Source organism: Neovison vison, chromosome 6 (assembly GCF_020171115.1).
Source record: "Neovison vison isolate M4711 chromosome 6, ASM_NN_V1, whole genome shotgun sequence".
Taxonomy (NCBI): domain Eukaryota; kingdom Metazoa; phylum Chordata; class Mammalia; order Carnivora; family Mustelidae; genus Neogale; species Neogale vison.
Genome location: NC_058096.1, coordinates 4,090,331 through 4,160,048, shown reverse-complemented (window position 1 = coordinate 4,160,048; position 69,718 = coordinate 4,090,331). Strand labels below are relative to the sequence as shown.

Genomic DNA, 69,718 nt, shown 5'->3' with positions numbered 1-69,718 from the left:
GGTCATGATCTCAGGGTCCTGGGATCAAGCCCTGCAACGGGCTCTTTGCTCAGCAGGGGACCCTGCTTCCTCCTCTCTCTGTCTGCCTGTCTGCCTACTTGTGATCTCTGCCTGTAAAATAAATAAATAAAATATTTTTAAAACAAACAAAAAAACCTGATACTACCAGATGAGAAAGATAGGCCTTACTATGTTCAGGACGCACCCGTGTCTCATGATCAGTTTTGTGTCAATGTTGCCATGAAGGTATTTTTTAGATGAGGTTAACGTTTACATCAGTGGACATTGAGTAAAGCACATTACCCTTAAGACTGCAGGTGGGCCTCGTCCAATCAGTTGAAGGTCTTCTGAGGAAAAAGACTAAATTCTGCCTCTGGACAGCCTTCAGACTCAAGCCGTCACATTAACTCTTCCTTGAGCCTCCAGCCTGCCTGGATGCCCTGAAAATTTTGGATTTTCCAGGCTTATATGAGCCAATCCCTTAAAATAAACCTGTGTGGGCCACCTGGTGGCTCAGTTGGTTGAGTGTCAGACTCTGATCTCAGGGTCATGAGATCGAGCCCCACATCGAGCTCTGTGCTGGGCATTGAGCCTGCATGAGATTTTCTCTCTCTCCCTCTGCGCCTTCCTTTGCTCATGCGCACATGCTTGCCCTCTCTGTCTCTCTCTCTCTTGAAATGAAATGAAATGAAACGAAACGAAACGAAACGAAATGAAATGAAATGAAATATCCATGTATCTATACATCCTCTGGGTTCTATGTCTCTGGAGAGCCCCAGCTGATATACCATCTATTTCTATTTTATTGAGAATCTTATAATAAATTTTACAGTCTTGTCAGGTACTTTTTAAAGATTTTATTTATTTGTGAAAGAGAGAGCGTGGAAGCAGTAGGAGTGGCAGACAGAGGGGGAAGCAGGCTCCCCGCGGAGCAGAGAGCCCGATGTGGGGCTCGATTCCAGGATGCGGAGATTGTGAACTGAGCTGAAGGCAGACGCTTCACCGACTGAGCCCCCCAGGCGCCCCGGGTACTTCCTTATCAACAGTGGAGGATATCACGATTTCTCTCCTTCTGTTTACTAACATTGTGGATTATGCTTCCAGCTGTCCTAACAGTGAACCACCTGCACTTCTGGAATAGCCTTTGTTCGGTTGTGATGTATGTTTCTTTTAGTGCTTTTCGATTCTGATTTGCTCTTGTTTTCCCTAACATTTCCCTAACCATATTGACAACTGTGTTTTGTCTGTACTTTTCTTTTTCTGCGGTCTGTCGGGTATTATCAAGACTGTGCTCACTGCATAAAAGTAATTTGGATGTTTACCCTTTTCCCTGCGCTTGGGAAGAGTGTGTGTATGGCAGTGGAATTACCCTCTCTCTGAGTTTGGTAGAATTTCTTTTTTTTTTTTTTTAAAGATTTTATTTATTTATTTGACAGAGAGAGATCACAAGTAGGCAGAGAGGCAGGCAGAGAGAGAGGAGGAAGCAGGCCCCCTGCTGAGCAGAGAGCCCGACGCGGGACTCGATCCCAGGACCCTGAGATCATGGCCTGAGCCGAAGGCAGCGGCTTAACCCACTGAGCCACCCAGGCGCCCCGAGTTTGGTAGAATTTCTGATGTTCTTTGGCAAACTAGCACCTTGGCACATTTCTCTGTACATTTTGTGGAAACAGCCTGTTTAGATTTTCTCTTTTTGATAAATTATATCTTCTTGTAAAACTAGGCATTTTAACCCAGGGTTCCAACTTATACTTAAAAGTTAAACATAACCATCTTGTGATTCCTTTCCCCATTTTTCCTGCTTTTGTGACTCATATTTCCCTCATTCCTCATTTTGTATTTCTGTGCTCTTCTTTATTATATCAGGTTAGCACATGACTTAACCTTGTTATTGTTTTGTTGTTGTTGTTTAAAGATTTTATTTATTTATTTGACAGACAGAGATCACAAGTAGGCAGAGAGGCAGGCAGAGAGAGGAGGAAGCAGGCTCCCCGCTGAGCAGAGAGCCCGATGCGGGACTCGATCCCAGGACCCTGAGATCATGACCTGAGCCGAAGGCAGAGGCTTAACCCACTGAGGCACCCAGGCGCCCCAACTTTGTTAATGTTTTAAGGGTTTATTTTTTTAAAGGTTTTTTTGGTCACTTCTACTGTTTACTGCCCTTACTCATTTCTGTTTTATGAATCTCTTTTCTTTGCTTTAGTTTCTTCTTCTTCTTTTTGTTTAAGGATTTATTTGAGAGAGAAGATGCCCATGAGTGGGAGGAGGAGCAGAAGGGAAGGGAGAGGAAGAGGAAAAGACTCCCAGGAAGTCTCTGCTGAGCACAGAGGCTGACTCGGGGCTTCTCTCATGACCCTGAGATCATGACCTGAGCTGAAAACAAGCATCAGACGTTGAACCGACTGAACCACCCAGGTGCCCTGGCTTTAGTTTCTTCTTGATCGATGATTAATTCTTTCTTTTTTTTTTTTAAAGTAGTTTCCATGGCCCACATGGGGCTTGAAACCCAACCCCAGGATCCAGAGCTGTGGGCTCTACGGGCTGAGCCAGCCCCGAGCACCTAATTCATTTGCTTTTGTTCTGTTTCACTGATAGAAGCTTTGCCTCTGGGAGCCTCTCTCTGGGCGACGGGTTACTCTATTTCAGAATTTACTAAAAACAATAATTAGCTCAGTTTGTTTTCTCTTTCACTAGAGAGAGAGATTTAAAAAAGATTTTTTTGGAGTTTTGCACTGGAACTGGCTTTTAGTTCTCGAAAACCCGCTTTGGTTGCCCCGGGACCTGCAGCCCGTCCAGCCCGTGGAACTTACGAAGACGTTTGTGGCCACTTTGCCTGTCCCAGTGGTGCTTGAAATCAAGATGCCTTTTGTCCTTCGTGCCTGCGAATTTGAACCATGTTCATGAACCCTGCTTTCTTACGTTTATGTACGTTTTCACATCTTTACTTTTTACCCTAATCTTTCCTGTTATGGGCTGAATTCTGTCTCGCCAGATCTCTGTGTTGGAGTCCTAATCCCAGCACCTCAGAATGTTAGCACGTTTGCGGACGAGGTCTTTACTCAGGAGATTAAGACAAAATGAGGGCCGCCTGGGTGGCTCAGTGGGTTAAAGCCTCTGCCTTTGGCTCAGGTCATGATCTCAGGGTCCTGGAATCGAGCCCCGCATCGGGCTCTCTGCTCAGCAGGATGCCTGCTTCTCCCCGCCACTCCACACCCCTCCCCTGCTCTCTGTCTGCCTTTCTGCCTACTTGTGATCTGTCAGTCAAATGAATAAATAAAATCTTAAAAAGAGAAAGAAAGAAAAAGACAAAATGAGGCCAGGAGGCTGGCCCTGACCCCCTCTGACTGGTGTCTATAAAAACAGGCGGGGGCAGCAGGAATCGCGTGCGGGGAGAGATGCCCTGGGAAGATGCAGCAGCAGGGCGGGGCGGGGTCTGCAAGCTCCCGGGAAGGGGCTTCTGGGGAACCAGCCCATCCATGGGTTCCGTTGTGGACTCCCATGCTCTAAGACTGTGTGTGAGTAAGTAAACATCTGTTTACTTCCTTTACTTACTGTTCCTTATAGCGCCCGCCCGCAGCCCGTCCGTGACGTTTCGCTGTGGCGAGCAGACAAGGACAGAAGGGTCATCTCTGTGTTTCTACGGAGCTCATCACATGCCGGCTCTAGACCCAGCGCGGTTCTCCGACGTGGTCCCCGCGTTCGTTAGGAATTGCCCCCTAACAAACAAGGAAAAGCGTGCCGCTTCCTACCTTGTAAAGTCTTTTGGCTTAAGCTGGTGGTAAGTACTGGACTGGTACTAAGCCCCCAGGTCTCCTTTCATGGTCATGGTGGCCCGCGGGGTGGGCCCATCCCTTTATTTCCAACCTTCCCAGGTCCCCCAGAGTGACGCTTTTCTGAGGATGCATTCAAGAAACCTTTTTACAAGTCGGAAAGGCTCCATGCGTTCCTTCCTAGCACAGGATGACCGCGTTTCTGCCCCGTGTGTCCAACGCGTGTGCTCATGGCTGTTCATGGCGAGATCTGTTTGCTTTCTTTTGCTTTTTGTGTAGCTATTTTTTTTTTTTAAGATTTATTTGATTTGCGAGAGAAAGTGGGAGGCGCAGAGGGAGAGGGAGACGCTCAGACAGACTCCCAGCTGAATGCAAGGCTCGATCCCACGACCCTCCGACCACCACCTGAGCGGAAACCAGGAGCCGGAGGGTTCACGGTTGAGCCTCCCAGGTGCCCCGTGTGTGGCTCCTTTATCCAGGGAGGCTCGTTACCTTCCTAACGGCAGCTCAGGTAATGCCAAGAGGGAGTCCCCCGGTCTTAAATTTGCTGTAGCCTCTGTTGGCTCCCCCAGATGGGCGTTTCCTCCCCACCCTCCGTCTCCATCCCCGGACTTTGTTGTCTCAGGGCCAGGATGAAAGGACAAGCCCCTCTATAGCTAAGTGCGCGGCTCTATTTGATTTCCTTTGGGGCTCACGACCCCAGATGAGAACAGCGACGTACTGACCTCGCGTTTTCCTTCCCGCTTCCCTCCGCGGTTCTCCTTAGTCACTCTGTTCCTGCACGGCTCGGGACAGGGAAACGCCACAGTCCCTTCTAGGTCCCTGACGCCCACACTCTTGCCAGCTTCCCCCCACAGCACACACTTACCTCTGGACTGGGAAAAGTTTCCTTCTAGTAGTTTCCTCACAAAGAATATTGTTCCTTATAGAAACAGTATCTCCCCAGTCCTTTCTTGTTAAAAAACTATTTGTAGCCCTTATACTTAAAGTTTGGCTTGTGTAAAGAAAGGTTTCATTTCGCTTCCTCCCTCCCTCTCTGGTTTTCTGTCTTTCCTGTCTTACGGAATGGCATCACTGCCTTCTGGCTTTGAACATGGCCTTGGGGGAAACTGACAGCAGCTTTCTGCCCCCTCCTATTTCATATGCCTTGACGTGTTGTCTCTAGGTGCCCTGAAGACTCTTTTTAATTTTTATTTTTTAAGATTTTATTAATTTGAGAGAGACAGTGTGTGAGAGAGAATGAGCGGGGGAGGGGGGTGGAGGGCAGAGGGAGAAGCTGATTCCCCGCAGAGCAAGGAGTCCAATGAGGGGCTCGATCCCAGGACCCCAGGATCATGACCTCAGCCAAAGTCTGAGCCACCCGGGCACCCCTGCCCTAAAGACTCTTAACTGGGATGTGTCTCATGCTGACCATTTGGGGTCAAGGAAAGTTAAATCTTTCTTCAGATCCACTGCTCTGGCCCCCACGGTTAGGTGAACTTCATTATGCATATATTAGCCCCAACCTGCTCATCTTCTACAGTCATCATTCTATCATACTTTAAAAATATTGCTTTATTTCCGTCAATGTTTTACTGGCCTCATTTCTCTCTGCCTCGCTGCTTCCTGTGTTTTCATGAGCTTCTCTTTTCCCCTGGCACGTCTTCTGATTTTGTCTTTTTCTTGTGTCTTTCCTGAGTTCGGTCATTTCGGATTTCATCTCCTATTACTTTGCTATCCTCCCCACATGTTTGCCTTTCTTCATTTGGGGCCTCTTTTGCCAGAGGAATGGCTTCAGTGAGTTGGCTTGTTCTCCCCCCTTCTCATTTGTGCTGAAATGCACACTCACCTTTGTCCTCTGCTCTCGGAAGGCTTGCTCCCGGCAAACGCTCTTCCTGGGACGGTGTGTGTGGCCATGCTGTTCCCCGTGTAATTTCTCGAAACATCTGCTCCTCGGTTTGGAAGCAGATTTCTTTTGCAAATCACTCACTCTGCCTGCCGGGGGTTCCCATGGGGCAGTGCAGGTTTCTCATAACCTCCCGGGTTCCGAGCTTCTGGTAATCCCTCTCCTCTGCTGCCGGAGAGGCATACTGGTCTCTGGAAACACAGGACATACGAGTGTTCACTCTTCTGATTCTCTGAGGAAGGCCCCTGCCTTTTGTGGGGAAGAAGAAATAAGACTCTTGGACCTTAGGGCCAGTCCCTCATCTGTGGACACGGATGCCTCCTGGTGCCTTCTTAGACTGGCTGTTGCCCGAACTGTCCCTCTGTCCCTGCATTTCTGCCCCAGGACCTCTGCCCTCGCGCTCAGCTGCCTTTGGCAACCCCTCTGCATTCTTTGAGGTCTGCGGTTTATCTCTCCCTCCTAGTTTCCCTAAAAATGTGGAACTCTGAGCTTTTGTGGTTCATTGTGTTTCTTTCATTTTTCTCACTTCGCCTCTGTGATTTTCCAGGACAAGAAGGGGGAGGTTGCAGGCTTACACGCCCCGCCCCTGCAGGAGTCCGACCTTCAGCTTTTGTTGGACGTATTTTTATACCATTTCAAGGTTTTTTGATGTGTGTGTGTGTATCTTTCTTTGTTGTTTATGTTTTTTGGCTACAGAAATATTTTAGTTTGGTTACTTAAGTATTTTTAAACTCTTTTTTTGAAACTTGGATGAAGATTTATTACAAACAGATTCATTGTGTTTTTCAAGGTGGAAAATAGCAAACGGGATCAAAGCGCCCAGCAGCAAAGGAAAAGGCTCGTCGCCGTACACCCCTAGGACTGAGTGCAGGGCAACTCTTAAAATGTATTTTAGCGGCACCTGCGGGGCTCAGCCAGTTAAGCGTCCAATTGGTTAAGCGTCTGACTAGTTAGGTGTCCGACTCTTGATTTCGGCCCAGGTCATGGTCTCAGGTGGTGAGATGGAGCCCTGAGTCAGGCTCCACACTGGGTGTGGCGTCTGCTTGAGATTCTCTGTCACCCTCTGCCCCTCCCCCCACTCACCTGCACTCTTGCAAAAAATAAATATATATTTTTAAGATAACTTCAAGGTCAGGAAATGATTATAGTAAGAAAACGAGGAGGGGCGCCCGGGTGGCTCAGTGGGTTAAAGCCTCTGCCTTCGGCTCAGGTCATGATCTCAGGGTCCCGGGATCGAGTGCCGCATCGGGCTCTCTGCTCAGCAGGGAACCTGCTTCCTCCTCTCTCTCTCTCTGCCTGCCTCTCTGCCTACTTGTGATCTCTGTCTGTCAAATAAATAAACAAAAAATCTTAAAAAAAAATAAAAAAGAAAAAAAGGATATAAGTCATCTGTGTAGTGACATCACAATTTTAAATGTACACACACACACACACACACACACAGATACACACACACACACACACCAAATACTGGAAAGAAATGCCCTCCAAAGTTGAAGAAGTTACCTGTAAAAGAATCATAGGTGATTTAAACTATTCTTTAGCAAATTGTGTATTTCCTAAATATATTTTTATAATCAGAAGATACCATCAAAACCTAAATTTGGAACCTTGCCCATTACTTTCTTGCTGTCCCTCTCCCTCGATCCTGTTCCTACTTCCTTCTCTTTCTTGGTCCAATACAACACCCCCAAGCCCAATCCACAGCCTGGGTGGGAAACTGAGTCATGCTCACTCTTTCCACTCCCTCATTCCCCACCCTCAATGGGTCATTAATCGTTCTGGTTCTACCTCCTAGAGACCTCATATTGTACCCTCCCCCCCACTCCCGCTAGGGTTGCTCTAATGATCTGTCTTCTAGGCTCTTGAGTTGGGTTCCTTATTTGTCTCCTGGCCCTCTGCCTCGCCCATCTTGAAACCACCTGCTTTCTGGGGCAGATCGCTCCCAGCCTGAACGCTTCCCACGGCCGTCTGCAGCTGCAGGAGGAAAATCCGAATTCGAGCACTCAAGGCCAGCCTCAGTCTGACCTGAATCTACCTCTCCCACGACACACCTGTCACACTCCAGTGTCTAGGTGCCCTGCCTTCCGGCCCCGGTCCTGGAGTCAGGAATGACCATCAGATTACGTGATAACAGACTCCAGACCACGGAACCAATGCTGTCTGCGTCCCCCGCTCTGGGCTGGCGGGATCTGCACTCCCCCAGCCCCCCCGAGAGCATGGCAGGTGCTCAGTGGACACGGCTGGAGGGCGGGACCCAGGGAGACCCCAGCGCCCGGCCGAACCGGTTCGAAGCCATGCTGGGAGATGGTGACTTGTCGTAGGCTAGGAGCGTGGGAGAAGAGGAACCCCAGCCTCCTGTGTGGCAACTATGATCAAAGCCGATTCCTGTGCTGATCCCCGCAGCCGTATTAGGGCCGGAAAATGCTCGTGTTCAGTTATCTCCAGGCTTGCTTTCTCTGCCCTCCACGATGTCCTTGGAGCCCTCTGACAGCTTGGTGACACAGTTGGCCCAGACAGTGTGCCTGTGTTCTAGGAAACAGAGGGTCTGTCCCCTCTGTCAGTGACTGGAGACCTTCCCATGAGGTTACCTAAATCCATACTCCTCTCTGCAATGGGATGAGACGGGTCCCCTGACTTTTAATATTATGTTAAACCCCAGCTAGTTTTGGAGGCAGCTGCTTGTTTGTAAGATTAATTTTTTTTCTTCTGTGTATCACGGGTTTTGCAAACAGTTGCTTCATTTCCTGGGCCCGTTTGACTCTGCGTCTCTGAGGAAGCAACGCGCAAGGAGGAGTTCGCGTCCGCCGTCCCGCAGGCCGGACCCTGGAGGAGCAGAGCTCTCGGCTGCGAGTCCGGGGGTCAGTGTCCTGTTTGTTGACCACACTTCATGCACTGGGCATGTAAACACCCCTGCAGCAGGGGAGGGGGGAGGGAGAGGCAGCACACGTGCGCAGTTCCAGCCCCTCAGGAGGAGAGAGGGAACCAAAGCAGTCGTTTTCAGACCTCGCTGGGTTCCCACTCACCTGCCCCGAGTAGCGCTCCCGTGATGGCCCCAGACTCTGCCCCCAAAACTTTACATACTCTTTGCACAGGCTTCTCTGGGTCGGGGCTTGGCCGAACATGAACCACACTACGGTCCTGTTGAAATGCACATTTGCTGTGTGTGGGATGGGGACAAGTTCCCAGTGATATGGCTCCAGGGGGGTCTCCCTTAAAGTGGCAAGCTCTGGGTTACACGCTCATGCCCAACCCCACCTTCCGGAACCACACTCCTGCCCTCCTCCTCAGACGCCAGCCGCGCCTCACCTGCTGCTGGACGGCGGTCTGGGCAGGACCTGAGAGGTCCCAGCCTGACTCTTACCGGGTGGGGAACCGGCCACGGGATCCTGCGTCGTGCCTGGCTTGGGGAAGATGAGGACTCTGTTCCAGATCAGCGAAGGCATGGAGGCTTATCTATTTCTCTATGCTTTCTACGACCCCGTGGCAACGTTTCAGATCCCCCGCAGCAAACATCCGCAGGGTACGAGGGGCAAAAACATGTGGGTTTCACTCATGGAGAGCGGCTGTGACCATCTGCGTGAATCCACGATCCCTCCCAGCCCCTGCCACACCCCTGCACCCACCCACCTGCCTATCTGGGCACCTAGCAGGGATCCAGCACTTTGAACTGACCTAACCCTCCCGAAAGAAGAAGGCCATGAGCGTGGGTCACACCTGTCATGGCCCGGGCTGCCTGTCTCATGACTCCTGACATGGTCAGTTCTGCCTCAGTTGCCAATAAGGCCTTTGTTCCCCTCGGCCTCGAAAACTGGCTCCATCCCCAAACTCGGGCCTGCCTCCTGGGCTTCCACCTTTTGCTAACCTCTATCCCAGCACGGAAGCGTGTGTCTACGAGCACTTCCTAAAGTCAGTGAGAGAGAAGAGAGCGATCCAAGTGACGGCACTGTCCCCTAGCAATGGCCCCGCTGGGAAGAGGGAGACACGTTCTTGGAAACCCCAAGTAAGTTTCCAAAAAGCAGGTACAGGTAAAACGAATCAAGTCCCCTGAGGAAGAGAAAGAAGGATAGGGTGGCTCCCACTGTTCGGAAGATAAGCCTGCTGCTTCTTTCTCGACCTTATTTGCTTATTCCTTTATTCAGTCACTCAGCAAATATTTAGGGAGCGGGGGCTCTGGCCCAGGTCCTGTCCGAGGCCCTGATGAGTCTGTGCTGAAAGAGTCAAAGACCAGCAGTCCTGTGGGGAAGGCTCACATGCCCTCCAGGTAATAGCAAGTGAGCGCGGTGGGGGATGGGGGAGGGTGGGGGCAGGGGAGCAGGGGGGTGCCAGCCCGATAAATATCATCGGCCACCATCCCTGTTTCCACACCAAGGGCGCTCCAGGACCACCTGCCCCCGGAGATAGAGTGGGGGGGGGCAGCTGGCCCGCTCTCACCCCACCTGCCCCCGCAGCCCCCCAGAAGCTCCGCCCGCCATGCTGTGCCTTGACGGCCCTGGCCAGACGGGGTCCGTCCCTCCCACGCTCCCCTCGCCTTTATCCCACTAAGGGGGCAGCCTCCTCCACACGCCTGGAAGCAGTGGCCTCACGTGACCGTGACCGTCATTTGCAGGGTGTCTAGGAGGCCGATGTGGGAGGAGCAGGTTGTCCGTGACAACAGCAGCCTTGCTCACCCAGTGTCCTGGTTATGATAGTCGTTAAGGTTCCTCTCGTTTGGCGGTCCCCACCCACGGCCCTCCCACAGAGCGAGCCCCCCCCCCCCGCCCTCCTTCTGTCTCGCTCACCCTGTGGAGCTCTGCAGCAGGGAACCGAACGTCACAGGGTCCTCGTCCGGGAGGTCCCCCCCACCCCCGCATCCCCCCACACTGACCCTCCCTGGCTCGGATCTCATATTGTCTGGAGGCTCTTGGTGTCGCTGTTTCGATAAGCGGCTTCCAGGGGAACACGACACGGTGCCCGGCGGTATTTCTCCAACACTCCTGCGCATGTGACTCCTGGGGATCTTGTGAGAATAAGGATCCCCCTTCCGGTGGGGGTAGGGGGTCTGCAGCTCTAACGAGTCCCACACGGTGCAGGAGCTGGCGTGACCCACAGTGTCCCATGCCACCGTGGCCACTCTCCTCCGTCCCTCGTTACCAGATTCACGGGCTCCCAAGCCGGGGCTGCTTGACCTGCCAGGGAGACGTCTGTGGTGGTCACAACGGGGTGTTGCCCACGGGTCCACAGGACATAGAGATCAGGTGTGCCGCCAGATGTCCTACCCTGTCCAGGACAACCCCATGGCACAAAATTATCAGGCCCCAAACATTAACAGTGCCTAGGTTGAGAAACCCTATACACTAACTCAGTGGGATCTAATTTTGCTTATACATTTGGGTTATCTAGTATCCTAAAAATGTCACCTCCTGGAGTCTCTCCCAGTGACTTCGGAATCTTGGGCGTGAGACCTTGGCACTGTACTTCCCAGATGCACTTGTGGTTCCATTGTGCAACCCCAGCTGAGAAGCAGGCCTCCCCCCTCCATGGACTGTAGTGATGGAAACTGCAAGCTGGGGAGAGGGTTGGCATTGGGGAACTTTTCATACACCCTATAGTTGCACGGCATACATTTTTTGTTTTTATCCTTTTAATTAATATTGAATGCATTATTTGTCTCAGGGGTACAGGTCTGTGATTCATCAGTCTTACACAATTCACAGCACTTACCACAGCATGTGCCCTCCCCAGTGTCCCTCTCCCAGCCACCCCACCCCCCACCCACCACCCCTCCAGCAACCCTCAGTGTTTCCTGAGATTAAGAGTCTCTTAGGGTTTGTCTCCCTCTCTGGTCTCCTCTCTTGTTTCATTGTTTTCCTCCCTTCCCCAATGATCTTCTGCCTTGTTTCTCAAATTCTACATATTAGTGAGATCATATGATAATTGTCTTTCTCTAATTGACTTATTTTGCTTACCACGATACCCTCTAGTTCCATTCACGTTGTTGCAAATGGCAAGGTTTCATTTCTTTTGATGGCTGCATAGTATTCCACTGTATATATGTACCACATCTTCTTGATCCACTCGTCTGTTGGTGGACATCTGGGTTCTTTCCATAGTTTGGCTATTGTGGACATTGCTGCTATAAACATTCTGGTGCACGTAACCCTTCAGATCACTACATTTGTATCTTTGGGGTAAATACCCAGTGATGCAATTGCTGGGTCATGGGGTAGCTCTATTTTCAACTTTTTGAGGAAGCTCCATGCTATTTTCCAGAGTGGCTGCACCAGCTTGCATTCCCACCAACAGTGTAGGAGGGTTCCCCTTTCTCCGCATCCTCGCCAGCATCTGTCATTTCCTGACTTGTTAATTTTAACCATTCTGACCAGTGTGAGGTGGTATCTCACTGTGGTTTTGATTTTTATTTCCCTGATACCAAGTGTGTGAAGCATTTTTTCATGTGTCTGTTGGCCCTTTGGATGTCTTCTTTGTGGAAATGTCTGTTCATGTCCTCTGCCCATTTCTTGATTGGATTATTTGTTCCTTGGGTGCTGAGTTTGATAAGTTCTTTATACATCTTGGGTACTAGCCCTTTCTCTGATATATCATTTGCAAATACCTTCTCCCATTCTGTGTGCTATCTTTTGGTTTTGTTGACTGTTCTCTTTACCCACATAGGCTGCCATGGTGTGAAGCAGCCTGAAGACAAACCACGTTTTGTGGTCTGCATTGTCAGGACCTGGGAAAATCCAAGGATCTCCTTGTGCAGTTGGGGGAGGGGTCTCAGCCTCTTCCCTGGGGGGAGCCCAGGGAACCTCTGTTGCTCCCTTTCCCATCGATGGGCAGCATTTCACCTTGGCCTCTGCAAGCACAGGCCCTGCAGGGCGGTGTTCACTTCCTTCTTGCAGAAACTGTGGAGGTGGATGGTTAATAACAGTAACCACCCTGCCATGGCGCAGGACAAAAGGAAGGGCTGGCTACAGAAAAGGCGTAGGCGGAATTAGGACCTAGAATTTATATTCGAGTCACATGAAATCTCTGCTTTATTCTGTTTTCCATACAATTCATTCGTTCAGTGATTCATGCTTTCACGCATTCATCCGAATGCATTAAAAATTTACTGTACGCCAAGGATCATTTTAGTTGCTGGACACACAAGTCTGGGAGAGTTCTTCCCCGTGGGCCACTCATGGACTTGCACTTGTGGGTGGGGAGATGAGGGGACCGGATCATTATAACGCAGTGTTACAGATGCCCCAGGCAGAGCACAAAGGACAGGGCCATCACGCTCCCCTCAACGTGATTCCCATCAGCTGTGTGGCCTTGAACAACTCACTGCACTTAGATCCTCAGCAGCGGCCCCATCTGTGAAATGGGTATTAACAACGCTCCTCTCCTGCACGGTTGTTATAATATGAGGTCATTGAGGTAACAGGCCTGAAGGAAATGTTTGATTCACCCCCTCACCACCTCATGAAGACTGGACAGAAGAGAGGGCGGGCAGTGTCCAAAAGAACTTGAATCAGAGGAAAAAGTGAAACTTCTTTTGTCTTATCCCTTTAGCGAGAAGGCAGAGATTTTCATTAAACAGGTTTGGAAAATTCTCTTGTCACCTTTAAAAAAGATGTATGTGTATTTAACTACTTGCCACTCTGCTGATCCCAGTTTCACTGTATAAAGGAGAAGCAGCTTTTTGCTTATGTCGAAAAGGAAGTCTCCATTTTCAGAACAGAATAAGGCAGGACCCTTGGCGTGACTGCTAGGAGGCAAGGTGGCCCAGGAGTTTTTGCTTTGCATTCTTAATCAGGCGTTCTGACTTGTTCTGTACCATGAGTCAAGAACAAATTAATGGTTTCATTTTCCCCCGAAAACTTGTTTTCCTCCAGCCAAATCCTGTACGGATCAAACACACCTTCTGTGTCAACACTCAAGAGGGGAACTGAAGGTATGACATCAACTCTCTTCTTGATCCCTGTGGCCCAACTCAAATTGCAATTTCCTGGTAGGAGCTAAAAGCATTGTGTTATGCAACAGAGGTTCCAAAAATGCTCGCGTGTTACTTCTGCCGGTTGAACCCAGCACGAGCCCTTGGAGATCAGGTCTTCAAAGACAGAAGCAGACTCCCCCGAACTTCCTCCGGGAAGGTGGCATGGCCCTGGGTGTGGATATCACACTGCCCTGGACTGAAGGCTCGTGTCCCCCTCAACATTCTTCTGTCGAAGCCCTCACCCCAGTGCCACGCCGTTTGGAGATGTGGCCTTTGGAAGATAGATCAGATGAGGTAGTGAGGGTTGGAGGCCTCGTGATGGGATTAGCGCCCGTCTAAGAGGAGGAAGAGACAGCAGGGAGACAGGTCTCTCTCCGACCCACACGGAAAGGTCACGTGAGCACACCGTGAGCCTGCAGGTGTCGGCAAACCGGGAAGAGAGAGCTCCCCAAGAACCTAATTTGCAAGCACCCTGGTCTTGGATTTCTCAGGCCCCCAGAACCGTAAGAAGATGAACTTGTACTGGTTACGTGGCCCAATCTGCGGTGTTTTGTCATAGCCTGAGCTGACTGATAACCACCAGCCTGGGCAGAAAATGGCTTTGAGGGAGTTGAATAACGCGAAGCCGGAACGTTTCCCCAGCCTTGCATTTTGAGAGGCATCGGTTCAGCACACATATAATTGCCGAAAGCTTAGTGAGCACCGCACCCAGGCCTGTGCACTGGGGACGGAGAAAACACCTGCCCTGCCTTCCAGGGACCCACAGGAATGCAGGTGCCTGGAGGTCATTAACCCGGCTCTACACCAGCTGTGTGGAAGCACCGCCCGGCAGGATCGGGAGAAGAGCATTTTCAGAGAAATATTTTACTATGGGGGTTCATTCTAAAGGCCTCCTCACACTTCCCCAAAATGAGTCAGGATGATAAGGGGCAGAGGAGAGCGGGGAGGAATCCGGACCCTGGCTCGAAGAAGTGCAAGCAGGTGTGGGGGGGGGCGTGGGGGGGATGGCTAGAACCTGGCATGGGGCCTCCTGGCCCAGAGAGCTCACAGGCTACCTCACAGGGGGCCTATCCCAAAGGCCTGTCCTTTCCTGACCCTCTTCTGGGCCTCCGGGACTTCGCTGGGGGCCCTCCTGCAGGGAGGGACGTTTCGCCCGAGCAGTCCCAGCCACCCTAACTCGGAAAAAGCCCCAGGCAGTTTGAGGGGGGCCTGCAGCACGGCCTCCGGGGTGCTGTGCTCTCCCTGTGCGTCCCTGGGTCCACCCAGCAGAAGGGGCGGCGGAGCCCAGGGACTTCGGTTTGGGGGAGGTCGCCTGAAGGCGCAGGACGGACGGCAGCTCCCAGGGGACATGGTGGGGGGGGCAGGAGAGGGTGGGGGGCGCCCGGCTGAGACAGCGCCCCCCCCAGCGGCTGGCGCGGGAGGCGACGCGCCTGCGCAGTCCGGCGGGGATGGCGCGGGCCCCACGAGGCGCACCGACTGCTGCACGCGGCGGGGGGCGACCGCGGCGGGGTGAGAGGACGCGGGGCAAGGCCGGGCGGCGGGGGGGAGGGGCGGGGGGCGGGATGCTGGCCCTCAGCGGGGGCGTCTGGAACCGGGGCTGCCCCTCACGAAGGCCGAGACCCCGCGGTCGAGGGGGACCAGCACAGGGGTCGCGGGGACCGGTACCTAAAGTCGGGGATGAGGCGCGAGGGATGGACCCAGGCTCCTTCCTCTCGGCCGCCTGGGGCAGCTGGCCGCGGCCCAGGACCCCCGGGCTCGTCCCCGAGCGCACGAGGGCAGCGGACAGGGCACGGTGAGCCCCGGGGTCAGGCCCCCCGGGTCAGACCCCCCACCTCGGCTTCTCCCGGAAAGAGGGTCCCTGCCGGAGAGCAGCCGGGGCCGGACGCGTGGGGGCGCCTGGGAGGGAGGAGTGGCAGCTCCGGGGTCCCCCCCCACCGTCGGGGCGGGCGGTCGGCGGGACGTCGTGGGACCGCGTGGCGCGGGCGGGTGGGGCTGGGGACCCGCGCGTCGGGCGGGAGCGATCGTCGATCGAGCGCCAGGAGTGCGGCGACCGCCCCGGACGCGGTCCTTCCCCCACGAACGCCCGCGCTTCCCCAGGGACCCCCAGAGGAGCGTGTGAAACGCCGTGTCCGGGCTCGGGACCGCACCGCGGGCGGGGCTGGGGTGTCGCCAGGCCCGGGCCGGGGCCGCCGACCTCCGCGCGCTTCGCGGGCGGCGCGAGAAGCGGGGTCGCGGGCGCCGTGCGGGTCCAGGCGGTGCGCGCTCGGCCTGACGGCGGTGGTCTGGGTGCCGCGGCGGACCGGGCGGCTGGCCCAACCGCAAATCGCCTTCAGAAACTCTTTGTTTTCCTACATTTAGCGGTTTGGGGCTGTTAGTACGTGTGTGGTTGAGCTGTTTTCTTTCCCAAAGGACGGACCTTTAGGAAACATCTTTTCTCGGGGCACCCGAGAGGCTCGGCGGGTGAGCGTCCGGCTCCTGGTTTCAGCGCAGGTCACGATCTCGCGGACGGACAGGGCCCTGGGTCTGTCCACTCTGCGCAGGGCGCCTGCTTGGGTTTCTCTCTCTCTCTCTTCCCCTCCCTCCTGCTCCCCCTCTTCCTCCCCCTGCTCTCACACTCTCTTGCTCTCTTTTTAAAAAAAGGAAAGAAAGAAAGAGAGAAAGGAAGAAATATCTTTTCTCATTGGAATATTCTAGGACGGGCGTCAGAGTGGGGCTGTGATAGTCCCTTAACTTTTTTCTAAATCAAAGCTGAAATTCAGCTCATTTTTCTCTTGATTATTTGTGACAGTGAGACACAAAATAACTCATTAAAATAACACTGGCGACCACGCCTAGGGTGCCTTCAATCAGCATGTTCTGGTACCTTCTCTCCTCTCATTTCTGAGGTGGGTGTTGTGGACCCCTTTACTCCTACATTAGTTCACACCCCGAGACCACCCTGCTGTGGGGGGTCAGGGTCAGTCTGATCCACTTTCAGTGCTCTTTGTCCTAAAAATTTCAGCCACTGCAACCAGCAAAAATTATTCCATAAAAGGTGAAAACCAGCTGCAAAGCATGTGAGTTGGGGAGTTGGTTTGCTTGTTTTAATTTCTCAGGAATCTTGCATTCTGGGTGAAGTGCGAGTCAGCAGATCACAGGAGGGGATAAAGGTGAGGAGGAGGCGAACAGAGTCTGGGAGGTCATTGTGAGTGTGTGTGCACTCTCCCTTGGCGCCTCAAAGACCGGGTGACCTCTCAATTCTTATACATCTTCATGAAAGAAGCACGGCCCTCCAGGAATGTAGGACACCTGCCTGCAGGGCCTGGGAGCTAAGAGAGCCAGGTTCTAGCTTAGTGCCGTGAACTAAGGTGTCCTGTGTGCGTGTCCAGGTGCGGTGCCCAGGGATCTGGCATTGAGCTGACGGGAGCGTATGGCATCAACCGTCTCCAGGACCAGCCGGTTAATACCGGTTTATATTACCGATTTGTATTACACTTTTGGCCAAAACCTCTTTTCCAGGCTCCCGTGGACCGTCCCTTCTGACAAATGGGCAACGACTGCTCCAGTCCCGGGAGCGTTCCCTCACTTCTGTCTCACTCATGTCCATGACGCCTCGGTGCCTTTTCTCCCCACAGATGATTCACTCCCTGCACAGGGCCTCTTCGTGAGATGGTGAATTCTGCTTCAGCTCCTCCCTGCCCCAGGATGCCGACTGTGACCAACATGATGATGCTTGAAACAGAGAAAGGAACATTTTGAACTATAGGATATAAACACTCCCCATTTTGGAGTGTGCAGGAGAAAAATACTCCAAAAATTTGGACTCTTCCTCACACCGTAAGTGTCCGTGTCAGGGTAGATTTCTGTAGCTAAGGGTGTGACTCAGCTCTTGGTTTCTGTGAGCAACACCTTTTCAAATGAAGACCCTGAAGTCACCGCGGATTATCTGCACAAAAGCACCTGGCTCCTTCGAGAGATTCGCAGAGAAACAGTCTGCAAGGAACAGCTTGACAAGCAGGAAAAACAAAACCAGTTCGGAAGCTTAGACGTGCTGCCCTGTACTCTCACTGTCCAGTCCTTTCTAAGAACAATGGCTGTTCAGGAACAGACGGCTGTACGGTCAGTGTAGGACCTTCCCGTGTGCGCTACCATCTGGCCCACCCAGGTTGCTTCCGGAACAGCCCAGAAGGGCCTCTGAAAGAAGGGCACCCGGCCCCTCCGTCTGCACTTCAGCTCGCCTCTCCCCATGGCTTTGGACCTCATTCAGACTCAAGACATCTCTAAACTAAGTCTGGGCCACCTGCCAAGCCAGAGTTCACAGGACCTGGATTTCTCCTCTCAGCCTGTTGCAGACAAGGGCATTTTGACAAAATTGTGGTGTAGGAAAGGGTTGAAAGTTTTCAACCAAAAGCTGCCTTCCCCAACCTCAGGCTTCCTCCTTTCCCTCCCCTGTCTTGCCCCAGGGCAGACTCATATCCTGCTTGTCATCACCATCCCTGCCCCCGTCCCCGGCATTACCAGTGCCTTTCCGCATGACCCCTTGCACAAGAGCTTTGCAGCGCTTGCCGTGCATATTCTCCTCCTCTTGAGGGTTTCCCACTGGCATGCTCCTGTCTGCGGGATTTCCCCCACAGGGGATCTGTGTTTCTGCTTCACTTTTCATAAATTGGCACTAGATGGCGAGCTGCCCAAGTCCTGGTTCTTTGTCAGTTTTCTTCCCTGATGTGTCTCTGGGGCATAAACAGTGCTTGGTGTCTAGCAGTTGCTTAATAAACATTTGGCTAATTGAATTGAATTGAACTAAGGCCTGTACCTTTCCCAGAGCTCCTCTATCTAGGTTTCTGGCCCCTTGAAAGATGAACACTTCCTCCCCTAAGGTTGGAGAGGCTCAGAAGGGTCAGCCCTTCCACTGTCCTACAGCCTTCCCAGGAGGCTTTCCAGGGCATGGAAAGCCTTTACTTTCCTCGTGGTTGTTCAGCTGACCAGGATTCTGAACAACTTCACCCCCAACTCAGGAGAATATCTGGCTGCCTAAGCCTTGTAGGATAAAGTCCAGAGTGCATTAATAATTAAATGTCTCGGGGCCTGCTTAGCTTCAGGCTGTCTGTGCCAGTACGTGCCATATACTCATCTAATCACAACACTTCTAAAATTTATAATACCATTTAATTAGCACCCCCCAAAATGAAATACTTAGGTATAAACATAACAAAATATGTACAAGGTCTATGTGAGAACTACAAAGTGCTGTTGAACAAAATTAATAAATGGGAGAGATATACCATGTTCATGGATAGGAAGACTCAGTGTTGTCAAGACATCAGTTCCTCCCAACTCTAGATTCAATGCAATCCCAGTCAAAATCCCAGCAAGTTATTTTGTGGGTATTGACAAACGGATTCTAAAGTTTATGTGGAGGCAAAAGACCCAGAATAACCAGCACAGTACTGAAGAAGAACAAAGTTGCAAGACTAACATTACCCAACTGGAAGACTTAACTATAAAGTTGCAGTGATTAAGATAGCACAGTGTTGGTGTCAGAATAGAGAAATAGATCAATGGAACAGAATAAAGAACTCAGTAATACACCCACATAAAGATAGTTAGCTGATCTTTGGCAAAGGAGCAAAAGCAATACAATAGAACAAAGATAGTCTTTTCAACAAATGGTCTTGGAAGACTAGAACATCCACATGCAAAAAATGAATCTAGAAATAGACCTTACACCTTTTACCAAAACTAACTCAAAACTGATCCCAGACATAAATATAAAATGCGAAACTATAAAGCCCCTAGAAGATAAGATAAGAGAAAACTGACAGGACCTTGGGTGTTGTGATGACTTTTTAAATACAACACGAAAGGTATGGTCTGGAAAGAAATCACTGATAGGCTGGGCTTCGTTTAAAGTTAAACATGCCTGCTCTCCGAAAGACAGTGTCCAGAGAATGAAAAGAGAAACCATAGTCCAGGAGAAAATATTTTCACAAGACACAGCTGATAAGGAACTGCCCCCAAATATACAAAGAACTCTTAAAAGTCAACAATAAGAAAACAAACAGCTAGTTTAAAAATGGACCAAAGGCTTTAACAGACACTTCACCAAAGACAATACACAGATGTCAGATAAGTGGATGAAAAGATGCTCCATGTCCTATGCCAGGAGGGAAATTGAAATTAAAATGTTGGCACCACTAACACACCTGTTAGAATAGGTGAAATCTGGAGCCGGCAACACCAAATGCCAGTGAGGAAGCAGAGCAAAAACCCTCGCTCCCAGCTGGGGGGAATGCAAAAATGGTGTGGCCACTTCAGATGATTCGGAGGCTTTCTTACAAAGCTAACTCATTCTAACTATTCTTACCATATCCTCCAACAATCACACCCCTTGGTATTTACCCAAAGCCGTCGAAAGCTTATGTCCACATGAAAACCTGCACACAGGTGTTGGTAAAGGCTTTATTGATAACTGCCAAAACCTGGAAGAAACCAAGATGTCCCACAGCTGGAGAAGAGAGAAATGGACGCCTCCAAACCATGAGTTACTCAGTGCTAAGAGAAATGAGCGATCAAGTCATAAAAAAAATACAGAGGTAAGCGAAATACATATCGCCAAGGGCAAGAAGCCTGTCTGGAAGCCTTATATTCTGTAGTATTACGGCTGTGTGGCGTTCTGGAAAAACCCAAACTGTGTGGACAGGACAAAGATCGGTGGTTGCCAGGGCCTGGGGGAATGAGGGATGACAGGCAGAGCGCAGAGGGTTTCTTAGGGTAGTGAAACTACTCTGTAGGACCCGGCAGGGTGGAAACAGCTGTTCTACATTTGTCCAAAGGTATAGAATTTACAACCTCATGAGTAAACCGTAATGTAACCTGTGGACTCTGGGTGGTTACGACATGTCAATATAGATTATGAATTTGTGACCAGTGTCCCCTCTGGTGGGGGATGTTGATAGTGAGGGGGACTGTGGGGGGGCAGGGGTGTATGGGAAACATCTGCTTTCTGTTCAGTTTTGCTAGGAACCTAAAATGGCTCTGGAAACATGATTAATTTTTTTAAAAAGACACCTAGTAAATATTTGGCTCTAAGACATTGAGGTTCAGTATCTAAATCAGACTCCTAATGCTTCCCCCTGCTGTCTGTTGTCCCTCCTGACCTGTGTCACACACCTTTAGTGGAGTCGGCGATTCGCACGTTAGTTCACGTGTGCATGGGTTCCCCAGAGATCTGGTGAGAATCCCTTTGGCGTCAGGCTCTGTGCTAGGCGCCGGGGCCCGGCAGTGTGTGGGATGAGGCCCTGCTTTGGTGGGGCCTATATTCTGCTGAAGGAGGCAGACATACACAGGTCCTCAAGCACGGAGAAGGGCAGGGTAGTGCTAGAGGTAGTAAAGAAGAGCAGCAGGGAGAGAGGGTGAGGCTCCGGGCTTGTTCTCTTGGCCATTCAGGGAAGGCCTCTCTGGAGAGACCCGCTGTGAGTGCTGGTGTAGATATCATGGGGGGCCTCATTATCCCCAGCTACCAGTCTCGGGGTAGACACACCTTCCCCTCATCCTCTATCTCTTCTGCTGGCTGTCCGTCACAGTTGACGGCACTTCTGTTGAAAACGCATTACTCCTTGTTTACTATATGGTTCCTCCAACACCCCAGCTGCCATTTGCCCCCTACTCCATAGTAAGCTCACGGTCTTCTCGGGCTCCCCAACGATGCACCCTCACCTCTGGGGGAAGCGTGCCAGGAAACTACATTTTATCCAAGGGTACTTGTGAAGCCCCCAAGTTAGCATCGAGGAGTATGATAGTAGATCCTCCAATGCAAAAAAAAAAAAAAAAGAAAAAGAAAAAATGGAGCCCAACTCCATCAGGATAGACACCAACTTCAATGAATGGCTTATGTTGAATTATAGCCCATTTTCAATTAACTGGGTCACCCATGAGTTTTCAAGCCTTGACTCTATATTTTCTTATAGATGCCCCAGAGTGGTAATGACTCAGGCCCTAGCAAAAACGAACACAGAGATTTTCAGGACTGAATTACTTACACTGGCCTCAAGACAATTTTTCATATATATATTTTTTCAAATACAACGCCCAGTGCATAGCCAGTCAGGCAAAATCTCCATAATCTAGAACCAGGAAAAAAGCTTATGAAAATTTCAGACAAATTGTAATCAGCCAATGTAGACTATTAACTAGCTAGACTAATTATGATTAACAAAACAAGAGGAGACTGTAAGATACCTTTAGTAAACAGAAAATTATGAAAAACAACATAGCAGCTCTGAGAAATATCCAAATCACGTTTCTAGAAATAAAAATGTGACCGTAATAAGAGACTCAAAAGAACAGGTTTACCAGCAGATTAAATAGAGCTGAATATGTGATTCGTGAACCGGAGAGTGAAGTCTGAAAAAGCTCATCATAGTGCAGGCCAGAGAAACAAAGGATGTAAAAGAAAGGGTAAGACACCTGTGGTGGAAGGAGAAGGGAAGTTCATTTCCAGAAATTTCCAGGCATTTCAACACGTTCAGTCTCCATCTGTGCAATAAATGCGAAAAACACTCAACTTCGTTGTAAAGAAGCTAAATCTAGTTCTTTACAAGAAAATTTGAGAGGTCTCATGTAGCGTTTTATATGCTGTGGATCTTTGCGATGGAGAATTCAAGTGAGCAGCCGGGTGACTCTGCAGACCCACGCAGACAGAACTGAGGGGTCATGACCGTGGAGGCCCCGGTTGTGCTGTAGCCGTGATTTCAGTGAGCACGTGCCCTCACGGAGAACATCCGCTTGGACTCCTACGGAGTCCTTTAGAGTCCCCACTCGCTGAGCGATGGCCTTTGTGACAGTGGATGCTTCACCTCGCCACCCGTGAGACAGCTGAGAGGGCCTCCCTTCAGGCTGTCGTGAGCGCACAAAAAGATCTCTCAGCACGGCCTCCAGGACAGAGCACGTCCTGTGCTGGGGACTCTGCGGCCATGAGCCGTGACGGCGGAATCCCAAGTTCATGTGTCAGGGGAACATGCAGAGATCACTAAGAACTCCCTGAGCAGGAGACAAGGCAGAGAAAGTAGACTACAACGTCCAGACATCAAAACAAGTACACATGGGACTTGGCAGGATGAAGGGGCCATTCAGTCAATGCTGGGAAATGATCCTTCCAGAAAGAGTGAGCCACTGGCTGGCCAACTGGAAGAGAGGAAGTTTGGGTCTCCATCTAAATCTTGTGTCGAGAGGTCAAATTTTTTAAAAGATTTTTATTTCTTTATTGACAGAGAGAAACGTAGTGAGACAGGGGGTGGGAGAGGGAGAAGCAGGCTTCCCGTGGAGCCAGGCGCCAGTGATGCAGGGCTCCATCCCAGGACCCTGGGATCGTTACCTGAGTTGAAGGCAGATGCTTAATGACTGAGCCACCCAGGTGCCCTGAGGGATCAAATGTTTTAATCAAGAAATGAAAACCCAGGGCTCCTGGGTGGCTTAGTCGGTGAAGCATCAGCCTTTGGCTCAGGTCGGGGTCCTGGGGTCCTGGGATGGAGCCCCGTGTTGGGCTTCCAGCTCAGTGGGGAGCCTGCTTCTCTCTCTCCCTCTGCCTGCCCCTCCCCCTGCTTGTGCTCTCTTCTGTGCACACTCTCTCTCTCTGTCAAATACATAAAATCTCTTTAAAACTAATTTTTAAAAAATTTTTAAAAAGAAATGAAAACATGGGGGGAGGAGGGGAAGGCCTTTCTATGCGAGACAAGATCTCAAAAGCCGCAAAAAGAAAAATCAGATAACTTTTTAAAATTGTGCCAGGGGGAAAAGTCCATACTAAAAAACAGGAAACATTTTTTATTATCTATGATAAGGGGCTAATTACTACAGAATCATAAAAACTGTCGTATACAATTTAGAATTGCAGAACAGTGTGTACAGCAAGTGTCCCTTAGTTGGGGGAGGGGCTATACCATATTTAGGTGTATGAGAGTGTCCCTCCAACCCCAGCTCCTTGTTGTTGGTTGTTTGCCTTTGAGTGTGTCTTATCGGGAGACGCATCCTAAACGGCAGTGCTTTCCTGAGTAAACAGGGAGAAAATCCGGAAGGGTAAACATTGCCCTAGAAAGCCCTTAAGACGAAACAGGTGTGCACCAGCGAAGCTAGAGGCGGGTCAGTGAGTACCACACCATCCAGGTGTGTTTTGGCAAACTTTGGTCAAAATGGAGGTAACACAAGCTTAGCAGTTCCATGTCTAGGAATTTGTTTCATTTATGATTTCAAAGTAGGCCCTGAGCCCAGTGTGGGGCTTGAACTCACAACCCCGAGATCTAGAGTCACGTGCTCCACCCACTGAGCCCGCCGGGCGCCCCAAGCCTGAGTATTTGTTGTTGTTGTTTTATTCATCTCACGCGAGTGAAACGTCCTGTGTGCAAGACTTTTGTCGCCGTGTCGATCCTCAGAAGACATGAGAAAATCCGTTGTCTATAGTCGGGAGCCAATAGAGACCTCACGGCCCGTCAGCGCTGTCAGATCCCTCGCAGCCCTGGGAAGAGTGTGGGAGTCTCTGTCTACACACGGGTCAGCCGCGCCGAGATACCTTGAGAAGCCAGGTGTGGGGCTGCGTGAGCGCCTGTGCCGGTTGGCTGAAGCAGGTGCATTATTTGGTGGGGTAGAGGGTTTGGTGGGGTAGGTATAAAGAAGTCCCGGAAGGACACCCAAGAAATCAACAATTCTCATTTTCTGTTAGGATGAGGAGGTGATTATCACCATTTATTTTGAACACACTCTTTAAAAATTGACTATATATAAATGTATTATCTAGGCAAAAAATCATTTCTCACAGCTACTACAAATTAAAAAGAAAAAGACAAACAACTTAAGAGAAAAACAGGGAACTTATATGACTACACTCCTGGTTCCTGAAAAAGAAATACACACAAACCACAAATAGACTTTAAACCTATGAAAATGTGCCCAAGCCATCCCTTTAGTGAAAGAAGCCAACAGAATCCTACAAAGACGAGTGAAGACCAAGGAGGTGGACAGTAGAATGTGTTGGGAATTGTTTGGACGCAGGGACCTTCTCCTGTGCGGCTGGCAGGCATGCGGACTGCTGTAACTTCTCCAGAAATACCCTTTAAATCCAGAATCTGCCAACCCTCTGATTCCGTAACTGACTTCCAGGCATTTATTCTAAACGCACCTCAGCATTTATGTCAAGGTGGACGCCGGCAGGTATTACAGCATTGTTAGTAGCGTGACAGACGCAAATGACCCAAACTGCCCTCTGAGCCCATTTTTAAAATGTGTCCATCCAACAGCAAAAGCCTGGGTGTGTTTTTGTAGGAAGCTTTCTAAGATTTTACAGCGCAAGGGGCAAGTTATGAAACACCATGTACAATGCAGTGTTTGTGTCCGGAGGCCGAGGGAGAGACGCGCAGGTTTGCACATGCAGAGACCGGCTCCGAGGGCGCCCAAACTGCTAGCGCCAGCGGCTGTCCCTGGGGAGGGAGCCCTGGGCCTCGGGTGAGCGAAGGAAGAGCTGCGAAGACCAGGAGGCCCAGGGGCACATGGGGGAATGGAGGGGGGGCTGGGGCACATGGGGGAATGGGGGGGAGCTGGGGCACATGGGGGAATGGAGGGGGGCTGGGGCACATGGGGGAATGGAGGGGGGCCTGGGGCACATGGGGGAATGGAGGGGGGGCTGGGGCACATGGGGGAATGGGGGGGGAGCTGGGGCACATGGGGGAATGGAGGGGGGCTGGGGCACATGGGGGAATGGAGGGGGGCCTGGGGCACATGGGGGAATGGAGGGGGGGCTGGGGCACATGGGGGAATGGAGGGGGGCCTGGGGCACATGGGGGAGTGGAGGGGGGCTGGGGCACATGGGGGAATGGAGGGGGGCTGGGGCACATGGGGGAATGGAAGGGGGGCTGGGGCACATGGGGGAATGGAGGGGGGCCTGGGGCACATGGGGGAGTGGAGGGGGGCTGGGGCACATGGGGGAATGGAGGGGGGGCTGGGGCACATGGGGGAATGGAGGGGGGCCTGGGGCACATGGGGGAGTGGAGGGGGGCTGGGGCACATGGGGGAATGGAGGGGGGCCTGGGGCACATGGGGGAATGGAGGGGGGGCTGGGGCACATGGGGGAATGGAGGGGGGCCTGGGGCACATGGGGGAGTGGAGGGGGGCTGGGGCACATGGGGGAATGGAGGGGGGCTGGGGCACATGGGGGAATGGAGGGGGGGCTGGGGCACATGGGGGAATGGAGGGGGGGCTGTTCGTGTCAGTTTCAGGCGCACAGTTCCATGCGTTACTGTACGTGCTCCCACGGCTACTTACCCTCTGTCCCCGTGCCAAGGTATCACGATCTCAAACTGTACCGTTCATCCCTGTGACTTACCTCTATTACACGTAGAAGTCTGTGCCTCTTCGTCCCCTTACCCGGGTCCCCCGTCCCTCCACCCCCGGGCCCCCCTGGCAACCACCAGTTTGTTCCTGCACTTATGAGTCCATTTCTGTCTTTGTTCGTTTGTTCCTTTTGTTTTTTAGATTCCGCAGAGACGTGAAATCATACGGGACTTGTTCTTCTCTAACTTAACGTCCCTGGGCATAAATACACTCTAAGTCCCCCCGCGCTGTCACGGACGGCGGGATATCAGTCTCTCCTGTAGCTGAGCGTAGTCTGCTGTGCGTACAGGCACGGCGTCCGTATCCATGCCTCTCCCCGGCGGCACTTAGGTTGCTTCCATATCTCGTAGCGCGGATTTACTTAAAGAAATTTTGATGTGACGTGGCTTTATCGTACGCTCAGGCACATGTCATTTGCCAGTTTGTAGTATGCAGCACTGTTTTGTTTTTACGTGTTTCCTTCTAGCCTTATATGCGTGAATGTCCACTTTTGTTCCTGCTTTTCCACTTAACACGCGTCTCATGTGTGTTTTCCATGTATATTACAAGCAATATATAAGCTTTTTAAAAAAGACTTATTTATTTATTTATTTTAGAGGGAAAGAGAGAGTGCGTGTGCATGAGCGAGTGCAAGGGCAGATGGAGAGAGAGAGAGAGAGACAAGCCTAAAGCTGGCTTCCCGCTGAGCAGGGAGCCCAAGGTAGGCCTCGATCCCGGGATGCTGAGATCATGACCTGAGCTGAAATCAGGAGTAGGACGCTTAACCAAGTCCCCCCGGAGAACCCCAGTAATATATAATCTTGATAATATATAATCTGATGTTCTTGACTAGAGTTCCAAGTGTTTAAACAGTGATTTATTTAAATAGTCATTTTCTTTTATTAACCTCATAGATTGCTTTACAGTTTTTACTGTTAATATACATAGCATTTCCTCTTTAGAAAAAAAAATTCTTAGTATAGACCAGAAGTGGAAATTATGTCTTTTTATAAGATTTTGTTTATTTGAGAGAGAGAGGGAGTAAGAGAGAGGGAGAGGGAGCAGGGGGACGTGCAGAGGCAGAGGAAGAAGCAGACTCCACGCTGAGCAGAGAGCCCAATGCTGGCTCCATCCCAGGACCCCGAGATCATGACCTAAGCTGAAGGCAGAGGCTTAACGGACTGAGCCACCCAGGCACCCTGTCTTTTTCAATTTTTAAATAGTGGGAGCTGCTAGGGGGAACTGGAGTAACCATGTTTGTTGTAAACCTGCTAAGCATGGGGAATGGGGTTGGGATACAGACGATGAGAGCAAGATCAAAACAAACCCTAACTTAACCAAGGCAGTGGAAACCTTATACACTGAAAACTAGAAAACATCGCTGGAAGAAATTAAGGAAGTGGCCCATAAATGAAAAGACATCTGGTGTTTGCAGATTGGGAAGTTAAATATCTGACGCTATCAATATCACCGAAAATAATCTATACATTCAATGCAAGCCCTATCAAAATCTCGATGGTGCTTTTTGTAGAAATAGAAAATATCAACCTAGGGGCACCTGGGTGGCTCAGTTGGCTAAGCATGTGCCTTCGGTTCAGATCATGATCTCAGGGTCTTGGAATCGAGCCCCGTGTTGGGACTTCCCACGAAGCAGAGAGTGTTTCTCCCTCACCCTCTGCCCTCTGGAAGTCCACTCGTTTTCTCGCTCTCTCTCAAATAAATAAAATTTAAAAAAAAAAAAAAAGAAAGAAAAGAAAAATTCAACCTAAATTTCCCATGAAGTCCGAAGGGACTCTGCATAGCCAAAACAACCTTGAAAAAGAAAAAGTTGGAAGGCTCACACTTCCTGATTTTGAAACTCATCCTAAAGCTACAGTAACCAGGTGGCAATGGCCTAACGACAGATTCTGCACATGTCCGCGGAGTGTCCTAGAGAGCCCAAAAAGAAGCCCTTGCATGTGTGGTCAGATGATCTTCCACATGAGTGCCAGAACTGTCCAATGGGGAAAGGCCGGTCTCTTCAGCAAATGGTGTGGGCAAAACTGGACATCCACATCAAAGGAATGTGGTTGGCTCTCCCTAACACCACGCACAAAAACTAACTAAAAAACTAAGGTCGAGGACCTTTATGTAAGTCCCCAAACTGTGAAACTCCTAACAAGAAACTTCCTAACACTAGATTTGGTAACTTTATGGACAGGACACCAAAAGCAAAAGCAGCAACAACAACAATAAAACTACGTAAATGAGACCATATCAGACGTGTTGCAGGACACAGCAGCTGAGAAAGCGACCTATGCCATCAGGGAGTATATTTGCAAACAATACATCTGATAAGGAGCTCATACCCAGAATGTTTGAAGAACCCATACAACTGCGCAAAACAACAAAGCCAGACTATAAACTATGCAAAGAACTGGAACAGGCATTTCTCCAAAGTGGTTAACAGATGGCCAACAAGCCCAGGAAACGCTCAGCACAGCTAAGAATTAGAGAAATGCAAATCAGACCATGGCGAGATACCCACTAGGATGGCCACTATGTAAAAAGTCAAGAGCCGGAAATAACCCAGGTGTTCATCAACAAATAAACGGGTAAACAAAATGTGGAATACACATATAATAGGATATTATTCAGCCTGAAAAGAGAATGAAATCCTGAGGATTTTATATTCAGTGAAATAAGCTGGTCATAAAAAGACAAACAGTGTATGTTACACTTGGGTGAAGTTCTTTTCTTTCCTTCTTTCTTTCTTTCTTTCTAAGATTTTATTTATTTGAGAGAGAGTGAGCAAGAGAGAGAGAGAGAGAGCATGAGCAGAGGGAGAAGCAGACTCCTCACTGAGCAGAGAGCTCGAAGTGGGACCCGATCTTAGTACCGCGGGATCATGACCTGAACCGAAGGCAGATGCTTAACCAGCTGAGCCACCCAGGCGTCCCTTGGGTGAAGTTTCTAAAGTAGTCGAATTCATAGAAACAAAGATGGTGGTGTGTCCAAGAGCTGGGGGTGGGGGAAGGGGAGTCGATATTAATAGGGACAGAGTTTCAGTTTCGTAAGACAAGAAGGTCTTAAGGTCTGTTGCACAGCAATGTGAATATACTTAATGCTCCTGAACTGTTTCTTTAAATGTAAATTTTTTAAATGTAAATTTTTAAATTTGGGGAAGATAGTAGATTTTATGTCGTGCATTTTTTTTTTTACCATAATCCGAAGGAAAATGAAAACAGACAGGACATAAAACTCAGTCTCCAAAATCAGGTTAGCTACTCAAAGGTGAGACTTGGTCAGTGAAACCAAGGTCCACTTTAACGAGCTGGTGTGCTTGCTTAATGCCCAGGCAGGCAGGTGTACACATCTCCAGTCCTAGGAACCGTGCAGACCCCGTCTTCTGATCTCCCGGATTTGGGAGCCAGTGGGGTAAGAGTAACCTGGAAGAGTAAATCCAAACTACTCACAGGATGTGTGTCCCCAGGCCCCCGGGACGGGGCCACCCAGGAGCTGTCAGGAGGCAAAGACTGGTGGAGGAGGGTCATGGTGAAGCCCCTTCTGACAGCCACAGCATGACGGGTATCCCGGGACTAGGGGAGGGGAATTTGCGCTGCACTATTGAGGCCTCTGGGCTTTCCAGAGAGGAGAAGCAGGAACGGGGGAGAAGTGTGGAGCAGGCGGAATCTGGGAGTGGGAGTGGGTCTTCTGTAGGATCCTGCCCACCTCGAACATTCTTTCTGCAAATGACCAATGGCGCTTAGAGCCTTAACTTGCCCTTGGCAGCCTGAGGCCACTACAACTACAGTGTATATTCCAAAGAGTGACAGAAGCCTGGTGGACGTCGGGATGTAAGTCCACAGAGAGCAGCTGGCGTGTCTTCTGGGAACCTTTCTTCAAACACCTGCCAGACTCCCGCCCTGGCACCCCTGGCCTCTGTATGAACAAAAGGACCTGCACACCCGTGACCCTGACCCTGGAGTAGGGGGCACTGCCCTTACCCCACTCCCCCAAATCAAGCCCTGAAGTGAAGGAGACCAGAGGTGGAGGGCTGTGCTGGGCTGTGCAAACCACTGCGGCAGCAGGACTGTCCCCGAGGAAGCAAGGAACCTTGCGACCTTGGCCCAGGGGAGTTGACCTCCAACTTGGACCCTGCTAGGACTCGCTTTGACGGTTGAGAGGCTCAGGCCATGCTCATTTATCTTTGTAGCCATTTCCCCCTGTGAGACATTAAACTGGCCACTGAGGCGAAAGAACGGTTAAGGGACACAGTGTCCCTGGGGCCTGGGGCTCCACAGTTAAGCATCTTCCTTCAGCTCAGGTCATGATCCCAGGCCCCTGGGTGGGGAGGAGTCCTGCTCAGCGGGGAGCCTGCTTCTCCTCTCCCTCTGCCGCTCCCCCTGCTTGTGCTCTCTCTCTCAGGTAAATAGAATCTTTGGAAAGAAGAAGGGCAGGGGGTGGGTGGCGGACGTAGCGTCCTCCGCGGGGAACAACCCTGCTCGGCACTCCTGGCCCCCTGTGAGCGCGCAGAGGGCCGGGCGGAGGGAGCATCCCGCCCCCGCTGCCGGCCGAGCTCGTGGGCGCCGCCCCGCGCACCTGCCCGGCGCGCACCTGCCCGGCCCGCACCGGCCGGAGCTGCAGGCACCCGCCCGGCTCGCACCCGCGCTTCCGTCAGGCCCGTCCGCCCGCCCTTTGCTCTCCTTCCCCGTCGCCGCCGGCCGCTTCGAGGCTGCGTCTCTGTCGCCGCGGGGGCCACCGCGAGGCTCGCTCCGGGTCGCCACAGAGCTGCGCCTGGAAGATGCGCCTGGGGACGGCGGGTGAGTGCGACCTCCCGGAGGAGGGAGAGGGGACGCGGGCCGGGGAGAGCCGTCCCCTCGCCCTACTTGGGACCCCCCCCGCCCCCGCCCCTGCGCGGGCCCGAAGGCGGGGCAGGCGCTGGGTCCCGGTCTTGCCCTGACCCTGGGATCAGAAGGTGGCTCGGGCAGGGCCAAGTCGCCGGTTCCCATGCGGATAGTCCGACACCGGCTCCCGCGCCGTGAGTCTGATGCGCTGCCTGAAAAGTAGGCAGCCGGGTGGGGGTGGGTGGGCAGGCAGAGAGGAGGGGGCTCGGTCACGTGCTGCCGCAGACAAAGGGCGGCCAGCTGCGGAGTAGGGGCACTTCTGGGCTCCCGGGCTCCCCCCCTCCCCGCCCCGGCTGCTCTGGCGAGGGGCGAGGGTCACTAGCCACAGGTGCCACTGACCAGCCCAGGAAGTCATGACAAGTGAGGGACCGTGAAGCAGCCTGCTTAAGTCGGTGCGGACGGATGAATGCGGAATGCCCCGTGGACACTGGCTATAAAATTTCAGCTAGCATCTCTCTATAAGGACATTTTTATATTTTCCAAATACCAAATTACTTGAGACTGCAGAAGGCTTGGGGAAAAACTAGGAAAAAGGGAAGAAGAAACGAAAGTCATCCCACAAGGCATGTTGTCTCTCAAAGCCTGCCTTCCGGACAGCAGCCTTTGCCAGCCGGTCCCTGGTCCCTCGCCCGCCTGCCTCGCCGCCATACAGGGCTCACTCTGGGGTTCCCCGTTAACCCACCCGCCTTTGTTCTTCCTGACTGGGTTTGCTCTTTTCTTCTGGAGCAAGGCAGCATACCTTGTGCAAAAATGGGAAGTTCAGAAATGGCAAGTTCTCTGGGCTCCTTTAGTGGCCAGTTGCCCTCCCTGGAGGGCAGCTTGTCTGCCAGGAGGTGGTGGACTAAACCATCCTCTTGCCTTGGGGCAAACATTCCAGCCGTGTGGTCACACTCCAGAAAGTTCTAAACACCACCTTTGCGGCTCCATTCCCAAAGTTTGGCAAGACAGATTTCAAGGCTTTTCTTTATTGTGTGAAATAGTCCTGTTCTCTACAAAACTGCTTGTTTATGAACAGCAGTGTTTTTGGTAACTTGTGTGGATTGTATAAATGGGTGGCAATGTATGTTTCTTTTGCGGGGAGAAAACGTCTCCATTGGGGCATTACTTTTACTTGATCTTAGCCCAAAGTCCGAGAAGCGACGGGGCGTTACTATCATGGTAAGTATTTTGGAAGATTTTTTTTTTCATTATTTCTAGATTCTTATAACATTTTGCTGGCTGCTTGGTGGAAAATGCTAAGTATTCTTAGACTACTTTCCCTTACCGACCCCTTTCCACACATGGCCCTGGCGAGTCATTCGTGGCCCATGTGGTCCTTTTGCATAAAGCTTTGGCATAACTCAGACCTGTATTTATGTGGATATGTGTGCTTTAGAGAGAGTCACCGCAGAATCTCCGAACCATGTTACTTTGGATTTTGTGAGCTCGGGATTTGGCAACATTCTCGGAAGCGCCATTTTCCTGGATACTTGGGTCAAGCCCTGGGTCTGTCCCAGGTAGAAAGATCACGGGGTGGGGATGGGGGAGGAACATTCCGACAGAACGAAGGGATGAAGTAAGCTAAGCCGCCACTGCTCTTCCCCTGTCCTGGGACAGCTGCCTAGCAGCGGTTATCCGAAGTGCTCCAAAGCAGGTCCTTGGTGTGTGAAACTTTCAAGACAGATTCCCTTCCAAACCTCCTGTGGTGTTCAGACGTGTCTGTTCCCGGCCTTTCTACCAAAAAGCCTCAGTCAGTAGGACGGGACAGCAGCTACAAAGCGGCTCACCCACCCTCAGCCCTCTCTCATGCCCCCTCCCCAAGACAAAAGGAGCAGGTGTGGCCGTCTCCAGGGGGATTTGGTTTCCCTTTGGCAAGGCTGCTAGTGACAGCTTCCTCGTCCTACGTCATGTTGAAGGAGATGGCACCAAAGTGTGTTCTTAGGGGTTCAGAGTTGCCTGCTTCAGGGTCCCCGGGGTAGAGGGGCAGGAGGGTACCCTGAGATCTCCTGACCTGTTCCTGGAAGTATCTGGCTGCCAGGGGGACGGACCTGGGAGCCAGACCAGCTGGGGCCAGCCAGTCTCGGGGCTGGACACCTGCTTCAGTCCCCAGGGTGAGTGCACACCAGGCGGGACCTGAAGCAGTTCCCGGCGACAGGCTCGGACCCTGGGCAGCAAATGACCCAGGAACATTTGCATTAGCCTGGCCGAATGCAAATTGGTTTGGGGACTGCTGTCTTCTCCAATGTAAGTGAAGGGTCCGGGACCAAACTGAGACCCCAGGAGTCTGAGCGTGGGGAGGAGGGGAGGACACACACGCAGAGGCACACATGCAGGGTGAGTGAGGGTCTCTGAAGAGGAATTGAACTGACTCCCTGCCCGCGCTTGGAACTGGCCTTTGCTCTGACCCTTCCATGTGGCACCTGCTGGTTAGAAGCCCGGAGGAGGACATGTCTGTCGGCCACTGCAGATGACTTCATTACTTTATAGGAAAAGGCCAGATCCTGATTACAGGATCACAGAAAGTTCCTGAACTCGGCATACTTCCTCCCCGTCCTTACTGCCCCGCCCCTCACCCCCAGACGTCCCCATGCAGGTCCAGGAGCCATCCTAGCTGGGGTCTGGTTCCTACTGTTCCCAAATGAGTGCTCACCTGTGCCCCTCTGGGACGCGGGGTTCTTTGCTGCCCAGGGTCCGAGCCTGTCGCAGGGAACCGCTTCAGGTCCCGCCTGGTGTGCACTCACCCTGGGGACTGAAGCAGGTGTCCAGCCCCGAGACTGGCTGGCCCCAGCTGGTCTGGCTCCCAGGTCCGTCCCCCTGGCAGCCAGATACTTCCAGGAACATAAGGCCTGCACACGGGCTGCTGGTCCAGCTCCCCGCTGGCACGGGTCCCCAGACTCACAGCGGACTGGTCCCAGTCTGTGCAGCCGGATCTGCCCTCCGCCTGGAGATGGTTCTGGCTCTAGGTCTTGGCTTCTCTCCAGTTCCAGAATCCAGCTGCTTCCAGCTGGAACTTCACTGGTTCACCCCTCACCCGAAGCACGGGGACTTTACAGCCTCGCAGGGAGCACTGGAGTGTGTCCAGGGTCAGGAGCTTACCGTCTTGCAGGCCAGGCCGGCCGCGGTTCACAGTTGCGCCTACGAGGACTCGTGGACTGCCGGCCGCTCCTGCGGCCCTCCAGGTCCCTGCTGCTCATGTGTCCTTGTTCATCGCGACAGGACCACCCTCCCTGCCGTGTCGCTGCCTTTACGCATGTGGAAGGTAGCATCGTGTTCTGCTCCGGTAGCTAAACAGCACCTCGGCTCCAAGACCTCACACCAGACATGGTGACTAGAAGGTTCTGCGGATAGTCTCTGGTTCACTGATTGTCTTCTTTAACTACGACACTTGGACAAAAGTCCAGCTGTGATCTGACACACACGGACACACACGGACACACTGGACTACTGCTGACACTACCGATGCTGACTCCGCTTCCAGCAGTCATTCCACACTGCTCACTCCGCGTGCGTCCAACAGAATTTTCTAGAACCTCCACGACCCACACGCTGTCTCGGTGCGCGGGCACAGCCCTGGAGAGGGAAGACCCTCAGTGTGCTCTGCCAACAAGGCGTGTGAGGGCTGATGTGAGGGTGTGTGGCAGCCTGCACTGAGGGAGGGGGAGCCGCAGAGGGAGAGACAGAGGGGGCGGGAGGTCATGGAGGAGCGCACCCCGAAGCAGACGACAGAGTGATGCAAAGGTACACGCAGGACAGGGCCGAGGCCTGCCTGGATCCGTGGGACCCAGCGCAGAGCAAGCAGAGGAGCCAGAACTGGCTCTCAGTTTGCTTCCTGGGGCTGGTTTTCTCTGCTGGAGGTGTCCCTTCCGCCCTGCAAACGGCCCTGGTCTACCCTGTCCCGCCCCTGCATAACCTTCTAACAACGTCAGACCGTGTGGGTTGGAAAACGGAAGACTGTGGTGGGTGTGGACGCGCCCACTTGAAAAAGACCAGCTCGCCCCGGTGAATCTGAGGGATCCCAGCCCACTCTGTCAGCGCCCCCCCTGAGCTCAGGAGCCGCCCCAGGCACGAGCACATCCCTGTAACCGTCCACACACCCAGAGCGCCAGCCAGCGAGGAGGGTTCCAGGTGGAATACTGGGAGGGCCCCAGCCTGGGAGGTGAAATACTGGGAGGGCCTCTGCCCCTGCTGTCACGGTGCATCCCCAGCCCCACACTTCCGCGTGTGAACCAGCAGGAAGGGGCCCCGCCTCGGTCCTCGGGAGTCCAGAGCTCTCGGGTCCCACTGCGTCATTGGCTTCATACCCCCATCAGGCTCCCTTTCAGCTTCCTCCTGGAGCTCCGGGGCAGGGCGGAAAGCACCAGCCCTGCTGGCACGTGGCCAGCCCCTCCCTTAAAGCTGCCTAAGGGCCTGAGGACAGCCCTCCCCGCTGTCCCCGCGGGAGCAGACTCAGCTGTGGCTGATAGAGCCCTTAACACCGAGGGCTTTAGGCATCTGTGCCAGGGACGAGGACAAAGCTGCACTACAGCCTCTATTACATCCCCTGCGATGGGTCCACACGTTGTCTGGAGCACGGGGCGGGAGGCTTCGCTCCCGGCCAGCGAGAGGGAAGACTTATGATGTGGTGGCCTGGGGAGGGGGAGGCAGTAGAGACAAGAAGAGTCTATGGAGGCGAGATTGATGGCGCTGGTAAAGCCTGCGAGGCCGCCGGTGGGTTCCATCACGGCTGGGAGGGGAAGTGCGAAATAAAGGAAGAATCCCAGGTATTGGCCTCTGACCCCTTCCATCTGCTGAGATGGGCCGTCCCGGGTCAGGAGCAGCTCTGGGGAGCTGGGGGCGATGAAAGGGTTTCCTCTGGGACATCTCAGGGTGCAGAGAGCAGGCTGGCAGTACGGGCCCCCCAAGGGAAACTCAGAGCTGAGTGTGGGCAAGCTCATCTTGGGATCCGGAGGAGAGGCCCAGGCTGTGCCCTGGGAGGGAAAGCCGGCGGAGAAGGCCAGGACATGGGAGCCCCGTGGAGTGTCATCGAGGGAGGACCGGGGTGTCTGTCATCGGGGGACGGGGCACGGGCCGCATGGAGGATGTGGAGGCCTTGGCCAGCACAGGAGTGGGAAGGGAGGCCTGGTGGCTGTGGGAGGGGTGGTTATTTCCAGGTGCTTGGCCCGAGTGTGAGAGCCAAGGGCGTTGTGGGGTCAGGTGGGAGGGCCTTCCCCTCCCCACCGCTCCCCTTCCTTTCCCCTCTCCTCCCTCCCTCCTTTCCTTCCTTGTTCTGCCTTGTAGCCCTTTTGGTGATCATGAATGAGTCCTGCTCTGTGAGATATTTAGGGGGTAAAATCGGAAAGGTCTGGCAGCAGTTTGCCGGTGAAGGGACAGGGAGCTGTCCCCTCAGCCTCCCCGGACCTCAGATTGGGAACGCCTTTTCCTTAGAAACTGGGAGGAAGCTAGCAGAGCCAACCAGCCAGAAGGAGCACCTTCAGGGATTTGCCACTGCTGCACAGCTTGGGTTTCCCTGCAAGCGGGTCTGTGATGGTAATGAAGGGTCCGGTGGCTTTTTCCAGGGTCGTGAGGACCCTGGGCAGGTTCACAGGGCATCAGGTGCTGTTCTCAGCATCAACAAAACAGTCCCTGCCCTCTGGACTTTGCAGTCCACTTCCAAAAGCCTCCTCCCAAAGGAATGAGCCACTTTGGTGTTTAGGCCCATGTCAGGCGTGTTGGGTCACGAGGCCACTAATGAATCACCAGTGTCACCATCTGAGGAAGCTCTAAACAGCAAACAGAAAAACTTGGCGTGGAAAACACCCAGGTCTTGTTTCTGTTACCTGTCGCCGAACCCCAAATGCTTAGTCCAAGCAACACCAACTAAGCCGTGGTGGCTTCATTACATCCCCACCTGCCACTTCCCCGGGGGCAAACTTCTCAGAGTGCAGGGCAGACGCTGGTGCAGGAAGTGGGCTTAGGATGGCACCTGTCCCCCCGGCATCACAGTGGCAACTTGTCTGTCCTCAGGCACTTTGAGGACCGTGGTCTTCTTCTTCGCCTCCATATGCGCATGGTACTCCGGGTACCTGCTTGCGGAGCTCATTCCAGAAGTCTCCCTGACCAGTGCTGTCTATAACCTCAGGAGCATCTCGGAGAAGCCCCTCCTGAAGGGTGAGTGCCGAGCCCCGCCGCGGTCGTGGCAGTGAGGAGCGGGCCTGGCCTCGGCTCTGCCCCAGCTGGCCGTTTTGCGTTTGTGTTGGTGATGAGGATGGTGAGAGTCGTGAGAAAGCGAGGAGGAGGAGGGGCGGGAGGAGGGAGGAAGAGAGGATGGGGGGGGATACCTGCCCCTTCATTTCCCACCCCTTTCCAAGGTCGACACCCCTGCTCATCCCTGTGCGAGACCCCCCCAAGGCAAATTATGATGATAGGAAAGCAAAGAAACCCCATTTCCAAGATGCATTAAATAACAATCAGCACCGGGAATACAAATTCATTAGGGAATGGCGTGAAATCACAAAGTCTTCATTAGACTCTCCACTGGCAAACAGGCAGGACGCTCAAGGCGTAATCGGTCCCCTTTTTGGGAATCTCATGGTAAATAGGCATATTTTTAATACAGACATAAATTGTAGAAAATTAATTTGCACAAATATGCAGAACTGGGTGATGATTTAAAAAATTTGTAAAAGTTGGGGGTGGGGGAGGGTGGCGCCTGGCCGGCTCAGGCGGTGGAGCGTGTGACCGTTGGTCTGGGGTTGAGAGTTCGAGCCCCACGTTGGGTGTAGAGATTGCTTAAAGAGAAAATGTTAAAAAATAGTAAACTCTTTTTGAAAAATGTATAAAAGTGATTCCTTTTCAGATTAATTACCTCTTATGACCCCACCCCCAAAACCCGACAGTTTCTAGAAATCAACTGTGACCAACTGTTTTATTTTTTAATTTTTTAAAAAAGAATTTATTTATTTAGAGAGAGCGCAGAAGGGGGGAGAAGAGGGAGAGGGAGAGAGAGAGAATGTCAAGCAGACTCCGCACTGAGTGTGGAGCCTGACGTGGGGCTCGATCTCAGGACCCGAAGACCTTGACCTGAGCCAAAACCGAGAGTTGGACACCGAACCAGCTGTTCCACCTGAGGGCCCCTTGGTGTTTATATATTTTTAAAAAGATTTTATTTATTTATTTGACAAAGATCACAAGTAGGCAGAGAGGCAGGCGGAGAGAGAGAGGAGGAAACAGACTCCCGCTGAGCAGAGAGCCCGATGCGGGGCTCCATCCCAGAACCCTGGGATCATGACCTGAGCCGAAGGCAGAGGCTTTAACCCACTGAGCCCCCCAGGCACCCCAGTGTTTGTATTTGTAATAAAGTTTCCGCAGTGCCCATGCTTGCCATTGGGCAGACCCGGGAGGAGGCCCAGCACTGAGGCGGAGCCCTGCACGTGAGGTGTGGGGGACACCCTCAAGTCTTTCTCATTTTCTCTGTTGTCACATGAAACAAAGTCTGCCCAGGACATGGGTTTGCTCCTAGGAGCTGTCTCGATGCCAGTCCTTTCAGAAGGGCCCATTCACGAGTTTCCCACTCCTACCAGTGCCGGCCAGGGAGGCCCTGTCACCTTCCCCGGGGCTACAGCACTGTCCGGTTATTGGAAACCCAACGCGGGCAGGAGCGCAGTAGAGGAGAGGCTGCAGCTGGTGTGAGGGCTGCGTCCTGGCTCTGGCTGGCTGGGGCTCCACTTCGGAGGGACGCAGCTTTCCTGGGCATCTGGTGGGCTCAGAGTTTGGGGGTTGAGCCTAGTGATTGATGGAGGGTCTGGGGCTCATGTGGCTAAGAGAGTAGAAGGCACTGCGTCAGCCTTGGGGCTCTGCAGGCTCTGTAGCAGGGCTCATTCCGTGCCGTTGTCAGGCCCCCAGGGAATGGCCTCAGAGAAAGCACAGGTGCCCTCTGGTTTGGTCAGATGCTGCCTCAGCAGGTGCCTGGCCCCTCTGGACACCTGCATTCTTCCATGCCTGCGGAGTACCCAGGGAGGTGGTGGTCCCCGGCTTCGGACAGGGTTCAAGGACAGGTGTAGCTCCTGCCATCAGCGCGGGAACCTCTGTTGCGCTCGGCTCAGCTCAGTGACTCTGACACCCTCCTGGGAATGTCTGTCTAAACGTCCTCAGTGACCCCTCATGTCTGGTCCAACGTGAAGCAAAGAGAGGGGCATGTTGACGTGTGAGATCAGTGTCGGGCATGGAGAGAAAGGGGCGGAGGAGCCAGAGGCACATGCGAGCACCTCCCCCCGTGGCCAACGCCGTCCGGACTAAGCCCACTTGGCCTTGGCCCTGACACACACACCCCTCCCCCGGATCTTGGGCTTTCACCGAATCCATGGGTTGCTTTTCCACTTCGTAAACTATTCTTTAAAAAAAAAAAAAAAGGTTTTATTTATTTGCCAGAGGGTGAGCGAGAGATTGAGCACAAGCTTGGCGGGGAGGTGGGGGAGACAGAAGCAGGAGAAGCAGGCTCCCCGCTGAGCAGGGAACCCAATGCAGGACTTGATCCTAGGACCCCAGGATCGTGACCTGAGCTGAAGGCAGATGGTCACCAGCTGAGCCACCCAGGCGCCCCTAAACTATTCCCATAAAGGGACCCAACTCCCTGTGTGGCCTCAGAGGCCCTGCGATCCTGGCTTGGGTTTTCTGAAGTTAATTCTTACCCTGCGAGTCCGTGCTCCCCAGAGTTCATACCATCTTCATGTCGCATGCTGCCCCCCGTCCCTGCTCTGCCGTCTTTAGGAGACTGTAAATCTGAGCCCATCCCAAGTGCCCCTGAATCTCTCTGGTTTTCTAGACCTGGCCCCTCTCTTCCTACTCCGGACCCTGGGCTGTTGTTAGGAGTGGGCGCACTGACGGCTCTGGGTCACTCCATTCCTCATACTGAGCGAGAGGGCTTCCTACAGGTCTGGCGCCTTCATGAAAGAGGCCTGCTGTCTGGGAAAGGCAGAGAACCCCGTGGCTCCCTCTCTCCCCACGGGCCTCGGTGTCCCTCCACCCACCCTCGCCCCCCGCATGGACCAGGGCTGCTCTGGTTTTATTGTCTCCTGCCCCTTCTCCCCGTTTTCCACACCAGTCCCCCCCAACCCCTCTGAGGTGTTAAAGGACATCTTTCTGTTTGAATACCTCGTCGCAGAACCAGCTGTCCTATTTTGCGGATGTGTAGCTGTTACCAAAATGTGCTGACCTTTCAGCCGCGGGCCAGTGGCCGTTTGGGGCAGGCCGCAACTGTGCGTACCGGACCTTTGTCCCCGTGCCCCGCCCCCTTCTACAGTTCTTGCATTTGTGTGTTGCCCATTTTCTGCGGGGTGGTTCTGTTCTTGTTGATTTGCAGGGAGTTTTCATATACATTGGAGGCTGTCGATGCCTGTTCCCCACATGGCATGTATCACAGTCAGTGATGATCTATCCTAGCCTGCTTTCTGACTCTTGCGCTCAAGATGAGAGCTATTCTGTTCACTGCTGTCCCTGTGGCGGTGAGGACGGCATGCAGTGTTGACAGGTATTTTGTCAGTAAGTGTCTGTGCAGGGAGAGTTTGTGCATCCGTGGACGAGTAAGTCTGGTCGGAAGCCACGTACACCCCCACACACAGCTTAGAACCCCAGCCCCCAAAGATCAGTTTCAGGAGAGAGTCAGTACAAGGAGGATCCTGTTGAAAGTTTCTCCCATATACTTCGGATGTGAGGTCATTGAATCATTTTCTTAGAAGCTCTGGTGAGACCGAGCCAAGCCAACCAAACCAGCTCCGCTGAGCCACCTTCCTAGATCCTCAGCCAAGATGGAATGAGGTGGCAACCGCTAATGCCTGCTGTCGCAAGAAAAAGCCGGAAAAACTACATTTAATTCTAATTCTGCCCCTAAGTACTGGTCATTGCCTTCGCGATCCCTCCTCTGTCACGGAAAGGACATTGCCGGTGTCTCTATGTCTGACGTTTTTTCTGGTTCCAAAATGAACCCTCCCGTGCAGAGTGCTGCATCATCTAGCTGGTAGGGCCTTAGCAACCTTACCTGGCCCCACAGCAAGGGCACAGAAGCAGCAATGTCACTGTCTGTGGGGGGCCTTGGAGACAGAGGTCCAGGAGAGGTGACAGAGTGCCACACCCCACAGTCTCTCCGGGGGCGCCTTCCACATCGGCATCACCGAGCAGGACAGACCGGTGTGCTGACATTCTGTCCCCCTTCCCCGTCCTGGAGCACCCGAGAAACCATGATCACGGACTGTCCGAGGGACCAGCTCTCTTCGGTGGCTTCTGGGCGGTTATTTCTGTGGACTGGACTTTAATCTCATGCAGAACAATAAGGCGAGTTGACCTGGCTACAATGTGGCAAACGCACGCCCAGGCAGCACCCTCCTTGTTTGCCTGGCTTACACAGCAGGAACACATTTCTGGAATCGCCTTGCTCACTTAAAGGGGTGAGTGTAGTCATGGTTCCCAAATCAGGAAGTATTTCAGAAAGACAGGTTCCTGGACTCTGCTCCAGGAAATTAAAAATCTATGGGCTCAACGTGGAGTCTAAGAACCTCTATTTGTTTTAGTGAATGTAAGGATAAGAAGTAAGTTAAGAATTCTCTCGGCAAGAGAATGACCTCTAAAACTGCACTTCATGGCAGAAGGCCCGCCCTGCTGAGCCACACAGCCGGTCAGGGCCCTGGGCCTTACTTCAACCAACAGGCAGGCGTTTCAGGAGACAGGGAAGCAGGATACCGAGGAGCAGACCCACTGTTCCCTCTGGCTGGGCGTCAGTTCCCACTCATTCTTGTGGGCTTTACCATCCGATCTTTGGGGAAGGAAATTTCAGAAAAAGCACTGAGGACCTACACGGAGCACAGTATCTGGTACTTAACAGATAGTTTTGGAATAAAGATCTGTGAATCAGGAGTGAATCTGGTGGGGAACATGGTCGGGAGAGGTGGGGTTTGGAAACAGCTCTGTCTTCTGAGAAGGTGTGTCTCCATCGCCATACCCTCACCCCGAACAAAGAATATGATCTTATTTCTTTATTCCCATAATGACATTTTGTGCTTCTAGGGAATGGGTAGAAGGTCAAGCAAGCCTTTTTGAAATGCCACACAAACTACGCGACCGCTCCCAGGCCCTGTGAGAAAATACCTCCGCCCTGTCCTCCGTCGTCACAGACACATTGTCCTCCGAGAATCTGATGAAAGTCAAGGCCCTCCCTCGGGGAAAATGCACCTGTGCATACCCGCCTGAACGGCACCCACATTCTGCTGGGGCCTCTGCGTGGCAGGCCGCAGTCACGGACCTGCCCTCGGTACTCCCTGCAAGGCATGGGGTCCTGCTCCCGGTCCACCTCAGCACCTAGGGGTGCTGGCTGCCCTGCGGTCAGCCGTATGACCCCACAGGATGAGGAGGCAATGGGAGATCATCCACATGAGCCCCCAGGGACGGCAGCACTGGGAAGCTCCAGCGTCAGGCCTTTGGGGGATTGCGGGGTAAGAGGATGGGAGAGATGGGCCGGCCGAGTCTTGTCTGGTTCTGCGCTTGCTCTGCCGGGCCGGTCACCTTGTTCCCGTCCCTGAGCCCCAGCCAAGTGCAGCTGAGAATAGGAAATAGCGCAAGTTGGGACCCAGCCCACACTGCCCCACTAGTCCCTTTTTTTCCCTCCGGACCTGCTTCCCCTATACCCTCTCCCACTTAGAGCCCTGGCTCCTGGCTTTAAAACAAAGCAAAGTAACTTTTCCTGTTACTATTGCTAGCTCTGTATGAATCTGCTATTGTTCTGTCTCCAGATTACCCTACCATGTAGGGGCAGGAGGTATGACGTGGTCTCAGGGCCTTATCTCTTAAGATCTGTTGGGTAGGGGCGCCTGGGTGGCTCAATGGGTTAGGGCTTCTGCCTTTGGCTCAGGTCGTGATCTCAGGGTCCTGGGATCGAGCTCTACATCGGGCTCTCTGCTCAGTGGGAAGCCTGCTTCTCGCTCTCTCTCTCTCTCTGCTTGCCTCTCTGCCTACTTATGATCTCTCTCTCTGTCCAATAAATAAAATAAAATAAAATCTTTAAAAAAATCTGTTGGGTGCGTGGGGGACTGTCCCCCTCTGCCAGTGAACACATCACACCTGTCAGCGTGCCCAGCACATTCAGGACAGACATGGTCCTTTCCATCACTGGGCTGAGAGGATCCCGTAGCCAGTGCAGTCCTATAGCCTGTGATGAAGGCATAAGGACCCACCAAGACTGTCCTTCTCCAAGAGCAGAGGGCAGTCCGTGACTCTGGTGTCATCTGTGTGGGTCCACCCAGAAGTGAGCAGGTCCCTGTGCTTGTTAAGGGGACAGCATCACCTACATTAAGCAGTGCAGGTGACAGGTAGGATAAATGAGGATCCAACCCACTTTCCGAGTATTCACTCTAGGGGCGCCTGGGTGGCTCAGTGGGTTAAGCAGCTGACTCTTGATTTCAGCTCAGGTCCTGGGATCAAGCCCCATGTCAGGCTCAGAGTCCACTTCTCTTCCTCTTCTTCTGCTCCTCCCAGGTTTGCACACAGGTGCTTTCCGTCTCTCTCTCTCTCTCTCAAATAAGTTAATTTAAAAAAAAAAAGTATTTACACTGGATCGGCTGTATACACAGGATGTCTGTAAGTCAGGAAATAGGACATACCTACTTTTTTCTTTTTTTGTAAGATTTTATTTGACAGAGGGAGAGAGAGCACACGAGCAGGGAGAGCTGCAGGGAGAGCTGCAGGGAGAAGGAGAGGGCGAAGCAGGCTCCCCGCGGGGCAAGGGCCCCGATACGTGGCTCTACCCGGGACCCTGGGACCCTGGACCATGACCTAAGCCAAAGGCAGACACCCAACCGGCTGAGCCACCCAGGCACCCCAGGACATACCTACTTTTAAACAGTATATTACATTTTCAGATTTGCTCAATGTGTTTTTAGGTAAATTACCTCTACATTTAAAGTAATTGTTATTATTATTTTTTTTAAAAAAGAGCTAAAATAAATACACTGTAGTGCCCCAAATCCAGAGACACCGAGAATATATGTACTTATAGCCCTTTTAACCACATAAGTGGTTGGACCCTTGCTCTCAACTTAGGTATCTGGAGATTGAGAAAATCTTAGCAGATCTATTGCTTGAAAATTTATGTAAGTGACATACTGCTTGAATATGTTTGATCTGTGTTCACCAACTTTGCAGATGCCATCTGTATGCACAGAAAAGTCTGGAAGAAAATGTGCCAAAAAGTAGAACAGTTAAGATTCTTTAGAGTGAGAATGTGTAGGACTTTTTCCTTTATTCTGATTTTCTTTTACTTCTGATTTTCTTCTGCAGAAATTAAATAAGGAAAAGGAATATCCTGTGGCCCTTTCTTGTTTAAAAGTATCGACTAATAGGAAGAAAAATTAGTAAAGGTGGACCAGAGCTGTAGCCATAAGCGTTCAGAAAGCCTCGCTGTCCTTTGTGGCTTTTGCACGGGGCTCGGGGCAGGGACAGGGTTCAGGTTCTCTGACGTCTGGAACATTTTTCCTCCTCCAAAGGACAGATGTCTGCTTAGTCAGTCAACAAACAGTGGGGCAGCTGTGTGCAAGCACACCGCCTTGGGGCTGGGAGTAGAGTGGAGAGGAAGCAGCCTCCATCCCTGGGAACCGTAGGATATTAGAGAGAAAGGAAGCAGGGCAGCAGGGAGGTCAGCCCCGGGGGCGGGGCAGGTGAGGAGGGACAGGGAGATGGGAAGGCTGTGAAGGGCGCATACTCCCTGGAGAACTCTGTGTCCCCTACCCTTACCCGGGGCACCCTGAGGCTAGGGGCACACCGGCTTCCCCACGCTGCCCCCTCCAGCTCCGCGGGGCAACACACTCAGCCACCCATACCTTGAAGTGAGCAGGGAGGCTCACGTGCCGGCAATGGCCACAGAGCGCCCAGCCGCGGGAGGGGCCACTCGGGCAGGTCCCCACCCCTGCCGATGGCTGAGCCCTGCAGTGTGGGGGTGCTGGGGAGGGAGCCGCTCCCTGGCCTGTCAGCACCGACTTCATAGCACCCCAGCAGCGGAGCCCAGTGCCTCAGGCTCAAGGGAAAGGAAGGGGGTCCGCCATGGCCAGAGTGGGGGTCCGGGCCTGTGTGTACATGTGTGTGATGCGCGTGCGTGTTTCTGGGTGTGTAAATACACAAGCTGGAGGACTGTTCCATGCCTGGCTGCTTCCTCAGACTCAACACGCTCTCTTTCATTGGGTACAAAACACACACTGCGTGCAGGGAACGTCCTGGAGGTGACCAGCCCCGGGCAGGCGCGCCCACGCCTTCGGAAGCTGTGATGCCCTCCCCACATCCTCTCCCTTTCACGTGTTTGTTATCGTAAGACAAACGCCGACGAAGTCTCCTGTATGTTTAGGGGAATTTCTGACGCCGCCGATGAGACGCTGGTGACCCCTTCTCCCCTCCACCAGGGTCTTGCCAGCGCGAAGTCCCGGGGAAGGGCTGCTGTGGACGGCCGGGCAGCGGGCTTGTCTGACAAACTGTTGCAGGCGCTGACTCCTACACTCTTGTTTGCTGCAGCCCCAGCCCCTAAAAGGCAGAAATGCGATCACTGGACCCCATGCCCCTTGAACAGCTACGCGTATCGCCTGCTCAGCGGGGGCGGCAAGGACAAGTTTGCCAAAATCTGCTTCGAAGATGAGCTGTAAGTACGCGTGTTAAAGAAGAAAACCGAGCGGTCCCACTCGATTCTTCCCCTTCCCCGGGGCTGGCCAGGCACATCTGCGCTCAGGAGGGAGGGGCACGGCCCTGATCCTGGGCACCGGCTGGGAGCCCCCCCCCCCCCGTGGGACTGAGCGTGCCCCCCGCCTTCCCTGCGGGGCGACAAGCAGCCACCACGGCTGGGTGTGTCCCCGGATGGAACTTTCCTTTGACTGCAGGTGGAACAGATACGTTGTGCTTCTCTTTGAACGGGTGTCAGGGCCTTCCAAGTCACGGAAACAACAAAATTCATCAGATGCGGTTTTGCTCGCATTTTATTTTATGAGCCTCACTGTTGAGATTAAAGCGGGCGCTGTTTCTCTTTGCTGCCCGCCGCTCCTTGCTCCAGGTCTGAGCGACTGCCTGACCCACGATAGCCTAAGTAAATCCCGCCACCTGGAACTGGCATGGCCTAGTGTTTGCACCGGCTTGGGCAGTCACCAGACGCCGCAGACCGGATGCTGAAACAACAGACTGTATTCTCTCGGTCTGGAGGCTAGCCGCCCAAGGGCCGGGTTGGGTGGGGTTGGTTCCCGCTGAGGGCTGTGAGCTTGTGAAGGACTCTGTTCTCCCTGTGTGTTCCCATGGTCTTCCCTCCGGGCGTGTCTGGGTCCCAATTCCCCTTCGCCGCCCGCCCTTCTCTGCCACGCTTACTTCGTTGGTCTCTGCGCTGACCTTGTCCTCCTAAAGAGCATGTGGCACACTGGGACACGAGCCGCTTTGGGCTCGGCTTCCCCTCCTTGCGTGGCCTCAGCACATCCCCGGTCCATAGTGGGAGGGGACGGGAAGCCTGGCTCCTCTCTGCGGGTCCATCGCTTACCAAAGGCTTCCTTCACTCAGCCGGGGAGTGAAGGATTCTCGATAGAGGTTTCTGCACACGCACCCCCGGGTGGGGCACTCAGTGGGCCTGCGATGATGAGAAACGTGGCCCTCGTGCTCCGGGGGCTTGCCTCACGGTTCAGGGCTCCCCAGCTCATGGCAGGCCAGCGAATGGGATTGCCAGTGAGGTCTGTGCATGGAACGAGGCGGGATGTGGCTTGAAAATGAGCAGGGTCCCCTGAGAAAGAAGTGAGGAGGCCTGGGAGTGGGCAGGGACCGTGGGACGGGGACGGGACGCTCATCCCAAATCGTGTCACCAGGAGGGGAGTTGTTCCGAGTCAGACCCCAGAACCTGGGCTTTCCACCGCTCCACAGTGCCCGAAGCCTTCTCTTGATCATTCAGAGCAAGAGCCCCACGCTTCCCTAGTGTAGACCAGACACATAGACACCAGCTGCGAGGGACTTCCTGGGAGATGGGTCATCTGTCATCCCCCGCCCCCCATCACAGTGCAGGAAAGGAAACGGCTTCACGGGCAGATTCAGTAACTCGCCCCTCGTCACCCAGCTCGTTAGCGGCCAGGCCCAGATTCCGCCCTGGCGTCCATGTGGGTACTGGGTAGACTGACGTGAGTCGGGCTGTCTAGTGGAACAGCTAACGGACGAACACGGGGGGGCCCGAGTGCCGCTTGCCTGCTTTCAAACAGTGTCCCAGATGGTCTTCAGAATGCAGTGTGGCCTAAAGTGGGGTGGCCTCAAAAAAAGCAGGTAAAAAGGAACAGAGGAAGGAACATGGACAGAGACCCAAGGATGGCCTCTCGCCTGGCTCCGCGTGGCGTTTCGTTGTCATGAACTCCCCGAACAAGGAAGTGCTGGGTCGTGGCGATTCATCATCTTCTAAAGAAAAGATGTGTTTATGTACAAAGACAAGCAGGCTCCTGCTGCTCGTTTCCTTTGTATGACCAGCCCTCCCGGGGGCAGCCACCTCCACCTCCTTCCTTCCCCATCCCCACGCAGCAGCTCATGCCCACACCTCTTGGTCCCCTGCGTCAGGCGTTATCCGGGGACCGGCCGCTGCGTGGCTGAGCAGTCTTTGGCCATCGGCTCTCCCGTTGTCCTCCTCGCCGTGGTCCTGACTCGGTTATTGTCCGGCCTGCACCATTGTAGCTTGATCACAATCCAGCGTCTGCATAAAAGTAAAGGCCGCCAGAAGGAAATCCGAAGGGCTTTACTTGATATGAATGTGCCATTGAGGGAGGAACGGGTGAGGACAACGGCCAGAAAGTCCAGGCAGGAGTCACAGCTCCATGTAGGAAGCCGGAGTAAGTGCGATCTTTCTAGTGTCATTGTTGCCAGAGACTCACATCCATTACCTGCTCTTACCTGAAGTCACACGGACATGGGAAAAGCTTCCCTTTGAAGGGCAGAGTCAGCATTTCAGTCATGACCGTGAGCGTGAGCGTGTGGTCTGCTGACACACCCAAACAGTGTCCTCCAGGTTAGGTGGCTTTTTTTTTTTTAGCCTGGTTAAGCGAAGGTCCTCCGTAGCTGAAGCATGTTGTGTGCGTGACTGTTGTGGACGCTTGTCTTTTTGTTCGCTGTTGCTTGCTTGGCTTCCCATGGACTTATATATCAGTGTCATCCCTAAACATTCCTCTAGTGAAAATAAATCTGATCTCACATTAGATACTCATCAGATTCATCTTCTGGAGCCTTCTGACCCACTCGGGTCCACCGGCTTGCTCTTAGGGCACCAGGCAGCTGTTGCCCAGCGTTCCTATCCACTGCTGTCCTGGGATGACCTAGTAGCCCTCTCTGGAGTCGGAGCTCCACTTTCTAGGATACAGCACCTTCCAATTTCCTAGACTCCTCCTCTGTTTTGCTGAAGACAGGGTGATCAGACATCACCTGGGTGGGGCCCCAATCGGGTAAGGAGGGTGATTGGCCATCAGAGGGAGGGGGATCTGGAGAAACTGAGTTTCCAGGAATCTTCTGAAACTGGACACTGCAGAGGTAAACACAGAAGTCCAAAAGTCAGGCCTCGTTAAAGAAGGAGCTCAGGCGAGTCCCAGGGGGAGTCTGGTGAAGGAGAGAATCTGTGTAGGCACAGAGGGACCCCAGGCAGGCCTGTTCCTGGAACACCCAAGCTCTCCTGCTGGCCAGCATGGGTTCCAGATGCTCCTGTGGCCTTGCCAAGCCCTCCTGAGACTGCATGGCAACCTGAAGCACGTCCAGCCGGGCTTGGTCCCCCATCCTTTGCTCAGGGTCAGACTTGTACTGTGGTCTGACAGCTCTCCGTGCTTAACCCAGCCCCTTCCCCACCTCCTCTTATAGGCATTTCCCTATACAAATTCTTGTGTGTTCTATCCGGTTCTGACATTTGTCCCTCGGAGGACTCAGATTAGCACAGCAAGAATGACTGTTTCCCCATCGTCTGTCCAGCACAGCACAGTGACAGACACTTGGATCTCTGGCATTCTGAGAGATGAAAATAGAAGTCTCAGATCAGATTTTTAACTTCATTGTTCTTGTTAAGAGTGAATTGAGGACCTTTTATGCTAAGAGCCTTTGTATTTATTTTCTATAAACTCTCTGTTTATACCTCTTGCCCATTTTCACCTCTTTCACTGGCCTTTTTTTTTGTCCATGTACAAGATTCTTTATATATTAAAGTAATTAGGCTTTTTTGGGTGTTGTAAAACTCTTCTCCATATTTTATCTTTTCACTTACTAAAATGGTATTTTTAAATATGCTTGTGCTCTAGTTAATATAAGATCTTTAACAAAGAAAAAAAAAAACTTCATAGTGAAAGCCAAAAATTTTAAATTTTAAAAAAGCAACAAAACTAGAAAGCAATCCAAGTATGATGGTATCACAGAGAACAGATGTATCTCACATAATAGTAAGTGGTCTGAAGGTCACCAGTGAAGAACAACTCTTAGATCATAGTACATCAACTCCCAATAATGCTACAGACAAGAAACACATGCATACCGGAGAACTGAGGTCACGGGACAACCCAATGCCCTGAAAATGGGAGAGACAGGTGAATTCACAGCATCACACCTCAGCTAGAGCCAGTGTAAGACAGGGATCCTGCAGGGGCAATTGACTAGTTGCTGGAGACTGAATTTGGACTGTTTTGAGAGATTAAAACTCCTAGAGAAGCCCCTACATTCTCCTGAGTTTTTCTGCCAAGAAGCCCACCTGGCTCAGAGTGAAGATCAAAGAAAAATCCCCTCGTGCTTTTGTCAGGGGGAAGGGAGAGTAGCTATTCTGAAATATACCCACAATGTTCTCTCTTCTCCTTAACAATGGTCTACCTTCAAGGGAAATTGTTTTGCCAGAGTCTAACCAATGTGAGTTTTACCAGGTACTAACTGCCCTGTTGGAGGAAAATACCCAGCATCATTCTTTCTCATCTTTCTGGATCACCTAAGGAGTGAAAGAAAAAAAATATATATGGCTACCTGTGAAGGCCACCACCTAGTGACACAGACTCACCAAAAGACTGAGACCCAATCTTAGGACTGTAGAACATTTCCCCTTCCCCACAACTTACCACTACATAAATAAGCTCCTTTAAAATAACAGGGGGTTACAGCACAAAGAACCACAAGGCTAAACCCCAAAAAAGAGTCTCAAAAAATAAATAAATAAAAGATAAAGAGAGGGGTGCCTGGGTGGCTCAGTGGGTTAAGCCTCTGCCTTAAGCTCAGGTCATGATCCCAAGGCCCTGGGATCGAGCCCCACATTGGGCTCGTGCTCAGCAAGGAGCCTGGTTCCTCCTCTCTCTCTCTTTCTGCCTGCCTCTCTGCCTACTTGTGATCTCTCTCTGTGTGTCCAAAAAAAAAAAAAAATAGATAAAAAGAGTCTCTTGGGATACCCAAGACATAGGGGAGAAGTTTTAGTCTTTGACACCTACAGCCACAGCATATAACAAACACAGCTCACTCCTGGCTAGATGAACATAAAGATTTCAGAGTAAAGTTCTATTTATCTCTGTTCCTTTTAACTGACATACAAATGTCTGGCTTTTAACAAAAATAGCAAGGCATACTAAAGGCAAACAGCACAGATTGATGAGATAGGGCAAGTATTAGAACTTAACTCAAATATGGTGGAGATTTTGCAATTAGTAGATCAGGAACTTGAAACAATGGTGATTATTATGCTCCAATAGAAAAAGTGGGTGGAATATAAGAACAAATGAGTAATGCAAGCAGAGAGATAAAAACCCCCAGGAAGAATCAAAAGGAAATAGTGGAAATTGAAAAGACTGTAACAGAAATGGAAAACACCTTTGATGGGCTCATCAGTAGAACAGATACAACCAAGGAAAGGCTCAATGAGCTTGAGGTTATGTCAAAGGAATTTCCCAGAGTGGAGGAGGAAAAGAAGACAAAAATGACTGAAGGAAAAAACAAAAACAGAACAGAATATCCAAGAACAGTGAGACAAGTACAGAAGGCATAAGGTATAATAGGGAACCATAAGAAGGGAGAGACGAAGGAACAGAAATATTTGAAGTAGTGTTGCTGAAAATTTTCTAAAATTATTGACAGACACGGAACCGCAGATCCAGGGAACGCGATGATACTAAGCAAGATAAATACGAAAACATCTACACCCAAGTATGTTATATTCAAACTACAGAAGACCAAAGGCAAAGAGAAAATCTTGTAAGAAGCCAGAAGCAAACAAATCAAAACAAAACAAAACAAAAACAAAAAATCACACTTACCTATAAAGGAAGAAAGAGAAGAGTTATATTGGGCTTTTTTTTCCCAAAACCTTGCAAACTAGAAGAGAATGGATGAAAGCAAACGGTTGAGGCTGTTAGGTTCCCATCAGTGTATGAAAGTTGGTCCACCATCATTCTCACCAATACTTGTATGGTCATCTTTCTAATCTTGGGCATCCTAATAGAGATGTAACGGTATCTGAGGTTTTAGTTTGCAATTTTCTAATAACTAATGATTGTGCTATCTCTTTCTGTGTGTTTATTTGCCATGTGTGTATCTTATTTGATGAAGTATCTATTTAAGTCTGTGGTTAAGTTTTCATTTGTTTTTTTTTCTTATTATTATTGAGATTTCTTTATATATGCTGTATACAAGTCCTTCATCAAATACATGATTTGCAAATATTTTCTCCCAGTTTGTGGCTTGCCTTTTTCTTCTCTTAACTGTGTTTATCAAAGAGCAGAAATATTTTAACTTTAATGAGGTCCAGTTCACCAGTTATTTTTTTAAATTTTAGGATCATACTTTTTGTGTCATATCGTAGATCTTTTTGCCTAACTCAAGGTCACAGAAATTTTCTTCTATTTTTTCTTTCAGAAATTTGTTGGTTTTAGATTTTTCATTTCATATACTGTGAGGTAGCCATTTGGGGTTAATTTTTATGTATGGTATAAAATATGGATTGAAGTCATTTTTTTAATGTTGGTATCCAATTGTTCTAGCACCATTTATTCAGAATACTGTCTTACTCTACTGATTTTCCTTCGCACCATTGGCAAAAAATCAAGTGACTATATATGTGTGTATCTAATTCTGGATTCTCCAGTCTCTTCCACTTATCTGTCTGTCTTTTCACTACATACAATGTTTTGATAAATGTAAATTTACAGTAATTCTTAAAGTTTAATAACATAATTTCTTCAGTTTTGTTTTCCTTTTTCAAAATTACTTTCACTATCCTAGATTCTTCCCATATTCATATGAATTGTAGAGTCAGCTTATAAATTTCTATGCAAAATCCTGTTGGTTTTTTATTGGAATTGCATTGGAACTCTAGATCAATTTGGGGAAAACTGACATTGTAGCAATATTTAATCTTTAACTCAGCAAATGTTGTTCTCCGTTTACTTAAATTTTCTTTAACTTGATTTAGAGATGTTTTTATGGTATTCAGTGTACATGTCTTGCAGCTCTTTTACTATTTTTATCTCTAAGTATTTCATTTTTGATGCTGTAGTATATTTTTAAAAATTTTTAATTTACAACTGTTCATTGCTTGTATATAGAAATAGAATTGATTTTTGTATAATGATCTTATATCCCACAACTTTGCTAAGCTCACTTATTAGTTCTAGTAGTTTTTTTTTTTTTTAACATTGGATTTTCTACATAGATGGTAATGTCAGCTAACCATCCCCAACCCAGCCCCAATAAAAAGCAGTTTTACCACTTTCTAATCTGTATGCCTTTGTTTTCTTTTTCTTGCCTGATTGCATTGGAGAGAACCTCTGTTACAATGCTGAATGGAAATGATGAGAGTAGACATAATTGCCTTTTACCTTGTCTTGGAGAGAAAGTATTCCATCATTCATCATTAAGTATGATGTTAATTAGGGATTTTTTTGTAGAAGTCTTTTATCAGGTTGAAGAAATTCCTCTATTTCAAGGTTTCTGAGAGTTTTTAATCAATGATAGATATCGGATTTTGTCAGATGTTTTTTCTGTATCTCTTGAGGGGATTATATGGTTTGTCTTTCTTAGTCTGCTAATATGGTGAATTACTTTTTTGAACATTAAACCAACCTTGCCTTTTCTGATAAATCCCACTTGCTTGTAATATCCTACCCTTTTAATATGTTGTTGGATTCAGTTTGTTAAAATTTTACTAAAAATTTTTATATCTGTGTTCTTGAGAGATATTTGTCTATGGTTTTCTTGTTATTTTTTCTCTGGTTTTGATATCAAGGTGGAATGTGTTGGTGAGTATTCACTGCAATACTCTGAGAGAGTTGGTAAAGAATTAGTATTATTTATTGAAGGATTTGGTGCAATTTCCCAGTGAAGACTTCCGGCCTAGAATTTTCTTTGTGAGAATATTTTTAACTACAAATCTCACTTTCTTCAATAAGTACAGAGGTACTCAAGTTATCTGTTTCTTCTTGAGTGAGCCACATTACTTTGGGCTGCACAAAGGAAAACAGTAGTTTTCTACTACTTTCCTTAAACTACTGATTTCCTTTATGTTCCACCCAGTACTCTGAGTGCATTGTACTCTGGTCATCAAACGTGTGGTCGTTTTCCCCCACTTCAAGCAGTTATCTGCAGTACCAGCTGGGGGATGGATCTACAGTTCAACTCGATTCTGATATACCTACTTGAAGATGGCCTCAGACTCTGCAGGTTAAGGGCTTTAGTTTCACAAGACTTTCCACCACCACACCCCTGCCAATTTCACATACCTATCACAAGTCCCAGATTGTCATTATACCTCTGACTGATTGCCTGTAAACCAGAGTTCCCATGCGCCCCTCTTTGGGTTTGGTTATTTGCTAGAATAGCTCACAAAATTCAGAGCAACACATTTACCAACTCATTATAAAAGAATACGGTAAGGTGGGAGGGGCACCTGGGTGGCTCAGTGGGTTAAAGCCTCTGCCTTCAGCTCAGATCATGATCTCAGGGTCCTGGGATCAAGCCCCTCATCAGCCTCTCTGCTCAGCAGGGCACCTTCTCCCCCGCCCCTGCCCCCGCTCTCTGTGTCTGCCTCTCTGCCGACCTGTGATCTCTGTTTTTCAAATAAATAAATAAATCTTTTAAAAAAATTAAAAAAAAAAACAAAAGCAAGCTGAGATAGGTCCACCCATGCATCAAATGCGTAATATAATCATGTCTGTTTGTGCATATGTGCATGTATTTCAACTGGGTATTGTTCTGGGGGGGAATTGCACAGATACCCTCAACTTCTGTGATCTCCTAGAGGAACTTATAAGACTCAGGAACAGCTAATACTTACAGATAAGGTTTATTACAGCAAAAGATACAGAACAAAAGCTTCTGTATGGTCTGCTTGTGGTGAATTCTCAATTTACTTTTCTCTGAAACACCTTTATCTCATCATCCTTGCTGTAAGATTTTCCCAGGTAGTGTTTCAGCCCAGACAGAGACCGTTCCATTGTCTTCTGGCTTCCATTGTTTGTCTTGAGAGTCAGTGAACAGTTGAATTGCTGATATGATGAAAATAATGGCCTTTTTTCCCCCTCTCCGACTGTCTTTCAGCATTTGTACCCTGTTTCTTTTGTTACTGCTTTATTTTCTTTGGGGCTCATTGGGCTTCTTAAATACGTACAAATCAGAGTTCTTCATCACATTGAACAAATTCTCTGCCATTGTCTCTTCTGCCCCACTTACCTTCTCCTGAGCACCTGAGACCCCTACAAACATATGTCAGATCTTATTACTATGTTCTCAGTAGCTTTCAGTCTGTTTTGTATTCTCCATCTTTGTATCTTTCGTTGTAGACAGACCTGTTTTCCTCTGAGCTGTGGCTCAGTTTACAGATCTTCTTCTGTGCCTGATCTGCTGTGAATACCCTCCACTGACTACCAACTGTGCTTGTCACATTAATTTAGATTTAGAGCTTCATTTAGAGCTTCTAGCCAGTTTGAAATGTTTTGCTTTTACTTACTGTCTTCATTAGTATTTTAAGTATAGTTACTTTGAAATATTTTGGATAAATGAGGTATTAGCTGGTCTCTTCTTTTTCTGAGGGTTTTTGCTTGGTATAAACTGGGGACTTAGAATCATTAGCAGAATAGAATGGTCTGAATAAATGTTAAAGACTGAGATTTAGGGGGACCCACCCAGTTGACTTAAAATCTGGCTGCTGTTATTCAAGCTCTGACCTATTTCTGGTTCATTCTTATTTTTTAGATTCAACCATTTTTTACCCCAACCCAATAGATTGGAAGATTTAACATGGCCTTCCCTTTGGTGGGCCTGGTCTTCCAACTTTTATCCCCCAAGCCTCACCTCACATGGTTCTCAAAAGTGCTACTCATCTCCTTTAATACTTTTTCTGGAATTAGTTAGCAAATGCTCCTGAGGCGAAATAGCTTCATTTGCTGGGCTCACCCCCTTGAAACTCAGTATTCCCCCACATCCTGGCTTCAGCGCTCTTTATTTCCTTGTGAAGTCTCCAATACAGTCTAGTAGGTACTCTTTAAATCCCATTTTTAAATTTTTCTCTATGAGAAGTTGGGTTCAGATCACCCCCACTTTCCATTATCATAAATGGAAGTTTCTTTTTCTTTTTCTAAATATTATAGAATATTCTCTAAAGTTGTCAAAAAGCTACTCTTCCAAAAAGGACTCAGACTAGAAAGCCCCCAGGGGAGTTTAGATAAATGTGTTAAGAGCAGATAGAAAATGACAGTGCTGTAACCACTATTCCGAAGCATAGGAAAACTTTCAAATTCTTTTTGTGACACTAGCATAACCCTGACTCTAAAACCTGATGGGGGTGTCAGGCACCTGAGGGTCTTAGTCAGTTGAGCGTCTGCCTTCAGCTCAGGTCATGATTTCAGAGTCCTGGGACCAAGCCCCACATCAGGCTTCCTGCTTAGCAGGGAGTCTGCCTCTCCTTCTGACCTTCTCCCCTCTCATGCTCTCTCTCTTTCTTAACTAAATAAATGAAATCTTAAAAAAAAAAAAAAAAACTTGACAGAAGGGGCAAACACACACAAAATTCTAGAATCTTTAATAATAAATACCACCTCCAGGAAAGTCAGTCTTCTTACTGGTTTTAGGTCACAATTCATTTGAAGTTGGCTCTATTCTCCAACTTTAAAGTGAAAATTAAGTGAAATAATAGGAAGTATTTATTTGAGGAGGTAAACTATCTTCCATTTTGTGGCTTGATGAAAGGATCGCCAAGAGTCCAACCAGGCCTCTGTCAGTATGAGGAAAGAGAGTGCATACATGGGTAGCAGACTTGGGTGAGATCCATGCCCAACTGATCGACCTCTTATGACTTCCTGTAAGATGAAAAATGAATGCTTGGGAGGTGGTGGAAGAGTGTGAGAAAATATTTGTAAAGAGCCTGTGCTCATCAAATCCTAGATTTTCCTGTCTCCGGCCATTTGTCTAGATTGTAGGAGTAAGAGCAGCTTCCGGGTTCCCCAAGGGACTGATTCTGTAGAAGCTTGGGGGTGGGTATGTGTGGAGCAAGGATGAGGGTGACTTTCAAGGGCTCTGAGCCAAGGCCCGTGCATCTCTTCGCGGAAATGGCAAGTGCCAGTGGTAGGGACCAGGGTTCTGCCAAGAGAAGGGCTTATGGAACAGGGAGCCCTACTCATTGCTTAGTAAGACAGGGATTCTTTGACTGACTCTTATTTACATTTCAGGCTCATGGGAGAAAAGACTAGAAATATTGGAAGAGGAATAAATATTGCCATTGTCAATTGTGAGTTATTAAATGTTTTCTTTCAAACTTCCCAAAGTTTCCATGGTTGGATTTTCAAAGATACCCTGGGTTTTCAATGATTTTTGCAAATGATCTAGTCTGGGATTATATTTTAATACATTTTAAAATTCTTTGATTATTTTTATAATACCTCACTTTACAGGTTATTTGTGGTTCCTGGAAAAAAAGAAAAAAGTCAGGGGCTCCTGGCTGGCTCAGAAGAATGTGTGACTCTTGAACTCAGGGTCATGTTGGGTGTAGAGATTACTAAACACAAAATTTGTTTTTTAAAATAGTCTAATAGGCCTTTAAGAAAACAGAAAAGGACCAGCAGAAGGCAGGGGTCAAGTCAGATAAGCAGGCTGTGAGGGCACAGATCATTCTGGAGTCGCTCTTGGATTCCACCCTGCAGAGGGTGAGGCTAGAAGCCAGTTCCCACCTCTGTGAGAAAAGGCCAACTAGGACCTCAGGGGAGCAAGTCTTGGCCTATTCTTAGGCCTGGGGAAGACATCCTGTCACAGCTGCCACCAGAGGCCCATTACCAGGAGACCTGTCAGAGGTTTGGGGAAGGGGCTCTGTGTGCCGTGACTGAGAGCACGTGGGGTGCATGGTCTCCTGACCACGGGGCTGTGGGAACCGAAACAAAAACACCTGCTCTGAGAATCCCATGGGAAAACCTAAAGTCCGAAGCAGAGGGGGCTGAGGTGGGCGCTCTGGGGTTCCTGTGGGAGAGGCAGGGGCAGCAGGACAGAGCAGAAGGTCCACCTAGCTGGCAGTCGGCAGGAGGACAGTTCTAGAACTGCTGATCAGGCTGAGGAGTGCCGTTTTGAGCACCACGGTGCCACAGATGGACCCTGAGTCCACTGAATGTTCTGTTTAAAAACCATTTCTTTTATTTTCAGATGTGACTGGGAAAGCGATAGCATCACGGTATTTTGATATGTTTGAAGGTGGTAAGAAAACTCTTTTCCTATGAAAATGAATTAGAAGCATGAAGATAAAAAGACACAAATCAAAGTGTCAAACCTTCTTAGTTGTCTACTAAAATAAGGTGCCAGAAGCTCATAGAGTATTCTAGAACAGTCTGACAGAAGCCCTCCTTGTCTCTTAATTGAGTTCATATGATCAAGTTTGAAGGCGTTATCTAGAACATGTCTTCTCGGGTCACACTTGTCCTGGGCCTTTTATTTTTGTTGCTTCATCAGATAATAAGAGAAAGCATTTCTTAAATCAAACGTATATAAAACAATGTGATCAGCCTCCAGCTCTGGACATCAGTATTCCCGTCCTGTTTGTGGTGCGCCCCTGCACTCTGCGCACACATCCCGGAACACGTGGTACACGTTCTCCTTCCGTGGCCTCTCCAGTCTGGGCACTGGGCTTGAGAGCAGAGGTCAGTCAGGTTACGACAGCCCCTTTTATTTTTATCGAACAAGAGAATTATTAAAAACAAGGCTTTGTAAAGAGAACAGAGTAATAAGAAATGTCTGGACACACTTACAGGAACTGTGCATTTTTACTCTGTAATTAAGGTGAGCACCGCCCAGTGGGAAATAATGGGGCTTGAGATTAGCTTCCTTTTGTTGCTGTGAGGCCAGATACGTCCCTCAGCAAAGACTTGCCACGCTCATTCTGGTCTGCAAGTCTGATTTCTGGCCCCATTCTGCAAGTTGGTGTCCCGGGACCCCTCTGCGGTGGTTGTCCCTGGCCTCCGGTTAGAGTCATAGGATCCTCACGATATGCTCGTGTCCCTTGCCTCTGCGGGCCCCAGCATGGAGCCCAGCGGCCATCCACTCACTAGTGGAGACGAGCTCCAGGAATTAGAAGATTCAGAGGACACGACAGCTAAGCCCAGAGGAGGCACAGCCTCTGGGGGAGCAAGCAATGGGGACCTAAAGCAGATTTGCATTGACCTGACAGATAACTCTGGACCGATGGTGACCTTCATTGAGAGTGCACCTCCCAAGTGCCTGCTCTTCATGGTGACCCAGGACGACGGTGCAAGCAGGTGAGCGTGGACGCACTGTCCCCTGTGGTGGGGACAGGGGAAGCCGGCTGGAGCAAGGGGCTTTCTTAAGGAGAAGGAAGGGGAGCCCATGACAAAGTGGACTGTGTTCAGTCCTGGATGCTAAGGAATATTCTCGGGAGCAAGAAAGAACCGCCACGGACCTGGATTTGGACAGAAAAGCTACACTCAGGGTGGGACTTACAGAAATAGGAAAGGAAATTGGGAAAAAATTCTCTATATGAATAGCAACTGATTGAAAAGGAAACACACACATACACACCCCTTCCTGTGGGAAGAAGTTGGTCTGGCCCCTGTGTAGCTTGGAAGTTTGCTCTTCTGAGTAAACACTTGTGTGTTCACTGCCAAACTTCTGTGAACCTTCCACGAACCTCAGAGTACTTCTGTGCCCTGTAAGTCTGGCTCCTGAACAAGGCATTCCCCAAATTTATTTGGCCTCGGATCCTATTTTTAATAGGGCATCTTATCAGACAGAAGTTATTTGATACACGCTTGGAAAAATTCTGATTTAACTCGGGAAAATCTCAGCTCACTTTTTTTCTTTCCCTTTCTGGCCCCCTCCCTTCACTTACTCTAAGTTACCTGCTTTTACAATGGTGGCGTTGTTTTAGGGTTTTCTTTCTTTCTTGATACCGACCTTTCTGAAAACGAAAGGGACTGTTTTGACCTGTTCTTTCACCTTTCGCCAACTTCTGCCTCCTTTTGTGGTGAGTGAACAGGAGGGGCAGCCAAGACCAAAAACTACACTGGCTGAACGGGAAGGTGTGATTGGATCCCAAGACACAGGGCTTCTGAGAATTAAGAATTAAAACTCTGTGCCCAAACCTGAGGCTCAAAGAGCCCCTGATGTCGCCGTATGTTTAACTAGAAATTTGACGCCCTCCCGCTGGACGCCCCAGGAGGAGGTGGGTTGCTCTAAAAGCCTCTTTGCTAGGATAACGCGGTGTGACACACCGAGGTCTCCACGGGGACATTCACACGCCTTTCCTCTCTCCCCCCAGGCTGAAGGAGGACGCCAAGAAGGTCATAGAAGCACTTGGAAGTAAACAAATCAGGAGCATCCGGTTCAGGTCCAGCTGGGTGTTTCTCACAGCAAAAGGCTTCGAGCTTCCTGCAGAAATTCAGAGAGAAAATGTGAGTGCTTTTAAATGTCGCTTCCCACATGTGGTTAATGTAGGACACCCTATAATTTCTAAGGTTGTGGGTCGGTGATGGCTCCCAGTCCCCAGGACATTCCTGCGCGAAGTGCGTGCCACACGGGGCCACGCGGAGCCGGCTGCCTGGGTTTGAACCCTGGGTTCGCTCGTGGGAATGTGCCTGGGAGTCTGCATTCCTGAGTCCCGGGCGAATGGCGGTAGGGGCCTGATCCGTTGTTGTAAGTAAAATAGTCCATCATACGGGGTTTGTAGACCTTGCCCGTGAAGCTCACACTTCCCAAATCTCTTTAAAAGTAGACGGTTCCGGGGCGCCTGGGTGGCTCAGTGGGTTAAGCCTCTGCCTTCGGCTCAGGTCATGATCTCAGGGTCCTGGGATCGAGTCCCGCATCGGGCTCTCTGCTCAGCAGGGAGCCTGCTTCCTCCTCTCTCTCTCTCTGCCTGCTTCTCTGCCTACTTGTGATCTCTCTCTGTCAAATAAATAAATAAATTCTTTAAAAAAAAAAAAAAAAGTAGATGGTTCCTCATGGGCTGTGGGTCCCGCCTTCCGTCCTGGGTCAGCCAGCATGGGCTGGGGCAAGCCTCTCGGGCCCTTGCCTGTGTTCGGAGACCAGTGACGGCGCCGGGCGACGGGCTCACCTGGCCTGTGCGTGCAGGTTCCGAAGACACGGGATAAACCCAGCTCGCGGCGCTGCCATGGCTCAAGCCGGCTGGCTTTTAAGCCCCCATCGTGTCTCCTTTAAGGAAGAGTAGAAAGAGCAAGAGAATCAAGTTGTAATGAATTAATTTGGTCGCCTGTGAAAATTGCAACCGAGCACTGGTGAACGTCGGAGTCCCCAGCTGGCGCCTCTGGGCACGGTCACATGGCCCCTTTGGGAGACACGACAGCTCCCCGGAGAGGAAGGAGCAGTCGCACGACCACGGAGCGAAGTCACCGACTCTTCCCAGCGAAAGGCTTCCTCTCCTGGAGCCAGAAGCTCGGAGGAGACAGAGGCTGGGCGCCCCCAGCCCGGGCGAGAGGCTGCTTCTGACTTCAGGCTGGGACCCCTGGTCTTGGTCCTGGTCCCCTCCTGGCACCGTGTGCTGTGGCTGTGGGTCTGGGAAGGAGACAGACGGAGGCAGACCGCGGCTGGGCCTCTCCCTGTTGGCCGGATCCCCTCGCCGGGGAAGGGGTCGGGGGAGATGGGAGGTCAGTGTGGCCGTGTGAGCAGATGACTCATGGCCAGCTCCCAGGGGAGCCCCGCAGCCCCTCTGAAGGCCCCGGACGCAGCACTCTGGAGGCTCCGAAATCAGGCTTGTTTAACACGCGTGGAGAAAAGCACATTTCCCCTTGTGACTGTCTCGTGCTTTCGCGGACCAAAGCCAGTCGTGCAGGACGTGTCGGGAGCGTCTACTCGGTGCTCTAGTGCGGACTTCTTGGTACTACTCACTGGGTCTGGACACCCAGTGTCCCGGCGGGACCTCAGACACATGTCCTAATGAGAGACATGCCCCAGGGTCTGTGCGGCAGCACCGTCTGGACCACACGGCGTAGTGCGCTAAGCCAGGCACAGCCAGGGGCAGGGGCTTGGCGTCCCTTGTCAGATTTGCCAGGGGCCACGAGTGATCCCACGCAAACCACTTGACCTCCGTGGGCCTGTCTGCTGCTCTGGGCAATGGGATGAAAGCTAGGTAGCTCCTCAGGGCCCGGCAGCTCTGACGGGGAGATGCACCCCGCAGACCCGTGGCCTTCGTCAGCCTGACCCCGCCGATTAAGACAGCATGCCTCTCCTCGGCCCTTGTATGATCAGCAGCAGTCTGGCCCTTTAAGGATCTCCCGGCTTCTTCCGCTCAGCTGTGTGGTCTTGGGAAAGTTACTCAGCCTCTCTGTGCCTCAGAATCCTCTCTCAGGAGAAAGGAATAAAGCCCATGCCTTTCGCAGAGTAAGTGTGACCACACCTACCACACCTGAAGAGTAAATGAGAATAGCGTGCAGGGCCCGGCCGAGAACTGAGCACAGTCCTGGAATCAGAGCGACTTTGCAGGCCACCCGAGCGGCAATCGCAGGGTGGGGCCTGGCTGGTGATTCTGATGGACGGGAAGGGTTGGACCCATTGTCCTGACAGAGGTCCCAATCCCCTGTGCCCCTCCCGGCTTCCCCCTAACATCACCTTTCAGCCACTCTGCTCCTTCTCCAGTTGCGTTACCCTGTGCCCCCCTTCCTCCACGCTCCCATCTCCCTGGGGCCTCTCCCCACCAGCCCCGGGTCGGGGACCCAGCCAGAGCGCAGGCCAGGCCCCGAGGAAAGTGCTGCCCTCCTTGCCATGCCCTCTGGGGCCCCAGGGTGTCCACGCTATCAGAAAAGCCTAGAGTGAGGAGGCAGCTCTAACATCTCAACAGCCAGCTTCCCTATCAATGTTCCGCTAAGATGTTTAAAACAAAACTTGATTTGAATTGCAAAGTAGCAATGGCCCTGGCTTCCTTATCTTCTTTATAAGAAGAGTGAGTTTCTGAAAAGGGAGGAATCAAGGACAGAGTGGGTGTCCGAACGCTGCCCCGAGTTTAGAAAACCGGCGTTTCAGAGCAGGGGCTCTACGGGAATTTCAGGAAAAGGCCTGTCTTGCCTATCCGTGTGTGTTGGAGGTTGTCTCCGTCGTTCCAAGAGTAGGAGGATGAGCCCTGGACGCTGTGAGCTCTGCTGGTGGGAGCTGTTAGAGCCGTGGCTTAGGGACGCGAAAGGGGCTTTGCTCAGAGGCTGGCTGAGGCCTGAGCCGGGGCAGGGCCTCAGGAGCGTCTCCCCCAGAGAGCGAGTCGAGCACTACTGGGGAATCAGTACGCCTTCCTGTTTGGGGCGTGCAGACTTCCTGCTGGACTTCCTAGGGGTGGTGTTTGGCTGTGTGGGGCGGGCCTTCCGGGCTCTGGCTGGTCCCCAGCCACTATCCCCACCCTGCCCCTCTGGCTCCCAGAGCCAGCTACCCAGGCACAGCCGGCAGGTCACCCCCACGTGCAGACGCCTTCACCAGCCCCACTTACCCATCGAACTGAATTTTAAAATGTAAGAGACTTGCTTTGTTTCACACTACCCAGGGAGGGGTCAATACAGAGTTGTTCCACGTTCCTGTCCCAGCTTAAAGGGAAACTGTCACCATGTCCAGAGCCCCAGGCGTGCAAGTGAAAGAGGAGGATGTCCTTGAATTTCTTGCAGCACACCCCCAGAAGAAAAGCGAAAGCATCCACATCATGAACCCGAGGAACACCTGAGAGAAGCTTCTGCTGGCAGCTCGCGTCACTGTGTCATTGAAAACCCGGCTGACATCCGTGAATCCCAGCCAGGGCACTGGGCTGCAGTGGGCTGTTGCCGGTCACCTCCCTCCTGAGCCCTCCAGACAGCCTTCCAGGAGCCCAGACTCGGGTGGTAGCTGATCGCAGGGCTGGCCACCAGCCCATCACAGAGGCATCTTGCGCTAACCTGCCCTCCATCGCTCTGTGGAGCACAGACTCTCCCCTGCACAACATGGACATCGCCATTCCTTGCAACAACAGCGGAGCTCCCTCAGGGGGTCCGAAGTGGAGGACGCTGGCCTGGGAAGTTCTGCGCGTGCGTGGCACCGTTTCCCGGGTGCGCCCGCGGGCGGTCGTGTCTGATCTTTACTTCACAGAGATGTTGACAAGATTGCAGAGAAGAACAGGCCAGCTTTGGAAAGGCTGTGACTAAGCAGGGATTTCAGGGCGCACTGCTCCAGCTCCTGACTGACGGCTGAACTTGAAGGCGCAGACTCATCAAGGACAAGCAAGTGCGCGCTGGGCCTGGTCAGCACTTCCCTCCCGAAGACTCAGCTGGGTGCGGAAGGCTGGTTGGCTGCTGCTGCTGCTCAGGCCATGGAAGGGATAGGAGCAACCACTGAGTGGCCCTAAGCCGCTCCTCCACAGAGGCAATGCAAGGGAAATAAGATTGATGGAAAATAAACAGTGTCTAAAAAATAATAAAATAAAAATAAAGCATTAGAGGCTGATTCCAGTGTTCTAAAGGAGGAGGAATCTGAGACCTACAGACTTAGACATAAAGGAGATAGAAGCCTGAAGCAGCACAGCCTGAATCCAGACCTAGACATTCTCACCCTGAGCTTGGTGACCAGAGGACTGTGATGTCACGTGCCTGAGCCTCCTTGTCTTCGCCCTGAACTGTGGGTGGTCAGCCTGGCCCACTCGGTGTACTCAGCCCAGGATCATCTTTAACATCACCTCCCTCAGTCTCCGTCTTAGTCCCTGGCAATCGGAACCAGACCAGTCTGGAACCCTTCTCTTAGCAGCCCAGCCAGTCCCCTCCTACTCTGATTTCCATGCTGCAATGCCCCACATGCCGGCAAAGCCGCTACCCCTCCACTTGGCTCTCCTCCACACGTGACAGAGCTTTCCCATGTGGGGCCTTTGAGGAATGGGTCATGTTCTCAACCAGTGGATAGCCAGACAACTGGATATTGATATGCTGAAGAATGAATTGGGATCCCAACCTCACACCATATACAAAAACTCAGTTAAAGTGGATCAAATAACTAAAGGTAAAAGCTGGAACTACTGAACTCTCAGAAGAAAACATAGGCCTAAGTCTTTGTGACCCTGGGTTAGACACAGTTTCTTTGATAGAATAGCAAAAGCACAAAGGACAGAAGAAAGCACAAATACCATCCGGAAACTGAAAAGGTAACCCACAGAATGGGAGAACATATATGCAAATGAAGCACATGTATCCAGCATATATAAAGAACCCTTACAACTCAATAATAAAATGACAACCCAATTTTAAAATAGTCAAAGGATCTGACCGGGCCATTCTTCAAAGACATATAGATGGCCGATAAGCCCATGAAAAGATGTTCCTCGCTAGCCATTAGGAAAATGCAAATAAAACCCACTGACTCACTAGGATGACTGTAATACCAAAGACCTACTAAGAAGTATGGACAAGGGTGTGGAGAAATTAGAGCCCTCATACACTGCTGGAGGAAATGTGATATACAACTGCTTTGGGCAGCATTCTGGCAATTCCTCAAAAAGTTAGACATACAGTTACCAGGTAACCCAGTAATCCTACTTAACAATATTTAGCCGATAGAATGAAAACATATGTTCACCCAAACCCTGGTAAGTGAATGTTCATAGCAGTATTACCCACAATAGCCAAAAAAAGGGAAAACAACCCACATGTCTCATTAACAGATTAAAAATGTATAATAAAATATGGTGTACCCATTCACGGGAATATTATGCAACCGCATAAAGAGACAACATGCCGATCTATGCTACGACACAGGTGAACCCTCAAAATATGCTAAGTGAAGAAAAACCAACACACAAAAAACACACATTGGTATGGTTCTGTCTGTCTGAAATTTACGGAAAGACAAAACCTAGAGAGACAAAGTAGATGAGCGACTGCCTAGCGCTGTGGACAGCGGGGGTGACCACTGACAGGTGTGCCCTGCTTGTTCAGGGGACTAGAATTTTCCAAAGTTGGTTGTGGTGACGGTGGCGTATCTCTGTGAATACTAAAAACCATGGAATCCTATGCTTGAATGGGTTAACTTTATAGTATGTGAATTACACCTTCGTAAAGCTGTTCCATAGAAAGGAATATAAAACTAGAATTCCACAGTTCCATAACAGTGCAAATTATCCCTCTTTCGTATCAGGCTAAGGTGCTCTGTTCCTGCGAAAACATCAAAGATATGAAGGATTAAAGCCCAGTCAGTATGAACACACATTTGCTGAGTAAGGGACTCGACAGTTTCCCTCAAAAAAATACTCCTCTAAACCCAGAGAATTGAAAATTAAACCTTTGAGCTATGCTGTCCAGTATGGCGGCTTCTAGCCAAATTTGCATTTATATTTACCTTTATTTAAATTAAATAGAATTTAAAATCAGGTCCATCAGTCTCACTAGCCACATTTTAAGTACTCAGGAATCTGATGTGGCAGATGGCTACTCTGCTGGACGGCATGGACGCTAGAACATGGCCTCATTGCAGAAAGTTCTATAACTTCATTAACGCCTGGTTCAGATATTATTAAGAAGCACATTGAGGGGAAAAAAATCAAGTATCCAGAGTAGGTTAGAGCAAATCCCGTTCTAGGAAATGATTCTCTTTATATGACTTTGCTAGTAACTGACACGTTAAATATTTGTTGAAAAGATTAGTGGCTAAATAAAATTCTTCTCTTTTCTTCACACAGATCAACCACTCTGATAGCACAAGGAACAGATACTCGGGCTGGCCAGCAGAGGTGCAGATAGAAGGCTGCATACCGAAACCACCGAGCTAACGTTGCACACAGCCCTAATAAACGTGTAATGTGTAGACCCGTGTGGTGTGGCCTGGCCCAGGAATTTTGGCCGACAGTCAATATTTGATGAGCACTTGAGGGATCCTTCAAGCGAGCCATGTTTGCTGTATCCAGTCCTGGCACACAGTATGTTTATGCCAGAATTTCTCTAATGAAGGCATTCCTGAGCAGGAAGACTGGAATGGATGGGGATGGTGAGGGGAGGCGGGGATGTGCCCTGGGCAGGAGAGGCTGGGGGAAGCAAGCCCCGTTTGTCGGGGTACAGAGCCACGTGGGATTGGACCTATGCATGTGCCCTAAGATACAGCGATGAAACACACCCTCCTTCCAGGCTGTCCTCTCCTAGGACACTGAGCGCGGTCAGAGGGCTTGGCAAAGCTGCCGTGGTCCGCTCCCACTGAGCCCTGGGGGTCTGTGAGCTTACTCATTCACCCTGCAGATCTGGACACGTCTGCCTTCCGGCAGGAGCATCGCCACAGTAGTGAAGGAGACCCAGATGAACGCAGGGGTGCACTCCACGGGGCCAGCAGGAGGAGCCCCGGCAGGCCCAGTAAGCTCTGCTCTCTAGAGGACAGCTAGATACCCCGCAATTCCCAGGAACACATCGTTAGATCCAAGTGTCCAAGATACCCAGGCATGGTGAAGGACGTCCAACGACGCCTCTGATCTGGGGTTCAGGCAGCCACCCCGTGGCCAAGCACCCATTCTAACACCACTCCGGGCCTGGCTCTGAGGTCGAGTTGGGGGTATTGCCTCCCGGAGCCTCCAGCACTTCAGGTGGAAGGGGAAGGACTTGGGACCGGTGAATGTGTGCGAGCATCCTTATCAGGAGGACTCCTTCCAACAACCAGCAGCACCTGGCGCTTTGAATGTCAGCACCCTTCCAAGTGGCAAACCACCCCTGGCTTGGTGACTTACTGTGGCACTGATTTCTTCTTCATTTGGCATGTGAGTCGCAGATCAGCCAGGCTTGGTTGCAGGGTGCTGGGAGCCAGGCTAGAGGAGGGTCCCTGTAGGCATGGAAGTCAGAAGGAGCAGGAATCCCAGATGCCCCCAAGCCCCTGGCAGGACACACACGTGTGAACCCTATGCCCTGCATCCCATTGCCGGGTGGTATCAGGGAGTATCAGCCATGCAGGCACAAGGGGGCTGTCCTCCCACAGACAGGGGTGAGTGTGAGCGGGCACACACTGACCCTGCAAGCCAGGCCGGGCTCTGGGTCTCTGGCCCCAGGAGGATCTGGTGCCTGCTGGCCCGAGGCCCTGAGCAGTAGTCCCTCGGGGAGCCAGGGCCTCTCTGCAGAGGAGTCTGCAGACCACCAGCTAGGCCAGTGGCTCAGGCCCCATTATGGACTAAACTCTGCCCCTGCAAGATTCTTAAGTTGAGATCCTAACCCCTGAGAGCTCTGAAGGTGCCCCTATTTGGAAATGGGGTCATTGCAGGGGGAGCAAGTTAGGGGGAGTAGGGTGGACCTCCAGCCAGGGTGACCGTGTCCTTATGCAAAGGGGGACGTGGACACAGAGCATGGAGGCAGAGGTCCGGGTGACGTTTCCACAAGCCAGGAAGCCAAAGATGCCGGCAAACCCCTAGAAGCCTGGGGAGAGGCCTGGAGCAGACAGATGCCTCCTCCCCATCCCCAGCCCGCGGAGGGAGTGCAGGCCGGCCAGCGCCTCAGACTTCTGGCCTCAGACTGAGGGAGAGCAAATGTCTGCTGTTTAGGTAACCGGGACTGTGGGGTGTGGTATGGCCTCCCCAGGGACACGGCTTCTGTTCCCTTTCGGTGCTAAGCTCTGGCACCCATAGGCATTTCTGGGCTAAAGAAAGGAGGAGGGAGCCTATCCGTGGTCCGGCCGGAATGATCATTTTCTCTGATCTCAGTTCACCTCAGGACCTCCTGGCCGAGCAGGTCCCAGAGTTCTGTTCCGGGATGGGAGGCTCTGGGGCCGCCCCCGCCCTGAGACAGTGCTGGGACCCCTCGGCCTCCCGGGTTCTCCCCCACCCCGCCCCGGGAGCACCTGTTGGCTGTGTCCTGTTTGCTGTCGACGAGGGCACCGAGTGTGGGCGCGTCTGAGCCGCTGGGACCAGCCCCCGAGAGAGCCCCGGACCCGCTCACACGTCTCTCCACGCTTGGCCGTCATGCGGACCCGACCAGCACAGAGCTTCCTGAGAACGCCCTCCTCAGCCCTGACCTGGGCCACTGTAGTCCCTCCATCAGGCTCACGTTTTCTCCCCAGACTTTCATTTTCTTCCATGAAATAGTGTGGCCGCCAGCGGGATGGCTTCCACAAGTCGGCACAGAGATTTCCGGCCTGGGTCACTGCTGGGGGCCTGTGGGCAGCTCTGGCTGTACGTTCCTGAAAGCTTCTGCCTCCCAGCGCGCACTGGGGAGTTCCCCGCAGACAGCAACACCCGCAGAGGGATGGCGGTACCCACAAAGTCCTCCCCTGCGCTGGGGACCGCTGCCTCCCTGAGGAGCGCCCTGTCCCCCACAGCCCCAGCCGTGTCCCCCGCCCTTACCGGGAAGCCCCTTCGGGCCCCTCTGTGGGAGGGGTTGGGGTTCTGGGTTCTGTGGGGACAGGGTAGCTGGGGAGTGTGAGGTGGCCAGGGAGGCGGCGGGGGCTGGGGGGCTGCAGGGTCAGTTGGAGCTTGGAGGACCCTGGTCCCCAGAATGTGCCTCACCAAGCGTGAACTTGACCTGAACCGTGGACTCTGGGTCATGACGGGTTGGGGCAGGCTTGTCAACTCCTGGGACAAAGATACCACTCTGGGGGGCTGTCCATCCTGGGGGAGGCTGCGCACATGCTGGGGCAGCGGGAAATGAGGAACGTCTGTGACTTCCCCTCAATTTTGCTTTGAACCCACACCGCTGTCAAATATAGTCTAGTAAAAACAATGAAAAGCTGCTGATGACAGATGACATGAGTGGACAACCAGCCCTGAGCGTCCTAGGGACCCAGCCCCCCTTCCCAGGGCAGAGCAGGGGTGAGCTCTCCCTGGAGGAGGGCAGACCCCGCCCCTCCCTAGGGCGAATACAAGGACGGCAGCCAGGGGAGTGGGGAAGAAGCTCCCTTCCAGCGAGGACACCAGGGCCTCCAGCCTCTGCCTCCCTGAACGGGGGCAGCGGTGGTTGGTCCCCCCACACAACCCCACTCCCACCTACCACAGCATTTCCATTACCAAGACGCTTCTGACTCTGCACACCCCAAAGCAGAACGGAGAGGTCGTTCCTGACCTGCTCCTGACGGAGAACAGGGTGTCCGCCGCTCGAATGCCCCAGCCCCGGAGAGGACTCCTCCTGCCCCGCTCACTCTGCCCTCCCTGGGGCCGGACATCCCCGTGCTTGAGGGTTTGACGCGCGACACGGCAAGACATGCCTATGCCCAGCCCGCCCCGTGCGGACCCCCTGCTAGTCCTCAGGCCCATCCTGAGCCAAGGGCCCAGTGTAAGCCTCCCTGGAGAGGTGGGGCCCAGAGATGGAGGAGGCCAAGGTCTCTGACCTTGCAGAGCCCCACCCCCGCCCCACTACTGCGCCCCACCACAGCACATGCCCCTCGCACCCCTGCCGGGCCTCGGTCTCCACTGATCCCTCCATCTCATTAATCTTGAGTAGTCCTCATGGTGTCATTCGTACACTTGAGAATGCCAGCTTGGAAGGAGAGGGTCGCTGGACGGTGGGGA

General features: G+C 51.4%; 1 protein-coding gene across 1 annotated transcript; it reads left to right on the top strand.

Moving 5' to 3' along the window:
• The first annotated feature begins 30,678 nt into the window (after nucleotides 1-30,678).
• Nucleotides 30,679-66,056, top strand: FAM3B (FAM3 metabolism regulating signaling molecule B). The gene is made up of 8 exons (XM_044254943.1): nucleotides 30,679-30,753; nucleotides 36,820-36,963; nucleotides 45,337-45,460; nucleotides 56,481-56,539; nucleotides 57,442-57,492; nucleotides 58,460-58,547; nucleotides 59,567-59,699; nucleotides 65,930-66,056. The coding sequence occupies exons 1-8, from the start codon at nucleotides 30,735-30,737 to the stop codon at nucleotides 66,017-66,019; spliced, it is 708 nt and encodes a 235-aa protein (XP_044110878.1). The 5' UTR covers nucleotides 30,679-30,734; the 3' UTR covers nucleotides 66,020-66,056.
• Nucleotides 66,057-69,718: the final 3,662 nt, after the last annotated feature.

Excerpts from the sequence above, each read along its gene's own strand:
- FAM3B (XM_044254943.1), top strand. Across the intron at positions 45,461-56,480 it reads ATCTGCTTCGAAGATGAGCT|GCTCATGGGAGAAAAGACTA; the intron begins GTAAGTACGCGT and ends TTTACATTTCAG. Across the intron at positions 56,540-57,441 it reads AAATATTGCCATTGTCAATT|ATGTGACTGGGAAAGCGATA; the intron begins GTGAGTTATTAA and ends TTTTATTTTCAG.